The sequence below is a fragment of the Thamnophis elegans genome, chromosome 13 (assembly GCF_009769535.1).
Source record: "Thamnophis elegans isolate rThaEle1 chromosome 13, rThaEle1.pri, whole genome shotgun sequence".
Lineage (NCBI taxonomy): Eukaryota > Metazoa > Chordata > Lepidosauria > Squamata > Colubridae > Thamnophis > Thamnophis elegans.
In genome coordinates, this window is record NC_045553.1 from 12,949,937 (window position 1) to 13,016,605 (window position 66,669).

At 44.2% G+C, this 66,669-nt stretch overlaps 1 protein-coding gene across 1 annotated transcript; it reads right to left on the reverse strand.

The window, feature by feature from the left end:
- Positions 1-28,609: 28,609 nt before the first annotated feature.
- Positions 28,610-56,905, reverse strand: LOC116516811 (piwi-like protein 1). Its single transcript, XM_032229437.1, has 21 exons — positions 56,819-56,905; positions 56,472-56,583; positions 55,896-55,991; positions 55,643-55,768; positions 54,105-54,319; positions 53,562-53,683; positions 42,581-42,661; positions 41,557-41,754; positions 40,534-40,645; positions 39,827-39,953; positions 39,267-39,384; positions 38,991-39,105; positions 38,201-38,388; positions 36,976-37,048; positions 35,403-35,603; positions 34,842-34,945; positions 33,773-33,843; positions 33,432-33,585; positions 31,591-31,716; positions 30,435-30,582; positions 28,610-28,726 (listed from the first exon to the last, which is right to left on the reverse strand). The coding sequence occupies exons 1-21, from the start codon at positions 56,903-56,905 to the stop codon at positions 28,610-28,612; spliced, it is 2,691 nt and encodes an 896-aa protein (XP_032085328.1).
- Positions 56,906-66,669: the final 9,764 nt, after the last annotated feature.

Below are 66,669 nucleotides of genomic sequence, written 5' to 3' on the forward strand. Positions count from 1 at the left end.
ATCGGCACTCAACACTCCAGGAATTCAGTGTTTGTTCCTGACAAACACTCCTCCCACAGCGTCTCCTTAAGTCTCAGTCCCAGGTTTGCCTTGTGAAGAGGGGCGGGGCGCTCTCCTCCTGAGTAGACGAGTCTGTCTGTGCTGTTCGTGCCTTCTCTCCACTCTCCGTGCTCGAGGATCAGGAAGGGGTGATCTTTACTCCTCACCTGAGCTGTGTCTCAACTTCACTGCTTAGCGTATTTTGGTCATCCTGCCCCACTTTTTTCCCGGCATACAAGCCATCCCAATCAGGAAAGGCCATGGCCTGACTGGGCCTGCTCTCCCACCTTTCTCCAAAGCCAACAAAGCCGCCCCTCAAGCTCCCTCAGCTCCAGTTCCAGCTCATCTTCCTCCACAGATTCAGGCTCCTAAGCGGGCATGACACCCCTTATCAAAACAATTGAACCAGAATCTGAAAATAACATTTAACACAACACAGTACTTGAGCAAAATGGTTCGGTTGAAATCGGCATGTGTGGGACTGATTGGGGTGGGTTCAGTGGTGGGTTTCAATTTATTTTACTACTGGTTTGCTCATACGTCCATGCATGCTTGCACGACGCTTCTGTGCATGTGCTTAACCGGGCGAACGAGCAGAAACCCACCTCTGGGTAGATGTAGGGGTGACCCCAAAATATAATTTTATCGTATTTTATCTACATCTTACATTATTGTATTTTGTTCCATTTTCATCTTAGATTGTATTTTATTCCAATTTCATTTTAAATCTTATTTTATTCCAATTCCATTTTAAATTGCTTTTGTCAAATTTCAATAATCATTTGCTTCTGGAACATTGCACTTTGATATGGCCCAAGGGCCAATCAGAGAGACTGCCTCCTGCCAGTCACCTCCCAAAGACCTATTAGATCCCACAGACTAGACCTCCTCCGGATTCCATCTGCCGGCCAACGTTGGCTGGCGACCCCCCGGGGGAGGGCCTTCTCTGTAGCTGCTCCGGCCCTATGGAACGATCTCCCCGTTGAGATCCGGACCCTTACTACCCTTCTGGTCTTCCGCAAAGCAACTAAGACCTGGCTGTTCCGGCCGGCCTGGGGCTGTTGAATTATCCAGCCCCATCCTATGTTATGACTGTTGCTGAATTTTTAATTGTTGTTTTATTTTTGTACCCCCCTTCCCTTCTTATTGTTAGCCGCCCTGAGTCTTCCGGGAGTAGGGCGGCATACAAGCTAAATAAATTCAATCAATCAATCAATCAATCAATCAATCAATCAATTAAAAAATAAATAAAAAAGAGAGATATTTATTCTGATACAGCCTAGAAAATGGAATTTATTATCCATTTCTGGCACAATCAGACATATTTTTTTGGGAACCTTTTGCTTACTTAATTGAAAAGCAATTCTTTACTTAATCGATCAATTAATTAAGCTACAAACTGGCAAATTTACACTAGGGATTTCCTAGGGTTTCTTTGACTGCATTAAAATATCTTGCTTTTTTGTTTGTTTGTTTAGATGTGCCAATTTTATTTTATGGTGCAATAAAATGCCCTTCCTCAATTCTGCATAATTCTAATTCACTTAATCCTGGCTTGTTGGGCAGGGCTTGTCAATACCGGATGCCCAGAATTGGATCCAGAGCTTGAAATGGGATCAGATCTTGGCCAAAGAGGGTGGAATCATGCTTAAGAAATTGCATTTCTATGATGTGACCTAAGATTGCACATTTATTTTGCCTGGTATTAGTTATATCACCCTGCTGACTCTTATTCAGCTGGCAGTATCAAGTGTGGCTCTCATTCGTGTTCCTAATGTGAGGGGGCCTTGGTCTCTCTGAGGTTGGTTCTTTCCTTGCAGACGTTTCATTGCCCAGGGCACTGATGATGTCACATAGTTGGGTAATGAAACGTCTGCAAGAAAACAACCAAACTCAGACAGCACCAAAGACCCCACAGTCGTCGTCGTCCTCCTCCTCCTCCTCCTCCTCCTCTTCCTCCTCCTCCTCCTCCTCCTCCTCCTCCTCCTCCTCCTCCTCCTCCTCCTCCTCCTCTCTTCTAGCACTGATGATGTTACCTAGTTGGGTAATGAAACATCTGGAAGAAAACCACCAATCTCAGAGAGCACCAAAGATACTCTCCCCAGTCATTCTCCTTCTCCTCCTCCTCTCTCTCCTCCTTCTCCCTTCTAGCACTGATGATATTACCCAGTTGGGTAATAAAACGTCTGCAAGAAAACCACTAAGCTCAGAGAGCACCAAGGACCACTCATTTCGACCCTGAGCTACAAATATTCTCCTTTACCGTTCCTAACGAATTTGCATCTATCCCTGTATTCAGGTGGCTGAAGCCATGTTTCTTTTCTTTTTTAAAGTTTTTTATTTATTTTCCATTTTAAAAATTATAAACATTTCACCTCTCCTTAAGCAGTGTGTCTTCTGGGTACAAATATTTCTGTGCAACATCCTTCCACAAATTATATACATTGAACAATTATATCACGTGTAAGTCTTCATTTCCTTCATAACACATTTTTTAAAATAAAAATACAATAATAGCATTAAACATAATTATTCTCGTCATACTCATGTTATCAGTTGCCGTTTTATTCTTATCTCTCTCTTAATGTATCTTCTATTCTTGTTGTCTTCTTCCTTTATTTCCAATTTCTTTCTCTTTGCACACCTCACTCCCGTCTAGCACTGATGATGTTACTGAGTTGGGTCATCAAACGTCTGCAAGAAAACCACCAAGTTTAGAGAGCAGCAGGGAGCCCACAGTCCTCCTCCCCCTCTCCTCCTTCAACCCCTTTCCCTTCTACCACCGATGATGTTACTGAGTTGGGTCATCAAACGTCTGCAAGAAAATCACCAAGCTCAGAGAGCAAGGACCCCTAGTCCTCCTCCTCCTCCTTAAACCCCACTCCCTTCTAGCACTGATGATGTTGCCTAGTTTGGTCATGAAATGTCAGCAAAATGATCCTGAGCTACGAATAATCCCCTTTATTGTTCCTAACGTATTTGCATCTCTTCCTGCATTCAGGTGGCAGAAGCGATGTTTCCAACTGCAGACAACAGCATCGTGGCGCTAACCAAAATCCAGAGCCTGGATGCCAGAGAAGTCCTCGTCCGGACCATCTCTGCCCAAGGGGACTCCGTGGACTCGTTGAGCGCTCCCGTCCCACCTGACTTACTGGTGCCTCCTCACCCTCCGCCAGCTCCCAAATCTAAGCCATTAACAAGTGCCAGTATCCCAGATACCAAAGAGGAACATTTGTGTCCCCACGGAAAAAGGGACGACTCCTGGGAACAGACCCGTGCGGCCTCCCCCGGCCGCGGGCACACTCTGGAACCGCCCAATTTCCACAGCCCGCTTCACGGACAGCGCTCGCCATCTCCCAACCGGATCCTTCCGCAGCCGCAGGGCACCCCTGTGCCTAACACAGTCGCCAAGGCCATGGCACGAGAGGCGGCTCAGCGGGTGGCGGCCGAAAGCAACAGGGTGAGCAGAGTTGCACATTTCCAACAACCGCAAGGCAACTTCCCGAGTCTGGTTTGGGCTGGGGATGGGTTTTGTTCGTTCATTGGAATAGTTTCAAGGGTTAGTTTGCCTCCTGTTGCGGCCCACCAGCGGCAGTAGAGCTGGCAGCATATTCAGACAATGAGGAGGTTGGGGAGGAACCGGGCCAGTCCTGGAGTACTGGGGAAGGCTCTGATGAGGGCTCTATGTCGGAGGCAGAGCGGGGGCCAGAGCCGTCTGACAGTTATCAGATGCCTTCAGAGGTCAGACATCAGTGAGGCAGAAGAACAGCTGGAGCCTGTTCCCAGTGTGTGCATGCGCAGAGTTGCCAGACAAGGGAACAGCTAAAGAACAAGGGTCGACTTGGGAGTAAGGCCACAGGTGGAGGGTGAATGGCCCCTCCCAGAGGGAATAAAAGAGGAGCGAAAGGGGAGTGGAGTTGCAGGAGACAGTAAGTTCGCTTCGTTGGTTCATGACTCTCTGAGGCTCCTTGCCAAGCTGCAGATATTGGCCTGGCAGCTCTCCAAGCCAGAGAAGGTCTGTGACTGTAAATCCTCCCTTGAAAGACTTTGCTGGATGTGAATGAGCAGAATTCACAGTCAATTAATAAAAGGGGGGTTTTGTCGGGACAAGGAGTTTGCTTCAGGCTCTTGGAAAGTCCTCGGTAAGAACACCTCCACTGACAGCCAGGATTTTGAGAGGGAGGAAAAAATGGGTTTTGGACAGTGGTGGGTTTCAAAAATTTTTGGAACCTCTTCTGTAGGTGTGGCCTGCTTTCCAGGTCCGCTGGTGGAACCTCTTCTAACTGATTCGGTAGATTGACGAACCGGTTCTACGAATAGTGCGAACTGTTAGGAACCCACCTCTGGTTTTGGATGTAGAAATATAGAAGGAATGTGTGCTAATTGGGGGGAACGTTGAAGTCCTCAATTCTCAGTATGGTTTATCAAAAGTGCTATGGCAATGGAACTCATACATACATTCATACATACAGTACGTATATATTATTAGAATTAAAATTCTTTATTGGCCAAGAGTGATTGGACGCACAAGGCATTTGTCTCTACTGCATAAGCTCTCATTGTACATAAAAGCTACATGTGATAAAGCATGATCCTAGTTATCATAAAAATAACTTTCATCGTAATCAGAAGATACAACGCTTAGTGATAGAATTAACAATCAATCATACTGGGAAATTAAATAAAACAGTATAAATCGTAAAGATACAAGGAGCAGAGTTATAGTCATAAGTAAAAAAGGATATAGGCAATAGGAAAGATGAGGAGAATAATAGTAATACAGTCTTACTAAATAGTTTGACAGTGTTGTGGGAATTAGTTGTTTAGCAGAGTGATGGCATGGGGGGGGGACTGTCCTTGTGTCTAGGTGTGTGTGTCTGTGTGTCTAAGTGTGTGTGTCTATATGTATATATATTTGTGTACACACACACACATGAATCATTCCCCTGACTCAGTTGATAAGGGAGGAGAGCCTGTGGCTTAGAGGTTAATACAACTGCCTAATATGTAAAAACAGCTCAGGTTCGAATCCCAGTAAGGGTATGGCTAGCTGATGAGAGCTAAATAGCTTGAAATAGATCTATACTAGTCTCCATTTATTTATCAGCAAAAATGCAACACAAAAATGGTTTTTCTGCCTGGAAGACTCCTGGGGTGGGGCTGAAAGGCAAAAGGGAAGCAGTATGCTCGTTCCCATATTTGCGCATGCCACGTGCTTTGACAAAAGAAAAAACAATATATATATATTGTATCAATAAGTCAAGGTGTGAAGCAAAACGTTCATTAAGTGAGTCCCCCCCCCCCATTTTACGACTTTTCTGGCCACAGCTGTTAACGTCAATCACTGCAGTTGATAAGTTAGTCACCTGGCTGTTAAGTGAGTCTGACCCTTCCCCGTCGACTTGGCTTGTGAGAATTTCGCAAAAGAAGAACCATGTGAACTTGGGACACTCGGCAAACCTCATAAATATGTGCCAGTTGCCGAGAGCGTCTGAATTCTGATCCCACGATTATGGGGAAGAAGGTGCAAAGGTCGTATAACTCTGAAAAACGGTTGATGTCACGTGTATAAGAGCCGAGGTGGCGCAGTGGTTAAATGCAGCACTGCAGGCTACTTCAGCTGACTGCAGTTTCTGCAGTTCGGCTGTTCAAATCTCACCGGCTCAGGTTTGACTCAGCCTTCCATCCTTCCAAGGTGGGGTAAAATGAGGACCCGGATTGTTGTTGGGGCAATATTCTGACTCTGTAAACTGCTTAGAGAGGGCTGAAAGCCCTATGAAGTGGTATATATGTCTAACTGCTATTGCTATTGCTATTGCTATTTTTCCAGTGCTGTTGCAAATTTTGAACGGCCCCTAAACAAAGCATTGTAAGGGAAGGCCCACCCGTACCGAAGCCTTGCTAATTATGAATATTCATGCTTAACGTCACCTATCGCTTTTTCCTATGCATGAAGTCCTAAGGCAGTGATGGTGAACCTTTTCGGCACCGAGTGCCAAAAAGGGAGCGCACGCACTCGTCAGGGCCACAACCCAGAAGCGTAGCATGCGCATGCTGGGAAATGAACTTCCAGGGCATGTGCACCGCCCAGCTCGTCTTCCGTTTACTGACGCGCATGCGGGTATGCAAAATCAGCTGGCCAGCAGGCACGCTCATGCCGGAAAACGGAAGACCAGCTCTTCCAATTCCCAGCACTGCATGAAGGCCAGCCGATCGTCACACGCGCACCAAGAACCCAGAAGAGAAACAGGCAACACCACATGTGCCAGGTGGCATGGCTCTGAATGCCGCTTCATCCATGTGTGCCATGGGCTCACCATCACAGTCCTTAAGGCAGTGTCTGGACTGGTTTGGGCAAACCGGTAGCGATATGGTGGCGTGGGTCGGTGGAATTGGTTCCCGGTATCTTCTGCTGTCGCCGGCATCTTTCTGTGCATGCCGGCATATTTTTGCACATGAGAGGGCAGGCGGCGCATGTGCAAAGCGCCCTCTCAGCAACCTGGTAGTAAACCAGTTAGGAGTCCACCCCTGTCCTACCCCTACCCCAGGGGTAGAAAACATGGATGCAAACGTGTTAGCACAGCATCTCCCTTTGACCGTCTCCATTTAGAAAGCTGCAGGTGCCACCTCTGCCCCCTTGGCACCCTGGGAGTGGCTCCTTTTTCTCATCCCCTTTTCTTTCCTGGAACCCCACAGATGGAGAGGAGGCCCGCCCTTTCCAGAAAGAAGCAACGCGATGCAGTACCCCAACTCGGATGAGGAAGAAGACGGCTACGACTCACCCAGGGTCAAGCGGAAAGGAGCTTCGGTGGATGACTTTTTGAAGGGCTCTGAACTTGGGAAGCAGGTAATGGGCATCTCCTTGGCAATGCGGTCAGGAGAGCAAAACCATAATTCCTAAGAGAGATGCTTTATTTTTTTTCTCCAAATTTTTTTATTCTCTTACATACCATTGTAAGTTTACATTCACATAATTGTTCTTCTTCTTTACATTTGTCATTCTTATACATTTGTTCTTCCATTTAATAGGTTATAATATACAGTTTGGGTTGCTTTATTTACCATCCCTTCCACCTGTTTTAACATCACCTCATTTTCCCTTTCTTTTCGCTCTCCCTCCCTTCTCTACTTCCTTCCTTCCTCCTCTCCTTTCCCTTCCTTCTTCCCTTACCTTTCTCCTTCTCCTACTCTTCCTTTTCCCCTTCCTACCCTCTCTCCTTCTCTTTCTCTCCCTTCCACCCTCCTCTCCTTCCCTCTTCCTGCTTCCCTTACCTCTCCCCTACTCCTCTTCCTCTTCCTACCCTCTCTTCTTCTCTTTCTCTTCCTTCCACCCTCCTCTTCTTACCTCTTCCCTAAGAAAGATGCTTTAGAGGTTCAGCATCTCTTTCCTCTTTAATCTATTTTCAAGAAAGAGGGAGAAGATTTACCAAAAAGATCTCAACAAACTTGAACAATGGGCCCAATCCAACAAGATGAATTTCAGCGTGGAGAAAAACAAAGGGGAAAAAAATCATGCTTTTTCAATTGGAAAAATATGATAAAAAGACCATATATCTAGAATTGTATTTGCAGAACGATGGGAAAACGATGAGAGTCCGTCAGAGGGGAACGTCAGAGGAGAAGTGTCCTGGCAGTGAGAACGATTGATCAGTGGAATAACTCAGCCTTCAGAAGTTGTGATGTCCCATCACTGGAGGCTTTGAAGAACAAACTGGACAGGCACTTGGCCAAGATAGTATAAGGCCTCCTGCCTTGAGCAGAGGATTGGATTAGTAGACCTCAGAGGTCCCTTGCCACCCTATGATTTCTCTGTTCTATGTTCCTCTCCCACAGCCCCACTATTGCCATGGGGAGGAATATCACACGGAAAGCAGCCGAGGGTCCGATTTGTCGGACATTATGGAAGAAGATGAAGAGGACTTATACTCAGAGATGCAGCTGGAAGACGGTGGGCGGAGACGAGTTAGCGTCACCTCGCATAACACCCTGAAGGTAAAAAGAAACGATGGACCCAAAGGTGCTATTTTTTTCAAGAGGCAACTGGACTTTCTTTGTTTTTCCTTGAAGACCGCCTCACTTCTCATCCCAGAAGCTTCTTCAGCTCTGACTGGATGGTGGGGAATGGAAGGATGGATCCTCCTTGCAGACAGCTGGCCATTTGCATCCTTTCAGAGGGTTGTTGAGGCCACTTGGATGTTGATATTGTTAGGTAAGCTCCCCGTTGGGAGAGCAAGTACATTCAGCAAAGCGTTGTGAGAGTTGTGTTGGAGAACACACAAACCAGCATATAGAGACACTGCAGTTTAAATAGGCTTTTACTTTCATGGAAATAGAGGTATCAGAGTCCATCAAACAGTCCAAGTCATACACGGATAAGACAGTCAGTCATCAACGTCTTTCAGTTAAGGGATAATCCAAATAACATAGTCCAGTATCATATAATCAGTTCAGAACTCAAAGTTTGCTAGCAATTGCAAAACTTACAATAGCTCACGGCACTCAGATCAGATCAGTCCAGCATCTAACTAACAGAGAGAGAGCTAACAGTTATTCTGGCTCCCTCTTATGGCCGATTGAGGAAATACAGCACCCAATCACATTTTACAGTATGTTTAAAGAAACAGGTACAACATTGTTACATGATTTATATATTGCCAACTCAACCGTTAGAATTATATTCCTAACAGATATGACCAGCTGCCTCCAAGGAATATAAATCCTCCCATTCGTCTTCAAGGAAAAACCAGTTGCCTCTTGAAAAAAAGCACTTTTGGGACAACCATGACCTAGATGACCGAGACTCTCCACAGACAGGGTGAACCCAGTTTGAAACAGCGGTGTTTTACAAGCCATGGTTTATAGACCAGTTACCCATCCGTGGTTGGTGTCCGTCCTGAGCCATGACTGGCAAACCATCCCGGTTTAAGTGTCAAGCTGGTTGTGTTAGCCAGTCCTTATTGTACACAAACAGATGTTCCAAATCTACTTTGAGATGTACCATGGTTTTCCTACGCTGCAGTTCTGGTGGCAGAGAGAAAGAAATAAACGGTCGCACGACTGGAGTGGTAAATTGGGGGTGTCAAAAGATGGAGATAAGTTGAGAGTCTACAGAAGCAATGCAGGGCCCTCGGGAAATTTTTGGAGACTTCCCATCGCGTATCTAGGCTTGGATTTTGCCAGTGTGTCCTAAACCATTGACATCTTCTTCAGACATTGTTCTGACCTAGGCTTCCCAAGATCATGAAGCCGACTCCTCGTCCCGATAAAACCCCTTTTATTCAGGTGAAAGGGAATTCCTCTCCAGCAAAGTCCCGGCAAACAGTCTCTCGTGAGATTTCACAACTACAGACTTTTATCGGGCTTGGAGAGCTGCCAGGCCGATATCTTCCAAACGCCAGGCTATAGCAGCAATTACTTGACAAGAAGTCAGGAACAGATCTTCAATCTAATGAATTGGACTAATAGTCTCCTGCAAACTCCCCTCCCCTTTCGCTCCTCTTTATTCCCTATGGGAGGGGGCATTCACCCTCCACCTGTGGCATTACTCCCGAGTCGGCCCTTGTTCCTTAGCTCTTCCCTTCATCTGGCAACTCTGTGCATGCGCACACTGGGAACAGGCTCCAGCTATTCCTCTGCCTCACTGATCTCCGACTCTGAAGGCAGCTGATAACTGGCATATGGCTCTGGCCCCCTCTCTGCCTCAACACAGAGCCCTCATCAGAGCCTTCCTCAGACTCCAGTACTGGCCCATGTTCCTCCCCAAACTCCTCACTGTCTTGAGTCTGCCACCAGCTGGACGCTGGCAGGCCACAACAAACATCTAAGAACTTTCCCGTGGAATCTAGATGCCTTGATGCCTTTTAGTAGACAAAATATGGTGTGCCGTCCTCAAAAATTGAGGTCTTATGGGATATCAGGTAGCTCTCCTCAAAGTTGCAATTCAAATCTTGAATCCTTCCACCGAATGGAACGTCTAAGTTTATAAACAAGGGATCTTCTGAAAAGCAAAGGGATACATTTAGAAAAAGAGCTTTCCTTCCACCTTAGAGTTCTCTGTGTGGTATCACATCTCCTACTTTTTTTTAAAGGGGCGTCCTCTCCATCTCAGCAGGTATCACGTTTTCCTTTTTCTTTCTTTCAAACGTAGGCAACGTTGCTTTGATATGGCAAGGCACTTTAGTAAAAAAAAGTGGGATTATTTTTAGGAAGTCATTAGGGTCTAAAAAGTAAAAAAAAACCAGTTAATAGGATTGGAAGATTTCTGGTGGATCTGGGGTAGCTTCCCCACCATTGGAGGAGAAGGAGGACCTTCAGAGAGACACGTACCCCAAAGGGGGGGTGAGACATGTTTTTTTAATCAATAGTGAAGAGATTTTTGTACTGAACAAAGGTATTAACATTGAGAAAGAGAGAGAGAGAGAGAGAGAGAGAGAGAGAGAAGGGTTAACCTCCAGCAGTAGCCGATTCTGAGATGAGATTTTCTGTGTGGGGTCAGCCACTGGTGCTCTCTATGCCTGGTCAGTTTCTTCTCTTGAGTGCAGTAAACATGCCTGCTAAAGTTGACACCTCGCCCGATAGACCACGCTAGGACAGCTGTTCTAATCATCTGTTTTATTTTCACAGATTCCCATTAAAAGCATGACATAGTTCTTCCCTTGAGTAAGAGCCGCATGCTTTCAGCTCACCATTGCTGTATAACTAATTCTGTCTTTATTTTTTCCCTCCTTTCCTTTCCTTCCTCCTTCCCTTCCTTTCCTTTCCTTTCCCTTCCTTTCCTTTCCCTTCCTTTCCTTTCCTTTCCTTTCCTTTCTTTCTCTTCCTTTCCTTTCCCTTCCCTTCCCTTCCTTTCCTTTCCCTTCCTTTCCTTTCCCTTCCTTTCCTTTCCTTTCCCTTCCCTTCCTCTCCTCTCCTCTTCTTTCCTTTCCCTTCCCTTCCTTTCCTCTTCTCTCCTTTCCCTTCCTCTCCTCTCTTCCTTTCCTTTCCTTTCCCTTCCTTTCCTTTCCCTTCCTTTCTCTTCCTTTCCTTTCCCTTCCTTTCCTTTCTCTTCCCTTCCTTTCCTTTCCTTTCCTTTCCTTTCCTTTCTCTTCCTTTCCCTTCCCTTCCTTCACTTTCCTTTCCCTTCCCTTCCCTTCCTTTCCTTTCCCTTCCCTTCTTCTCCTCTCCTTCTCTTCCCTTTCCCTTCCTTCCCTTTCCTTCTATTCCCATTCACACCTTCCCCATTCATCCATTCCTCATTCATCCCTTTCCTTCTGTTCCCCATTCCCTTCCCCATCATCCTTTTCTTTCTACTCTGAATTCATCCTTTTCTTTCTACTCCGAATTCATCCCCTTCCCCATTCATCCCTTTTCTTCTGTTCCCCATTCATCCCCTTCCCCATTCTTCCCTTCCTTCACTTCCCTCTCTCTTTTTAAAATTGCACACTGTTTGTTCTCTTTGCCTTTCTTTCTTTCTCTCTTTCTTTTTCTTTCTTTCTCTCTCCTTTTTCTTTCTTTTTTCTGTCTTTCTTTCTCTCTTGGTGATGACTCTTAAAGGAATGCTGTCACCACAAAACCACAGAAACAGTTTTCCAGGAGCCTCCCAATTTTGCCCGCCGCCGTTAAAAAACTGTTCAGTATCCCCGAAGTGGCGGAAAGAGGAAGGCGATCACTCCGAACGTTTCCACAAGCAGGGATTACGGAGGCCCCACCAGGCCCGGAATGCCCTCACTAGAGAGGGTAGATCCACCATGGCCTCATATCAAGAACATCTGACCTTCTGGCACCCTGCCACCAAGTCACGGAGTTCAGAGGACACCGAAGAACGAGGTTGTAGGTCCAGCAGGCCTTCCACCCGAAGCCCAGACAGTGGCTTGGACTGTGGCAGCGAAGAAGAAGAATCACGTTTTATTTTCCCCCCGGCGCACGAGACCCCCGCTGTCCGTATGTCCCCCGCCTGTGGTCAGGATGAGGACAGCTCTTCCTTGTCTTTACGGCCCCTCTTGGCCCGTCGCAAGACTCTAGTCCGGCAGAGTAGTGTTGAAGAAGATTTTGGAGACCCCATCCAGCCCGTTGTGGACTCCCCAAAGCAGGAGGACCTCCCAGCTTATTACAAGAGGAAGCCTGAGCTTCAAAGATGCCGTAGAGCAGAAGATTTGATCCATGAAGACGCTAAGGGAGGTTGGAGTAGCCCCTTGGTAGAGAACGAAACGAGACTCACTTCTCTTCCGCTTTCAAAGCATCCCTCCCGAAAGTCTGAAGCCCCTCCGGTGTGTTGCCATCCAAACTTCCTTCTACTATCTGCCTGCCCAATCACTTCCTTGTTTTCAAACAAAAATCTTCATTTCTCTCTTTCCGTTTTGAGTTCTTCTCTCCCATATGCACGTGACTCTTTATTTTTTCCCATTTTCTTCTTCTCCTCCGCCTCCCGATAATTTATTTCCCATTTTAATTTGTGTTGCTTCATTGGCTTCCTAACACTTACTTTCCCTTTGGTTTCATTTTCTTTCTTTCTTTTAATTCTGTGCCTTGTTTAAAATATATATATATATATATATACAGTATATATAATGAGATTCAATTGCTTGTCGGTCCGTTATGATTTCATTGTTCCCCACAGGCCACAAATAAATACCTAAATAATTTTTTTTAAAAAACACCTGCCTCTTTCCCCCCTCTGTTTTCTTTAAAAGGACAACTGAAACGATGTTTTAATTAAGGGTTAGCTGAACTGCCATTGTCCTGACATTTGGAATCGCTCTTTAATTTTATTTCTCTTGTTTTCCCTTCTTTATATTTGTGTTCTCGATCTTGGGCTTGGTAGAATAGAACCATGATATAATGTGATGCACACCTTCAGTAGCAACAACAAAACACATACAGCCAAACAATGAATATATTCCCATCCCCTCCTCCCTTCTTCCGTTCAATGTCTGCTTTCAATCGTTTTTTATCTTTCTTTTTTCTTTTTAGTTTATTTTTAACCTCATTCCAGATTTTCAAGGATGGACATTCTCAGCAATCCTTGGGGTTCTTTCTATCCCGACTTTATTTTTCCATTCCTGCTTGTTTCTTTCTTTCTTTTTTCCTTTTGAACAAATCAGAAACCACCTCTTCTTGCCTTTGAAGTTGCAAACTCTTAACTCTCTCAGCCTGCGGGAAGACCCGTCATCCACTCCCAGGTTTTAGCCCCATTTTTTCAGACAACAGAAAGACGGGAACGCATGAGACATAGATGGATGTTGTGTCTTACTTACTGAATGTGATTTTCTCCAGTCGATCCACAGCGTGGTTTGCTCCCGGTGTAGCAAACTAGAGACATCCCAAATATTCCGCTCTGCGTAATAAGGAGATCCAGCGACCCATTATTCCGAACCCGTGTCCTTCTTCATGGAATGCTTTCTTTTTTCTTTTTTTTTCAAAATTGTCCATCGACCAAATTGATGTTTCCCCACCTCCTCGCCGATGGTTGGTTATTTGCAAAGCCATTCTGCTGAAAGTCCTCGATAGAATTTGGAAAAGCCTCTTTAACAATTTTTTGTAAAGTTGGGAAGGCGGCAGGCAAAGTAACAGATAGAGGGAAGACATTGTAGGCAAAAGATGCCAAATATTCCGCAAATAGGATAGGCTAAACGCTCCGAAAGCCGATAAAACCTACCAGCTCATCCAGATTTCGTAGTTCCAAGGAATGGCCGCATTCTCAACAAAAAGACGCAACCACAAAGGCAAAAGAAAACGTTTAATTCTTCTTCTTTTTTGGGGTTTGAATGTGTGACTGTTGTCCCCAAATATGTGCCATGTCCGGATGGCAATTTTTCTGTCTCTCTGTCTCTCTGTCTGTCTGTCTGTCTATCTACCTATCTATCTATCATCTATCTATCTATCTATCTATCTATCTATCTATCTATCTATCTATCACCTATCTATCTATCTATCTATCTATCTATCTATCTATCTATATCTATCTATCTATCTATCATCTATCTATCTATCTATCTATCTATCTATATCTCTCTCTATCTCTCTCTATCTCTATCTATCTATCTATCATCTATCTATCTATCTATCTATCTATCTATCTATCTCTCTCTATATCTCTCTATATCTCTATCTATCTATCTATCTATCTATCTATCTATCTATCTATCTATCTCTATCTATCTATCTATCTATCTATCTATCTATCTATCTATCTATATCTTTCTATATCTCTCTATCTATCTATCATCTATCTATCTATCTATCTATCTATCTATCTATCTATCTATCTATCTATCTATCTATCTATCTATCTGTGATTTTCTTTCTCAGGTTTAATGGCATCTGTTCCCTTTCCTCCTTTTTTTCTTCCTTCCTTCCTGTTCTTTTTCAGCTAACCTTTCAGTTAAAAAAGAAAAGTTTAGTTGCCTTTAGAACGTACATTTTCAGAGAACGATTCGTTTGATTTTTCTTCCACGCAATTGTGTATGCCTCCCTTGTTGCCTTTCGCACCTTCTATGGGGCAGTGGGGTAGCTTTTAAACATCTTTCTCTTCCCCCACCCCCCTTCCCTCCTCTTTTATTTTCGACTGGTGTGGACCTTCAGCTCTTAAGTAATCCAACGTCATCCAGGCGGCCGGATCGAGGGGAGCATCCAGATCGAAGATTATCTCATGGCACTTCCGGTCCCCAAGGTCACGTCCAATCCTGGTCCCTCCTATGGGTGAGTTGGCGATGATCCTTCTGCGTGGTTGGTTGGAGGGTTACCGAGTTTAGAGGAGAAGGTTGATTTTGAAGACCTAATTTGATACAATGGAAGGGAATGACTTTTTTTCCAGTGGGACCAGTCTACTTGCATATTAGCTCCATGTATTAACCTCTAAGCCATGGGTTCTCCTCGCTTTGTCAGCTACACCAGGGGAGAGATTAAGTATTTTTTGCCAGTGGGACCGGTCCATCAGGGCAACCTAGTCTACCCAAATATGGGATGGACCTTACTGCTTCTGCTTTCACTTTTCAACACCAATCCAGAAGGCTTCACAGGCAGTTGCTTTCATGACAAACATTTTGTGTGTGTTGAATTTAAATATTTTATCGACAAAGAAATAAAGAGAGACTAATATAGATCTATTTCCAGTTATTTAACTCTAGTCAGAGCCACACCCTTTGAACCTGGGCTGCTTACACATTAGGTAGATGTATTAACCTCTAAGTCACAGGCTCTCCTCGCTTTGTCGGCTACACCAGGGAAAAGATTAAGTGTTTTTTTTTTTTAAATCAGGGCAACCTGGTCTATCCAACTATGAGATGGAACATACTTTTGCCTTTCAGCCCCAATCCAGGAGCCTTTGCAGGCAGTCATTTTGCAAAAAAACTAGTTTTTGTGCTAAATTTATATTTTAACGACAAAGAAATTTAAAAAATAGTTTGTTGTGAAAGCGGCTGAAGCGTTTTAGTAGGTAATGACTGCAAGGAAGGAAGGCAAGCTGGAAAAAAATTGCTGTAACCAATGTTTATAGTTTTATTTACACAGGACTTGCAAATGGTTACTGTACACAATTTGAGCGAGCACATCGACTTGGTTCACCCTTGCTTACATCAAGGGTCAGCTGACACTTCTCTCTTGTGCAAAGTCTCATAATTAGAAACAACTTGCAACTTGCTACCTTTCCTGCAGGTTTCCCCACTGTTTTCGTTCATTGGAAGCAGCTGGGAAGGCCTCAAATGGTGATCACGTAACCCCAGGAGGCTGCAACCGTTGTAAATGTGAGCTGGTTGCTAAGTGCCTGGATTGTGATCATGTGACAGTGGGGAACTTTGTGACGGTCATAGGTTGCTTTTTTTAAGTGCCACCCTAACTTCAAACTATCCCTCCCTCCCTTCATTCTTACCTTCCTTCTGTTGGAAGAAACGTCCATCTGGGTTCAGTTCCAAGTGGGGGAAAAGATTCATGGAAGTTGCTTGGAAAGAAGGTTTATTGACGATGGACAGGATCACATGGTTTGAGATCCTGGGCAAAAAAGGGAAGAGATGCTGAGAGTGCCTGGGTTTTAATGCCCTCTGTGGGCTTTTGAATTTGAGCTTGTATTCTGATTGGTTGTCAGACTCTGCAGTAGGCAGTCCTGAGAACCAGGCTGGTTGAGCGTTGCTGGGTGATGATGTAGTGAAAAGACGTTGGGATTCCTATTATGGCTCTGCCTGAAGGGGGGAATCTTTGTTATGTAGAATAGACTGGCCCAGGCCTTAATGGTCCATTGACAAAGGTGAGAGAGGGGGCTGAGTTTCTGCCTCCTTTTAGGGGACATATTCTGCCCTTTTAATATTTCCTAAAACATTTCATTTTTCTAGGAGAGGGGTGGGTAGTAACTTCCTATTCTTCCTTCCTTCCTTCCCTCCCTCCCTCCCTACTTCCTTCCTTTCTTCCTCCCTTCCTTCCCTCCCCCCCTACATCCTTCCTCCCTCCCTTCCTTCCCTCCTTCTTTCCTTCCTTCCTTCCTTCCCTCCCTCCCTCCCTTCTCCCTTCCTCCCTCCCTTCATTCTTTCCCTCCCTCCTTGGGAGATATGCATCTATGATTGGGGCAGTCCTGGCTAGGACATCTGATCACTTGGAACTCTGCCATCAGCAGTCTGGGTGATGTTTTATTTCAACTTCAACCAAGGAACAAGCTAGGGTCAAAGTACAAATGCAGTTCAGCAGTGCCATCTAGTGGCAGACCCCAGTATTTATTGTGTTGTAACACGGGGGGGGGGGGGAGAAGAAAACCCACCGACTGGGGGATTCTGGGAGTTGAAGTCCACACATCTTTAAGCCGCTGAGTTTAAGGAGCATTGTTCTAAACAGCTGTTCATAAATGCACATCAATTATGCCTAAATTATTATCATATGCGTGTGCAGATGTTATGAGCGTAGTGTTTGGGACCTAACTTGAGTCACCAAACATGGTTATGTTACAACAGTTCGTTTAGTGACGTTCAAGGTCATAATGGCACAGGGGGGGAAAAGACCATTTGTTCGCAGTTACAGCCTTGGCAGTGTAGGAAACTAGCACTCTCTTAGAAGAATGAAATGTTTTAGGAAATATTAAAAGGGCAGAATATTTCCCCTAAAAGGGAGGCAGGAACTCACCTTTGGCAATGGGCCATTAAGGCCTGAACCAGTCTATTCTATGTAACAAAGATCTTCTCTTTCAAGCAAAGCCATAATGGGAATTGCCCAAAGCCCCTTCGTTACATCATCACCCAGCAAGAGTCAACCAAGCTTGGGATTCAGGACGAGCAAAGCCAAAGGGTAAATCAGATTCACTTAACATCTGGATTACTAACCGATCAACTGTGGCGATTCGCTTAACAAACGAGGCAAGAAAGGGGGTAAAACGGGGCAAAACTCACTTAAGAAATGTCTCAACTTATCAACAGAGATTTGGGACATGATTGCGGCTGTAGGTTGAGGACTACTTGTACTCCTAATAGCTCTTACCTCCGTGGAAACAATTTTCGGATCCAACCTTTCTGCTTTTCCAGATGGGTACAGTAGTCGTGACCGCCTGTCTCCGGAGATCTACGAAGAATCAGAAACTGACACTGGAGCAGAAGAGATGACCACGCGTATCTTTGTCGCCCTCTTTGATTATGACCCACTGACCATGTCTCCAAACCCTGATGCAACTGAAGAACTTCCCTTTAAAGAAGGACAAATTATCAAGGTAGGGTTTATTGAAAACTAGCCGATAATCCGGCGTTGCCCAATAATTATTTATAGGGGGGGAAAGTCCGGACCAAACGTAATTTCTAATGTTGGCTTTTCCCCCTTACCAGAAGGAGCCCCCTTGTGGAGCACTGTGAAGCCATTACCATGGCAACTCCACTGCGCTGTACAGTAGAAGCCATTTTAAGGCACAACAGACTGTATCTTAACAGAACCCACACCCCGAGGGGTGTTAGAGGTGTCTTACCCTCACAGTATTTGTTTCCAGAGAGTAAGTCATCTGTGTACCAAGTTTGGTTGAAATTGTTCGAGGCGTTCCAGAGTTATGCTGGAAAACACACACACACACACACACAGATACACACACAGACACACACACAGCTATTTAGACAGACAGACAGACAGAGAGACAGACAGATAGAGATAGAGATAGAGATAGATACAGCTAGTCCTTGATTTAATAAAGATTCATGGTGTGACGTTTGAACTTGCAACGGCACTGAAAGCAGGGACATACAATAGCTTTTCACACTTATCACCATCCCATGATCAAAATTCAGACGCTTGGCAACTGGCTTGTATTTATGACGGTTGCAGCATCCGGGGTCACCAGATCCCCTTTTGCGACCTTCTGACAAGCAAAGTCAACGGGGAAGCTAGACTCACTTTAACAACAATGTTATTGATTTAACAACTGAAGCCATTAACAGATTAACAGAATTGGAAGGGACCTTATAGGTCATCTAGTCCAATACCCCCCCCCCCTGCCCAAGCAGGAGACCCTACACCATTTCCAACACATGGCAGTCCAGTCTCTTCTTGAAAGCGCCCAGTGATGAAGCTCCCACAACTTCTGAAGGCAACTTCTGTTCCATGGGTGGATTGCTGTCACTGTCAGGAAATTCCTCCTTCTTTCCAGGTTGAATCTCTCCTTGATCAGTCTCCATCCTATTCCTTGTCTGGCCTTCAGGTGCTTTGGAAAATAGCTAGACCCCCTCCTCTCTGTGGCAGCCCCTCAAACACTGGAAGGGCTGCTATCCTGTCTCCCCTGATCCTTCTCTTCACTGGACTAGCCATGCCCAGTTCCTGCAACGGTTCATCGTACGTTTTAGCCTCCAGTCCCCTCATCATCCTGGTTGCTCTTCTCTGCCCTCTTCCAAAATTTGTAAATGGAAAACCGACTAGATGGCATTTCCAGGACAATGTGTGAAGCTTAGCAGTCGATAGTAAGGAGAGTTTTCCAAGCGGAATCTAAATTCAGGTGTATGAACTCCTTGAGAGTAGAGAAGCATTGTTAGGGTAGTAGAATGAGGGTCTTCACTGGATAAAACAATTCATGTTTTGGGCTCCAGGCCTTTGATCATAGATAGATTCAGATTAACAGAGTTGGAAGGGACCTTGTAGGTCATCTAGTCCAACCCTCCCGCCCAAGCAGACACTACACCATTTTTTGAAAAGATGGCAGTCCAGTCTCTTCTTGAAAGCCTCCAGGGATGAAGCTCCCACAATTTCCGAAGTCAACTTCTGTTCCATGGGTTGATTGTTCCCACTGTCAGGAAATTCCTCCTTATTTCCAGGTTGAATCTCTCCTTGATCAGTTTCCATCCGTTATTCCTTCTCTTGTCCGATTCACGTAACTGTGGCAAGAAAGGTCGTAAAATGGAGCAAGACTCACTTGACCATCTTGCTTAGCAACAGAAATGCTGTGCTCGATTGTGGCCGTAAGTCGAGAACTTATATGAGAAATGACATCTGAGCCCCTCTTAAGCTTTGCGAATTCTAACCGGTGATCCTTTGATTCTTTTCCGCATCGTCTCTTTTCTGCATCTAAGGTTTATGGGGACAAAGATGCCGATGGATTTTATCGGGGCGAAACGTGTGCGAGACTGGGCCTTATTCCTTGCAACATGGTTTCTGAAATCCAAGCGGACGATCAAGAAATGATGGACCACCTTGTGAACCAAGGCTTCCTCCCTCTGAATACCCCCATCGAGAAATTTGGTAAGTATCGGCCTGCGGGCAGGCATGGAACTGATGGCTTCACCACATTCCTTTGGATAGTGTTTTTTATGGTTGGGAAATGTTCAGTCAGATTACAGTCAGATTAACAGAGTTGGAAGGGATATTATAGGTCATCTAGTCCAACCCCCCCACCCAAGCAGGAGACCCCACACCATTTTTGACAGATGGCAGTCCAGTCTCTTCTTGAAAGCCTCCAGGGATGAAGCTCCTACAAGTTCTGAAGGCAACTTTTGTTCCATTGGTTGATTGTTCTCACTGTTAGGAAAATTCTTCCTTATTTCCAGGTTGATTCTCTCCTTGATCCACCTCCATTATTCCTTGTCTGGCCTTCGGGTGCCTTGGAGAATAGCTTGACCCCCCTCCTCTCTATGGCAGCCCCTCAAATATTGGAAAACTGCTATCCTGTCTCCCGTGCTCCTTCTCTTCACTAGACCAGCCAGGCCCAGTTCCTGCAACCATTCTTCGTATGTCCCCTCATCATCCTGGTTGCTCTTCTCTGCACTCTTTCTAGAGTCTCAACCTCTTTTTTATAGTGTGGTAACCAAAACTGGATGCAGGATTGTAGGTATGGTTCCCTATGTTTGAGATCAGGACTCCTCTAAGTTGCATTCCTACAACATGTTTAGTTAGGACACTTCATCGTTTGGAAAGCACGAAGAACATAGGCAAGTGGCTTGCTCTGTAATACCAGATCAACAATAAAGCAATAAACAACATCTCTATTGAGGGGCTACAACACTCCCACCAATACTGAGAGTATGAACCACTTGTATATAAACAGAGAGCAAACCCCTCTCCCTCCTAGCACTGATGATGTTGCCTAGTTGGGTAATGAAACGTCTGCAAGGAAACAAGCAAGCTCAGAAAACTCCAAGGACCACCCGGTCCTCCTCCTCCTCCTCCTCCTCCTCCTCCTCCTCCTCCTCCTCCTCCTCCTCCTCCTCCTCCTCCTCCTCCTCCTCTCCCTTCTAGCACTGAGGATATTATCTAGCTGGGTAATGAAATGCCTGCAAACCACCAACCAAACTCCAAGAGCAGTACTATTATTACTGTTCCTCCTTCCTCTCTTCCTTTCTTCCTCCCTCCCTTCTTCCTTCCTTCCTCCTCTTCCTCTTCTTCTTCCTCCTCATCTTCATTTTTCCCTCCTTTTCTTTCTTCCTTTCCTCCTATTCCTCTTCTTCCTCCTCCACAAACTCCACTCCCTTCTAACACTGATGATGTTGCCTAGTTGGGTCCTGAAATGTCTGCAAGGAAACAACCTAGTTCAGAGAGCATCAAGGACCCCACAGTCTTCCTCCTCCTCTTCCTTCCTCCTCTTCCTCTTCTTTCCTTCCTTTATTTTTTTCCTCTTCCTCCTCTCCTTCCTTCCTTCCCTTCTATTCTTCCTCCTCCTCCCCTTCCATTACACGGACCCCACTGCCTTCTAGCACTGATGATGTTCCCTATTTGGGTAATGAAACAACAGCAGGAAAACAGCTGACCCCAAACCACCAAGGAATGGCTTGTTGTACGCTTAAAGACAGTTGCAATTGCTTTCTTTCTTTGGGTTGGAACAGAAAGAAATCGAAGAAGCAGCCGCCCGCCTGGGTCAACCACAAGGAGAATGGTTGCGTTGTATGACTACGACCCAAGAGAAAGCTCTCCCAATGTTGACGTGGAGGTATTGTGGTCATGGAGACAAATCCAGAACATTTTGTTTTGTAATAATAATTTTTTAAAAAACAAAAAACTATGGGGAATGTGTCCACAGCATCCAATGAGGGGCCAAATGGGTGGGTTGAAAATGATCCGCAAACTTTTCCTGGGCCACTGGCTACTTAGAAGATAGCTGCATGGGACCCCGGAAGAGCAGCTGGCTGCTGCACGCATAAGCACCAGCCAGCTGGTCTCTTCCAGGTTCCCGTGCTCTGGCGCATACGTGCGCATGCTCCGGTTTTGGCACTCAGTGCCAAAAAAGGTTAGCCATCACTGCCTTATGCCATCCCAATCAAAGGGTTGTCCAGTCTAATTTTTAAATGGCGGGGGGGGGGGTGGGTGGGTGTTCCTCAGGGCAAAAGATTTGAGAAACGCTGGAATAAGAGCATTTAGGAATGGGATCGTGAGAAAATGATGTGGTTGTTTTTTTTTTAATCATTTCCGCAGGCTGAGCTTACATTTTGTACTGGAGACATCATTACTGTCTTTGGAGAAATTGATGAAGATGGCTTTTATTATGTAAGTGCTTTATTGATGCTCTTCCCCTGATCTCTAGGGACGCGATGGCTCAGTGGCTAAGACGCTGAGCTTGTCGATCAGAAAGTTCGGCGGTTCGAATCCCCAGCACCGTGTAACAGAGTGAGCTCCCATTACTTGTCCCAGCTTCTGCCAACCTAGCAGTTCAAAAGCATGTAGAAAATGCAAGTAGAAAAATAGGAACCACCTTTGGTGGGAAGGAAACAGCATTCCATGCACGTTTGGCGTTGAGTCATGCCAGCCACATGACCACGGAGACATCTGTGGACAGCGCTGGCTCTTTGGCTTTGAAACGGAGATGAGCACCGCCCCCTAGAGTCAGGAATGAGTAGCACATATGTGCGAGGGGAACCTTTAACTTTTTACCTGATCTGTATTAATGGTGCGAAAAACTTGTTGGTTGACAAGCAGGAACCTGAAGAATGGATGCCACCCAAGAAGGATGGTGGGTCAAGAATGATCTTTAGGGTTTTCCCCCCTAAAGTAGTGTCCTTCAACTCTTGGCCATGGAGATAAGAACCTGCTTTACCTTTCAACATCTTTCAGTGTCTACTTTGCCATAATTTGAATCAGTGCATTGGGGGGACTTCTAAAGCAGCCTTTCTCAACCTTCAGAATCTGAAGTTAGGTGGACCTCAACTCCCAGAAGTCCCTAGCCAGCTGGATTAAGTTGGAAGCGCTCTAGATTAATGTTGAGAACTTTAAAATAGATGGACCTCCAGAATTCCCCAGTAGATGATCGAGATTGAAAGTTCTAGATCAGTGTTTCTCAACTTTCAGAACTTTAAGAAAGGTGGACTTCCAGAATTCCTCAGCAGGTCATGATCGATATTGAGAGCTCTAGTTTAACCATGAGAACTTTAAAATAGATGAACCTCCAGAATTCCTCAGCAGATGATCAAGATTGAGAGCTCTAGATCAGTGTTTCTCAACTTTCAGAACTTTAAGAAAGGTGGACTTCCAGAATTCCCCAGCAGGTGATGATCGGGATTGAGTGTTCTAGATTAACCTTGAGAACTTTAAAATAGGTGGACTTCCAGAATTCCTCAGCAGATGATTGAGATTGAGCGCTCCAGATTAGTATTTCTCAAGCTTGAGAACTTTAGGATAGGTGGACTTCAACTCCCATAATTCTCCAGACAGCCATAATCAAGACCCAGAGTCCTAGATCAATGTGTTTCTCAAGCTTAAGAACTTGAAAGTTAGATGGGCTTCAACTCCCAGAAGTCTGCCAGAGCTGACCAGGAATCCCACCATTCTGGAAGTCCACCTATCTTGAAGTCACCATGGTTGAGAAATGTTGTTCCAGAAGCTCCTTGATTGTTCGTTAATTTCTCCCTTCCGTTTCCATGTTTCAGGGGGAACTTAACAACCAGACGGGTCTCGTTCCTTCAAATTTTCTTGAAGAAGTGCCTGATGATGTCGAAGTCTATTTATCCGACGCGCCCACGCGGTACCCTCAAGATGCACCCACCATGCGTACAAAAGCAAAAAGGGTAAGCAAGCATTGAGAAAAAAAGAGAGAGAATAAAACAAAACAAAACTGTTGTTTTCGCTTTGTTCCCCTTGCCGACCATTTCAGATTCTGTTTGGCTTGAATGTGTTTGTGTACATATGTATATGTATATGTATATATATATAGAGATAGATAGATATATTAAGAAACACAATTTTTGAAACCAAGTTTTTAGATCGCTCTGAAGCTGGGAGACAAAAAAAACGAAAAACAAAACAGCTCCTCGCTCTAAACCAATTGATTCCTTCCATCAATGATTGATCTCACGCTAATTTAGGAGCCACTAATTCAAGATTTTCAAGGTGGGAAACATACATATATATGTTCCCCACCTTGAACAGTTTATATCTGTAAATTATAGACCTGATGTAGAAATTACCTAAGACGGTAGATTTGGGGATGGATGGATGGATGGATGTAAAACTTCAGGCACTTCCTTTTTTGGGGGGTGGGGAACACCACCCCAAGCTTCCAAATTTCAAAGCGATGTTTTGAGCTGCCAATCAATGCTCCCTTCTGAAGGGTTTCATGTGTCTTTTTTCATCTTTGCAGTTTTTTCCCCCTCTTATTATATTTTACGTATATATATATTTTGTTTATTTCTTTGCTCATCTGCTTGGGAACAGAAGAAGAGTGTTCATTTCACACCTTAAAAAACGGGCAACGTTGCCTTCACGTAAGTCTGCAACTGAAGATACCAGGAGATAACTTGGGTTCCTATAAGTTGGTCTCCCATAATGCGAGCCATCTGGGGACCGAAAAGAGAGAAATATGTCTCCGAAATTCCATAAGTCCTGGATCCAGATCTTGTGTTTTTTTCTTTTTAAATGAGGGCTGCCCTTTCCCAATCTGATGCCTTCCAACGACGGTGGACTACAAGTCCCATCCCCTCCAGGTGGCCAGCTGCTAGTGCAGCAGCCATAGAAGGCACGACGTTAGGAATGGAGAATTTCTGATTTATAAAAGAAACGCAGATGGGATCTTGTGTCCAGGGCTTAAGGCTCGCTTAACCCACCCAGGGAGAAAATGTTGGAATATTGGGAGCATATTTCTTCCTGGCCTTAATGCTTGTTTTGCATAAAGAGTATTCCCAGTGTCTCATTCCAAAGAAAAGCTGCATATTGCATTGTTAAGCTAATTGGGGAGATCGAAAAAAAAACACCACCACAAAATTTGTTGCTGAGTAATCTGGTTGTAGAGGGACGCGGCGGCTCAGTGGCTAAGATACTGAGCTTGTCAATCAGAAAGGTCGGCAGTTCAAATCCCTTGCGCCGCGTAACTGAGGGAGCTCCCGTGACTTGTCCCAGCTTCTGCCAACCTAGCAGTTCGAAAGCACGTAAAAAATGCAAGTAGAAAAATAGGAACCACCTTTGGTGGGAAGGTAACAGCGTTCCGTGCGCCTTTGGCGTTTAGGTATGCTGGCCACATGACCACAGAGAAGTCTTTGGACAGCGCTGGCTCTTCGGCTTTGAAACGGAGATGAGCACCGCCCCCTAGAGTCAGGAACGAACTAGCACATATGTGCATGGGGAACCTTTACCTTTAATCTTTTTGGACTAAACAACCCGGCCGACAGTGGGAAGAGAGGAGTTGAGTTCCTTCTTTTGAAAGCCCACTTAACTTTCAATGTCTGGTGGTCAGTTGGCCTTAAAAGCTCTCCTGGTGTATAGTTGCCCATCAACATCTCAGCAGCCTTTGGTTGACCAATGCAATAAGCTGAAAGGAAAGCGTGCCACTGAGATCGGTGGGCAAACGCATTAACGCTCCACAGATGGTATCTTCAGGTGTATGTTGGGGTTGCACTGAGAAGAGGGTCCCCTTTGGCTTCTCCCCTCCCCTTCCCCCCCCATTAGACAAGACCTTGATTGAAGATCAAAGCAAGCTTGGGACCTCCTTGGCTGAACCAACCCACTGATATGTCCAAACAGATGTAACATGAGGGACGTTGGGTGTTGCTAGGAGCTCCATTTTGGCTTTTTTCCTCACGGTGTTATCCTTTTCAATGCCATTGGGCATGTGCAGAGTGCCACCCAACCCAGAAGCGTTCAACCCAAGGTCTTGGAGAGCTTTCTTTGATCGTGATTAAGGTTCGTTTTAGTTTGGTTTGTTTGGGTTTCTTTTCCCCTTTCCACCAGTGTGCCATCTTCTCAAAATACGTCCCGACAGAATGCTAAAAGTTGGCGAGGGAGGTGGGGTGGATTAAGCAGCAAGAATCGGGCTAGTCTTCCCGGAAATGGGTTAGTCGACTTAAGACGTATGCCACGTGGGAGTCCCCAGATTCCCTCCTTGGGAAGCAAGGGAATCCGGCCAAAATCCAGATCCCAATTTTAAAGTAAAAGCCATTTTTTTCAGAGGCTGCTCTTCCAAAATAGGCAGAAGGCTTCAGCGATCCTATGCCGCAGCTTTTAAAAACATAAATCAAGCCCAATTCAATGGACACGTCTTTTGACACACTCCAGGAGAACGGAAGGGGTCTGTCACGTGGCATATTTTAAAGGAGGAAGAAATAAAAATTTCCCGCCCTCTAAAAGGTGTGTGTGTTTGTGTGTGTTTAATGCAGCGTTTATCAACTTTGACCCCCTTTAAAGACAGGTGGGCTTCTAACACCCCAAATCCTCCAGCCAGCCGTGGTTGAGATGGAGCACTCTAGATTGGTGAGGGCTGGGGGATTCTGGGAGTTGGGAGTCCACCCGTCTTTTAAACAGGCCATGATTGACAAACCCTGATTTAATGAATGATTTTTTTTTAAAAAAAGCTTTGTTTGTCCATGACTGCAACCCTTCAGTAAACTTAACAACTATACCTATCAGGTACCTCCTGAGAACAAAGGTACACCACCAAGGAGAGCACCAAGCCCTACGGCCCATCTCCACTCGGGGTTACCTCTGCCAGCTATGGGTTCTGGTAGTCCCAGGCGAGGCAGGGAGCTGTCTTCAAGAAAGACAAAGGGTCTGCTTTCCAAAGGGAAGAAACTTCTGAAAAGACTTGGTGCTGTGAAATGAAACTTACAATCATCTGGACATCCTCTAAAAAAATAAATAAAACCATCAGACTTTTTAAAAAAAATAAATACCCATATGCAGACCGATCTAGAAACGCTCAAAACTAGGGATTTCAGGACCCCCAACCTCCCCCCTCCTATTTTTTTTTTATTACTATTAAGAGCATTCGATTGTCTCCAGAAATTTCTGTCTGGATTGGTCTTGCTCAGCGTGGCAGTGATGCTAAGAAAAAAAGCATTTTGATAACTTTTTTTCCCCCCAAAACAAAAACATTTAGCAATAGCACTTATATACCGCTTCACAGCGCTTTTACAGCCATCTCTAAGTGGTTGCCAGTCAGCCTCTTTCCCCCAACAATCTGGGTCCTCCTTTTACCCACCTCGGAAGGACGGAAGGCTGAGTCAACTTTTGAGCCTGGTGAGATTCGAACTGCCAAATTGCAGCTGGCAGTCAGCTGAAGTGGCCTGCAGTGCTGCCTTCTAATCACTGCGCCACCTCAGCTCTCTATTTAGAGAAGATGGGATTAAGGAATTTAAACCTGCAGCAATCCTAAGGGGCTTTGTTTCCTATTTCCACCTTCCCCCCCATTCCTAAATTCCTATTTCCACTTTCCCTGAAAGTGGAAAACAAAGAAACCTAAAAACTTTTTAATTAAAAAATCCTGTTCTTTGATCCCCGTATTTACTTACATGACACGTACATGGTCTTGAAACTCCTAGTTTGCCAGAAGCCTTGATGTTTGCCTTATAAATGCACAATTATTTGTACTGTCTGAATTCTACTACAGCGTAAACTTTTTATGTACTCTGTGTTGACCTACAAATGGTTCCATTCTCACCAAGACGCCCATCATTTAAAAAGGCGATGGAATCCGATTTGTGTCTGGTATTAATTCCTGGGAGTGTGAAAATGTTGTGCAAATGTTCATTATTATTATTATTTTCAACCATCTGCGGAAGTGCTGCTCTTCAGCTTCTCAAGTACGCTAAAAAAAAAAGGATAAGATTACGGCAGAAACAATGCAGATTTAAGGTGGGCGTTGCTTGGGGATTCCGTATTGTTGAGCACCGAAACTGTGTTTGAGTCAAATACGCAAAAGGAAATACACAAAAATGTTGTATTATTCCTGGGCCACTGCCAGCAAGAAGTCTCTCAAATTAGAAAAGTTGAATATTGACCCCTTGTGACTGAATATGAAAGAAAGACGGAATCACACAACCACTGCGTACATGCTGGGGGAGAAAAAAAAGAGATTATTTGGCTGTTTAAGACTTTTGTAACCATTTGTATATTCTTTTTACTGTTTATACATACTTTTCAGACTGCCTTTGTTTTATAATTGATGGAAGGTTTGTAATATGAATGATCAAAGCTTTTCCCCATTGTGTCTTCAAAGAAATATAATGTAAATTCTTGTAAAATAATAGTGTGCTAGATTTATGTAAAGGAAAAAAAATGGCCTAAACTCGTGGTTATAAAAGTATTGTGTGGGCGTGTGCAACTGTGCATGTGTACAGTTGTTAATGTGTAAATTATTTTATATAAATAAATTTGATATTTTGTAGAAGGGTGTGGCTCCTGAATTAACCAATGAGACACGTGTAAGCAAATTCAGACATGTTGGCTAAACATAGTTTAACCAAGAGTAGCAGAGAACACAGAAGTGCAATTGGTTTGCCGTGGCCAAAATCTCATGTTAGTCTATGAAACTAGGTTTAATTTTAGCCTACTTCTTACATGCCAATCGTTACTATAGTGAGGATTTTTAAACACCTTACATGGTACTACACTTTGAAAAACAGATTCCAACACACAAGTTTTACTGACATTAACTTTATTCTTAACACTCAGTCTCTGCTGATGAAACCACTATTTTGGCAACAAAACTGTAACATGCTCCAGTAAAAATTGATCTGGATGAAAAACTTAACTTACATGCTCAAATTAATAAAATAAAATAATAATAATGATAATAATAACCTTGGCATAGCTATCATTGATGTGTGTAATACAACAGTACCAAATCTCTACTCAATTGAGTTTTAAGGCACTTTGTTTGGGGAGGGGGGGTTCTAACAAAATAACTCTCTCTGGTCTAAATTCTCTTTCCATTACATTATACCGTCTCCTCTTGTTAGTCTCACAGATAATAAAGTTTTTCCGAAAGGGTTAAATTTGGCTCTCTGTGGATACTTTGCCCTACGAGGAAAGCCAGTTTATGGGCATACTGGCACGGAGCAGGTACCCGAATGACTCCCTGCAGAGAAAGGAAGAAAACAGCACATCAGCATCATTGTTAAGGTAATAGCCATATTCTGGGACACAACAAATACTCAACCTTGAAGCCTTTGGATCAGGAAGGAATTTTTAGGATACACTTTCAAGAGTGGTTGAAAAGGCCTATGACTTTAGGAATGAATGGAATTTCACCCCCTTGGACTTTTTAAGCAGAAAAAAATGGAATAGAAATTCGACAGGAGCAGATCCAGCAAGAAGATACCATCTAGATACACTAAATTGATATATATATATATATATATACACACACACATATATATATATATATATATATATATATATATATATATATATATATATATATATATATATACATACATACATACATACACACACACACACACACACATACATACATACATACATACATACATATATATATATATTAGATTTTTACAACCCCTGGTAAGCCCCAATTATGGGAGGAAGCTAACTGCTTCCATCATCTGTCCTTCGGCTCGTCACAAGAGTCCATCATGACAGAAACCCAATATTTTTACTGTTGCCTTTGTTATATTTGTGTTTTTTTATTTGTGCTGATAAATAAATAAAGGGAATAAATAAATAAATAAAGGGAATAAATAAATAAATAAAGGGAATAAATAAATAAATAAATAAAGTCTCCCTTTATTTATTTATCAGCACAAATAAAAAAACATTCATATATTCATATATATATATATATATATATATATATATATATTCATATATTCATATATATATATATATATATTCATATATTTATATATATATATATATATATATATATATATATATATATATATATATATATATATATATATATATATATATATATATATGTCTCTAGTTGTTCGGGTTTTCTCCCGTGTAGAATTGGAGATGTCTTGGCGACGTTTCGACGAAGTCTCATTCGTCATCTTCAGGCGGCTTCAGACTACTTCAGGTTTGGTGTTTCCAGGAGTAGACTACTCCTGGAAACACCAAACCTGAAGTAGTCTGAAGCCGCCTGAAGATGACGAATGAGACTTCGTCGAAACGTCGCCAAGACATCTCCAATTCTACGCGGGAGAAAACCCGAACAACTAGAGACCTACATACTAACACCCACGAAAACCTCAGAAAACATATATATATATGAAATATAAAATACCCCCCCCCCCCCGGTGTGGGGGATTAGGAGAAAACTTAAGATTTCCCAAAGAGGTATCCCTGTGATTCATCACATTCAAACCCAGAAAAACTGATGTGAGACTCCAGGTAATAAAATTTTTAAAAAAATCTGCGGATGGGTTGGGGATCATCAAAAACTCCTTTTGAACTTGATAGGGGAAGTGTTGGTATATACATTCCTGAGCTGCACAGCGTAACAATATCCAAATGCTTGTGGGTCCTGTTACATTTTTGTATTATTTTATTGACTCAGTCCAACTTGAAGACATTTAGGGAATTTTCTGAGGCTAAAACCACTACTGTATTCACTTTTTCTCCCCATTCCTATTAATTCAGGTAGATAAAACCCATTCCTTATCCAGGTTCAATATTCAGCTTTTGGGCAACGAGATAGAACTGGAATAAGATATAGGAAGTTTCTTCCCTTGAATGTTGAGGTTAGTAAGAAGCCTACAGCTCAATTGGTGTCAGTCTAAGTAATCATAGAAGGTTACTTAGGGCAAGTTACTACTTACCGGCCAATTGTAGTACATATGACACAGCTTATATGTCAGCCTCTGCATGTAGTCAGGCTTTAGTGCACTGCTGTCATAGATTACGTTGTAATGGGTGGGTGCAACTGTGCCGCTTTTCACCGACTGACTGACAATGAAGAAATCGTACCTAGGGGAGAACCAGATCAAAGCTGTCTTGAGATATGTTCAAGCTTGGAGAACTTCCATCTTCTTGGAAGTCACAGATCCCTTCCAGTGATGGTCTCGGATCAGCCTACTCTGCGCTTGGAACAGGTCCCTTCAATGGCTAATGGGAAGTTCTTGGGTAGATTTTAAGATAAAAGACTTCTTATTATTTTAAATTGTTCAGGTGACATGTGTCAACATTTGTCGCTTGGTGGCTACATTTCTTGACCATCACTGGGCTTAACTTCTCTAAGGAGTTGACCCTGTTTCTTTCTGCATCCTGGATCTCACAAGGAACTATGAAACAAACAAACAAAAACCCAAACCCCACCCTACTTTCTTCTCCTTTTGCTTGCTCTTATCTCACACCAAAAAGGTTAGCTTTCACTGAAATCTGGTGTAGAGGAGTACTGTGAAGGCTTGAAGAAGATATTCAACTGTTGGAGAACATCAACCTAACCCCGGAAGGAAGGAGAAAGAAACTCAAGGCTGCCCTATCTTGATGCTCTTTGGTATAAGTACGAGGAGAAAGAATCAAAATTGTTTTGAAATAAGACCTAGTCAGGTTTGAAGAATGGAAAATAGGCAATTTAGAGCCCTTCTTTCCTCAATGAATAAGAGTTGGGAGGGACCTTGGTGATCTTCTAGTCCAACCCTCTGCTGAAACAGGAGACCCTATACCCATTTCAGACAAATGGCTGTCCAGCCTCTTAAAAACCTCCAGATGGGCAATCACAACCTCTGGAGGTTCCACTGATTAATTGTTCTCACTGATAGGGAATTTCTCCTTAGTTCTAAGTTGCTTTTCTCCTTCATAAGTTTTCATCCATTGTTTCTTGTTCTGCCTTCTGGTGCTTTGGAGAAGAGTTTGACCCCCTCTTTTTTGTGGCAGCCTCTTTGAGATTGGAAAAAAAACCCAAGAATAAAAATCTCCCAACTTCCTGTTTTTAAGAACCTGTATATTTTCCCCTTGAGCTAATAGTTGACTTACCATTCTGGTCTAGTAACCTCTAAGTCAATAACTGTGCCAGGTGGTGGATTCTGTAGTTTTCCTTCAATTTCAGCAAAGAATCTGCTGTTCACACGCTTCTTCACCACGATCACTGTGAGTTTGGGGCTTCAGAAGATTGCATAGGGTGGATTAGTTTGCTTAAAGTACTCAACATTTCTCAAGAGACAGAGAGAAATTAAACGTGACTTCCCTCCTTTTAACCAATCATACTCTGCTGTTCTCAGAAAATTAAAATGTGCACCTGTTCAAAGGCAACCTGTGTATAAAATTGCCCTTGCAAACAAGCCAAAAGTGATATACAGACTCACAAATACACTAAATTGGTGTCAGCAACTTTTGTAGCCAAGGATTTATATGCAGATTATTTTTTAAAATGTGATCTCTTTAGTATTTTTTTAAAATTATTATTGCTACTTCTTTGGCTGTCCTTAAAAGTAAAGGTTCTCCTCGCACATACGTGGTAGTTGTTTCCGACTCTAGGAAGCAGTGCTTATCTCCGTTTTAAAGCTGAAGAGAAGCACTGTCGGAAGACATCTCCGTGATCATGTGGCCGGTATGACTAAATGCCAAAGGCCCACGGAACACTGTTACCTTCCCACCAAAAGTGGTCCCTATTTTTCTACTTGCATTTTCTACGTGCTTTCGAACTGCTAGGATGGCAGAAGCTGGGACAAGTAATGGGAGCTCACTCTTGTTACACAGCGCTAGGAATTCGAACCACTAAACTGCCGATCTTTCTGATTAACAAGCTCAGCGTCTTAGCCACTGTGTCCCCCTAATGTTTGGCTGTCCTTAATGTTGCCCAAAGTCATTTCTAGGTGAGCAACTCAGTAAATTGAATAAAGGTAAAACTTGAGACGGCTGCTTCATTCACAGAACCTGTGATACTATACAATAATACAATAGCAGAGTTGGAAGGGACCTTTGAGGTCTTCTAGTCCAACCCCCTGCCTAGACAGGAAACCCTATACCACTTCAGACAAACGGCTATCCAACATCTTCTTAAAGACTTCTAGTGTTGGGGCATTCACAACTTCTGGAGGCAAGCTGTTCCACTGATAAACTGTTCTGTCAGGAAATTTCTCCACAGTTTTAAGTTGCTTCTCTCCTTGATTAGTTTCCACCCATTGTTTCTTGTTCTACCCTCAGGTGCCTTGGAGAATAGTTTGACTCCCTCTTCTTTGGGGCAGCCCGTGAAGACTGCTATCATGTCTCCCTTGGTCCTTCTCTTCACTAGACTAGCCATGCCCGGTTCCTGCAACCGCTCTTCATATGTTTTATAGTCTCCAGCCCCCTAATCATCTTTGTTGCTCTTCTCTGCACGCTGTTTTACATCGTGGTGACCAAAACTGGATGCCGTATTCCAAGTGTGGCCTTACCAAGGCATTATAAAGTGGTGTTAACTCTTCAGGTGATCTTGATTCTATCCCTGTTTATGCAGCCTAGAACTGTGTTGGCTTTTTTGACAGCTGCTGCACACAGCTGGCTCCTATTTAAGTGGTTGTCCACTAGGACTCCAAGATCCCTCTCACAGTTACTACTGTTGAGCAAGGTACCACCTATGCTGTACCTGTGCATTTCGTTTTTTCTTGCCTAAATGTAGAACCTTCCTTCGTTCACCCTTGAATTTCATTTTGTTAGATAGATGTGATGCACTGCCTTATATACCTGCTCTTCCCCCAAATCGCCTTTATTCTAGAAATCCTTTTGCTTCAACCTGCCATACAGGTTTACAAAGTGCCTTACGGGGTCGAAGCAAACTGCCCTTTGGGGTATGGCGGCCTACTCAACCAAAGCCCTTTTTCTCCCAACCAACTTACCGGTAGTCAGCCCCAACTGTTTTCAAGCACTCCAAAAATTGTGGGATTTCATAGCTCACCAAGGTTTTTAACTGACCGTCACCAACACCGTCGCGATACACAATGATACGAGTAGGCATGTGTTCATTGTAGGAGTACCATGTCCTGAGTGCCGCTAAGGAAAGATGGGGCAGCAATTTAGAAGAATTAAACTGGATCTCCTACCCAAAGGAAGAGCTCAGCCTTAACCCTGCCCTAGTCATCAAAGAAGCTACTTTCTTTTCAGATTATCACGTTTCAAATGTCGTGGTTTTTTTTTAGTAAAACTCTCAAGCGTTGACACTTTGTCGCAGCTATTTTACCTTGTAGGCACACTTTGAGTCCATCCACAATTTCTTGCCCACGATCCTGAAGCACACAGCGTGAATACCATCTGCCAAGAGAAGGCAAAAAGGCTCAGATTCCCCAGAGACTTCCTGCCCTGCTGCCAATAACAACACAGGAAGTCCCTGACTTGCAACCAAAATTGGGACCTGAATTTTGAGCAGAGGTGGCGCAATGGTTAGAGTGCAGTACTGCAGCCACTTCAGTTGACTGTTAGCTGCAGTTCGGCGGTTCAAATCTCACCGGCTCAAGGTTGACTCAGCCTTCCATCCTTCCAAGGTGGGTAAAATGAGGACCCAGACTGTGAGGGCAATATGCTGACTCTGTAAACCGTTTAGAGAGGGCTGAAAGCCCTATGAAGTGGTATATAAGTCTAACTGCTATTGCGGCCGTAAGGTGAAGCACTTATGTGACTGGACTTGACTTTACAGTGGTTATTGAGCAAATAATGTGGTTAAGTCAGGATCATCTAGACATAAGTCCAATACGCCATAGTCTCCTTGGCACGGAATGGGACAACTTGCACGCAGCCAAATCGCCCTGGGACAATTTAACAATTCAATTTAATTATTTAAAATTAAAAAAAAAAGTTTTAAATTTGTCATTCATGTTTCATTCTGTCCCTTCTTTTGCATTCTTTAATGATTCTACTCTATTCCACCATTTTCCTGATATTGTCCCACAGCGAATTGTCACAGACCCTCCTGTTGTTCCCCTGAAATCAGCCAAAACTGCCGTGAATCACAGTCATGTGACCACAGGATGCTGCAACCGGTCATAAATGTGAACCAGTGCCCAAAATAGGGCCATGTGATAGTAGGGCAGGAAGGAGGACAGTTTGCAATAGCCGGAAGGGCTTTGTAGGTTGCCAAGCGCCCTGTCTGAGGCCGTTTTAACTCCGAATGGCCGTTAAATGATAAGTGGTAACTTGGAAGACTGCCTGAAACAGCAAAACAATCCCTGAATGGCAACAGAGCCACTTGTGTGAAACACGTCTATGTTTTCCTAAAAGATTTGTAGATCTTGAAAATGTCTTAACAATCCTACCGGGTCATTCCATGATTCAAACTCGCAACAAATGCCGCCACTGATCGCCGTCCAGCTGAAATGTCATGGTAACAGTCAATTCCCACAATCATGAGTTGTTTCATCTGGAATATTGGAGAATTATTGTCGTTAGAGAGCCGGTTTGGCCTAGTGGTTAAGGCACCAGGTTAGAAAGTCCTGCCTTGGGCATGAATGCCAGCTGGGTGACTTTGGGCTGATCACCAGGAGTCTGGGAGTTCCAGTCCCACCGCAGTTACGAAAGCCAGCTGGGTGACTTTGGGCCACCACCACCCCTCTCAGCCCCACCCACCTCACAGCATTGTTGTGGTGGGGAAAATAGAAGTTGGGACAGTCTATTCACCATCTTGAGTTACTTGCAAAAATAAAGGCGGGGCATTAATTGATCCATAAATTAAGCAGAGATTGTCAATGAACTGGGGCAAAACACAAGACTTCTCCCAAACAAACTAAGCTATGTTTTAACTCTCATGTGGGTTTTTTACAGGGCTGCTAAGCTAAACACTCCTGGAAGGTCAGAAAGAAAAAAAGAAAGCTACTTACTGGGATTTCAACGCTCCAGAGTTCTCCCCCCATTTTACAGTTCATCTGTAAGGCGATTTTGGTGGCTATCGCCATGACAGTTTGGGGCTTGCTCAAGGTGCGGGCCAGGACACACTGGCTGGGTGTGGGACAATCAGTACACAAGTATCTCTTGATTGCATCATATTTGTCTTTACGGTTACTGGACAGGAGGCAGACCACCTTGAAGAAGGACAGACAGTCAGGGCATCCACCCAGGTTTTAGAACCTCAAGAGGTTGTTCTGTAGCTCAGGGGTCCCCAACCTTTTGGACCTCAGGGACCACTAAATTCATAATTTTAAATCCTGCAGACCACTAATATCATCTGCCTAATGATCGGCTGGGTGAACATGGCTAAGTGGTCATGTGACTGGGTGTGGCCAACTTCATGTCACTCACGTCGAGGGGCACCTCTCACTGGCCTCTCCCCTCCCTGCCCGGGCTCCTTAGGGCTCCAACAGGAAGCAGTTGCTGGAGCTAAGCAGCCACCACGAGAAAGAGTTAGCACAACAGCTCAGTTCAAATTGGATCTGACCGAGAAGGAGGCTCAGCAGAAGTACCTCACTGAGGACTAGGAACATAGGCTTTCCAAGCAGAGGGAAGACCTGTGCGAGTGCAAGGCCAGGTGCCACCACCTGGAGGCTCAGCGGGTTGAGATAGTCAGCCAGTTCCAGGCCATGATGCAATCCCACTGGAACAAGGTCCTCCGACTCTTTACCACCAGCAATGTTTCCCTCCACCTTTGCCCAAAGCCCCCCACCAGGAGGCTGAAACAGACCCCAAGTCGGAATTTCTGCCCCCCTCCGACCTGCACAAAAAGACCTCAAAGGGAGAGATTCTCTGCAGCAACACAAGCGTTCATTGCATGTATCCATCCCAAGGGCCGTAGTTTGATGACTCCTGATTTAGTGCAATATAAAAAATGGAAATAATTTTTCTGTGGACCACCGAAATTTTCTCACAGACCAGCAGTGGTCCACGGACCACCAGTTGGTGACTGCTGGTATAGCACATTGGGAATCGCATCCTAGGCTACATTAGCAGATCTACCCTGGAGAAGCCAGCATGGCCTTTTGCTTTATACACAGGGATGTTAAAGCCAAGTAAATCTGGGGTGCTCTCAATGACCTGTGCAGTCCTATATTTCCATACTTCCAAGGACACCCAAAGGCCATGGAGATGGTCCAGTTAGAGAACGTTAGCCCATTAGCATTTAAGTAAAGAACGAAGTCCTGGTTTCTGTGGGTTTCCTTTTTATAATCCTTCTAGAGGACTTGCCCCCTACTCCATTTCCCAATCACCTTCACATGTGCCCTCTTTGAAACTTACAGATCGTATTTAATTCTGATTGTGAGATATCAACCGATCAGAAAAATGGGATCTGGTAGGGTTGCTTCCCTGTTTATTCCTAGAGACAAAGCTCCAGAGGGTTGTTAACTACTTGCCCCGAAGGTTTAAGCCAGAGCAAAGTCGTGGTTCCCTGCATCCTGTATTTAATCAGGGATCAGACAAACCATGGTGCCATTCCGGTCCATGGGATCACATTGGCCATACCATCTGAGTATCGGAGGTGATCTTCTGCTTCAAGGTTCTCAGGTAAGCCTCTGTTCTGTCGTCGACTTCAACCCTACGAAGAAAGACAATCTCCTTTTACCACTAACTGTACAAATGGATATTTCTCAACCTGGATAACTTGAAGAGGTGAGGGCTGGCAGGGGAATTCTGGGAGCTGAAGTCCACAAACCTTAAAGGTTGTCCAGGTTGAGAAACACTGGTAGAAATACTGTCCTTGGTGCCAACTGATGCAGACAGGTAAATCCTCAACTTCTGACCTCAACTGGGACTGGAACATCTTGTCATTCAGTGATGGGGTCATTTAAGTGAGGAGACATGCCCCGTTTTACAACGTTGTCGTGGTTTAATGACCATTGCTGTGGTCACTAAATGAATCCAGCTCCCCCCCTCCCTTGGTTGCAAAGCTTTCAAATGGTGCTCAGGTGACCCTGGGACACTGCAGCCATAAGTACTTGCCAGCTGCCAAGCATCTGAATTTAGACCGTGATTGCGGGGATGCTGCAACAGTTATAAGTGCAAAGACTGGTTGGAAGATGTTCTTTGAATACAACTGTAACTTCAAATGGTCATTAAAGGAATGGTTGTAGGTTGAGGACCGTTTGTGTGTGTTTATGTGTGTGTGTGCCTATGCCATCCATCCATCCACCTACCTTTTTCTCTTTCTTTCTCTCTCTCTCTTTCACTTTGTTATCTGCTTACCTGGCTGTTCTAGACAATGTTACAAACCTCACCTTCAAAACACTGCATTCCTTTTCGAGAACTACCATATTTTTTGGAGTATAAGATGCAACCCCCCCACCCCAAAAGAGCTTGGAAATGTTGGTGCATCTAATACACCGAATACAGCCATTTTTGGCCTCCCGAAGCCCCACCCACTCATCCCATTTTTGTGAAAATTGGGCAAAAAACGGGGATGTTTTTGCCTTCCCCCACCCCTCAGAAACACTCTGCAGGCTTCAGCAGGACTGGAGGAAGGGAAAAATGCCCCCGTTTTGGTGAAACGGGGGACCGGGGAGGACAAAAACTTATTTTTCTTACTTACCTCTTTGGAACCTTGGTGCGTCTTATAGTCCGAAAAATACGGTGGCTTCAGCTGGGAATTCCCAGAGAGGAAACTGAGTCGTGGTTTAAATTGGCAACTTTAAATTCAGAAGCTCCGCCACCTCTGCTTCTGGCAAAGAACCCGCGACTTGAGGGTACTTACATGATGGCCTTGTTCATTCTTATGCCCATTGCGGGTGTGACTTTGAAAAGATTTTGGACCAGAATATTAGCCGCGTCATAATTCCGGCGGGTGTAGATTAGCAGCCAGTTGTCCAGGGGTTTTACACTGGTGAGGGGAGCACCCCTCGTTTCCCTGGACCAGTCTGCAAGGTGCGGGTTGTAGTCAAACTGAAAGGAAGCATTCGGAGTTCAGCACCTGACGAATCGGACAAGTCTCTCTCTTCTCTTCTTTTTCTTTAATGTCAAATTTAACCTGCCCATATTTTTTTCTCGGGGATGGAGGTGATTTTTTCCCCCAGAAAATTTTTATTTTTTTATTCTCTTACATACCATTTTAAGTATACATTCATATAATTATTTTTCTTCTATACATTTATCATTCTTATACATTTATTATTCCATTTTATAGGTTATAATATATATATACGGTTTGGGTTGCTTTGTTTACCATCCCTTCCTCCTGTTGTAACACCACCTTATTTTCCCTTTCTTTTCTCCCTCCCTCCCTCCTCTACTTTCCTCCTTCCTCCTCTCTTTTCCCTTCCTTCTTCCCTTACTTTTCTCCTACTCCTACTCTTCCTCTTCCTACCCTCTCTCCTTCTCTTCCTTCCACCATCCTCTCCTTACCTCTTTCTTCCTTCCCCTTCCTTCTTCCCTTACCTTCCCCTACTCCTACGCTTCCTCTTCCCCTACCTACCCTCTCTCCTTCTCTTCCTCTCCCTTGGGATGGGGGTGATTTTGACCCACTTGAAGAAGGAAAAGTTGCTTACCGCCTTCCCTCCCTGGCGAATTTTTTCGGATTGGACCACTCGCCCCGAAAAGGAAAGCAGCTTAGATTCAAAGCTTAGCCCCCAATCACGTAGCTCTTTCTGAACATTGTCATCTCTGCAAAAATAAAAACAGAGCTGGTAGAACAGGGGTGTCCAATGTGGGCAGCCTGTGGAATTCAACTCTCAGAATTGAAGTCCACAAATCTTAAAAGTTGCCCACTTTTTTTTTGAGGGGGTGATGGTGATAGGAAGGGTGGGGAGATTCCAGCAACCTACTTATTTATGTAATTGATAAGCCGTCCAACTTCACGCATTCTTTGTTCTGGCGCAAGCCTTGTGTGAACAGACAGATCTTTCATTACGTTAAAATCGCTTCGCATCTTATTAGTCAGGCCTACAAAGAGGAAAAAGGACAACGCCGGGGGGGGGGGGGAGAGACCATACAATAAAATCAGTAAAGACCAGCACTTGGACCCAACTCACTTATTATCCCCCAAAACGAATTAATCTAAAAGTTAAAACTCCTCCCTTCTTATAATTGTTGAGGCACCAGTAGCCAGAGATTATAAGGATCATTTTCGCTAGGTAATTCTCATAGGTAAAAAGAAACTGCCTCCTTTCCAAATCGGAACGTGAGCCATAGAATTACAGGGCTGGAAGGGGCCCTAGAGGTCCTCTAGTCCAACCCCCTGCCCACTTTATACCATCCCGGACCTTGTTCAATCTTTTCCTGAACACCCCAACCCCCAGCAATGAAGCACCACAACTGGTGGTGCCATTCCATTGATTAAACGCCCACTCTTGGGAGAAGAAAGGCTATTTTTGAATGATCAGACCTGTGAGATAGCAGAGTTCAGGGATGAGTATCACTGGTCCTGCCAAGGCACCGGAAGGGCCTCTCGTCCTCTTTGGCTGGCTAATCAAAACAGGTTGACTCAAATCGGTGATGTCTTGGGTGTATTGCTGTTTTAAAAAGCAGACACATTGTTAGAGTCCCGACACGCAGAATAAGGAAAGAAGAAAGTCTTAAAAACTACATAGGACAGAAGCAGCTTCGTGAGACGGGAAAGCAATTTTTGTTAATTGGAAAGAAAAACTGCTTTGGGAAAGTCGACTCTGCGTTTCGCCCATAACCAATTGATCAGGGTCCTTCTTTCCCTTTCTAGGATCCCTTTGCCATTGGGTCACATTTGAAAATTATTATTATTATTTTGGGGGGAGAAGGGAAGAGCAACTAGTTTTAAAAGGACTATTTCGTGGCTGGAGGCTTATCCTTGCAATGAAATTTCAAGAATTGTACAGGCAACGGGTAATCGAACAAAGAGGCTTGCAGACCCATTGAACGTATCAAATGCCCCGCAGGCGGTTTCGAATTTTAAGTATCCATGTGCTGATCAATGCCTTTTACTGATCAAAATCTAGCCTTAGCATTACATTATGGATCTTGCAGACTTAGGGATGGGGGTGGGTGGGGTGAAGACAACAACCCAGAACCAACCAAGGTCCTTTTCATCCCCTCCCCAAAAGCTCAGCCACTCCATACCATCTTGTAGTAGTCTACAAAGCTGATCTCGCTTCCGTCTGCTTTTTTGAAGGAATTTTTAGGATTTGATTCCCAATCAATATCGTCTACCCGGTACGTTTTGTTGTTATACCTGGGCAAAGGTGGGAAGGTTTCATTAATTTAAATCACCTTAAATCTTAATCTTAATTTCTTGACAACTCTGCTTTACAGGGTTGGGGGATCATCATTTGTGATCTTCTCAACCAGCTTGTGAGGAGCCTTGTAACTGTTCTGACCGAGGCTTCCCAAGAGTCTGAAGCAAACTCCTGGTCCTGACAAAAACCCCTTTTATTAATTGACTGTGAATTCTGCTCATTCACATCTAGCAAAGTCTTTCCAGGGAGGATTTACAGTCACAGACTTTATCTGGCTTGGAGAGCTGCCAGGCCAATATCTGCAAAACTTGGCAAGGAGCCTCGGAGAGTCACGAACCAATGAAGCGAACTAATGATATCCTGCAAACTCCACTGCCCTTTCACTCATTTTATTTCCTCTGGGAGGGGCCATTCATTGTCCACCTGTGGCCTTTCTCCCAAGTCGACTCCTGTTCTTTAGCTGTTCCCTTCGTCTGTCAACTCTGCATGTGCACACTGGGAACAGGCTCCAGCTGTTCCTCTGCCTCACTGATGTTTGACTCTTAAGGCAGCTGATAACTGTTGGACTGCCCTGGCCCCCTCTCTGCCTCTGACACAGAGCCCATCAGAGCCTTCCCCAGACTCCAGGACTGGCCCATCTTCCTCCCCAACCTCCTCACTGTCCGAATCTGCTGCTAGCTCTCCTGGCCGGCTACAACAGTCAACGGGGGAAGCTGGGCTTTCTTAAAGACCGTGTGATTCGCTTAACAACTGCAGTGGCTGCCTGAAACCTAATGATCACCTTACATAGCAGTGGAACTGTTGATTCCCCAACCCCAACCCCCAATTGTGATCGTAAATCAGGGACTAACTGGGAAAGCAAAAGATTTTGAACTCCACCATTAAAATCAAAATGAGTTGAATTTACCGGGTAAGGACAATCACACCGATGAGTTCCTTTGTGCAAAGTTCTCGAAACCGCTGTTCTCCGACTTGATCGTACAAGGTGTACATAAAATCCAGGACGGTCTCGCTTCGGAGAACTTTGTGACTCACATCTGTGCAAAGCATGATGCTGGTCTCATACTGCAGAATGGAAGTGGTGAAGCCAGGCCAAATCATCAGCCTATCAAGACAAATAAATAAATAAATTCACAATAAGTTCACTCTCGACATCCGCCTGCTCTTTTAAACCGAGTTTCATATCGCAAACAAGTTCTGCAAAGGCAACCACCTGCAACTCCAATACAGAAACCCGTTTTATGTGGACGGTTTTAAACCCAGGTCGACGGATCAGGCTGATCCCCTTAAAATTGATTATTTCAAGTCACACTAAGCAAAATCATCTTCTCGGGTTTGCAATCCCAGACCTTTAAATATGAAAATGCTGCAGACACCAGCATAAACATCTAAGGCAGAACTAAATGCTAATCTTTGCTAGGAGAGGCAGAATGTATCTAGAAGCTTTCAAAAGCTTCCTCTAGCTAAAAGCTTACCTCCTCTAGACCGATTAGATCCCACAGATTAGGCCTCCTCTGAATTCCATCCGCCGGCCAGTGTCGACTGGCGACTACCCGGAGGAGAGCCTTCTCTGTGGCCGCTCCGACCCTCTGGAACGAACTCCCCGTGGAGATTCGAACCCTCACCACCCTCCAGACCTTCCGCAAAGCCCTTAAAACCTGGCTATTCCGACAGGCCTGGGGCTAAAAAGCTTCTACCCCCTTTTCGAATGGTATGACTGTTGTGTGTTTTAAATTATGTATTGTTACGTGTTGTTTTAATTTTTGTCTGTATCCCCCTCCCTTGGTTGAGTTGTGAGCCGCCCTGTGTCCCCTTCGGGGGAAAAGGGCGGCATATAAATAAAATAAACATTCAACATTCAACATTCAAAAGAAACACTGGATTGATTTTGATCCCAGTTGTGGTCATAAAGACATTTCCAGTTTTGTTACCTGTGCTTAGGAATGTTGATTGGGTCACTTGGGTTGTAGTAATTTCGCCCAATCTGCTGTAAATTCATTATTTTCAACAATCTGAAAAAGAGCAGAAATGGAAAAGTAAGGTTATCCACAGGGACCTTAGCAAGGGGGGAAAAGTTTGATTTTGGGCACTGGATGATGGTTTTATTTTCTTCTCTTCTCCCACAAGGCTTTTCTTAAGAAATCGTTGTAATTACAATTTCTGACTTCTTGAACAATGAGACACAATAATTCACCTGCCTGGGAGAGAAATCATACCATTTCAGCTAAGCGACCTGTTCCAGGTGATTGATCAACAAACTCCATGCCCATCACAAAGACCCTCCAATTAATCAGGATGCTGAACGAGAGCAGCAGTAGAGAAAATGGGTCAAAAGTAGAAAAGCTTGTCTGGACCAATTGAGCTCTTCCCTCCCCCTCATAAAACGACCGTTGACTTACCTGAACAGTTCTTCTATGTGCACTGCGGGAGAATCCAAACATGGATTAACTTTGTCCATTAGCCTAGAGACTGAGTTATGAAATTGTTGACCACGCCTCCTCTGACTGGAAGAGTTCAGTTTTGTACGAAGGCTCAGCCGATCCAAAAGATGGAAATATGATAGAGGACCTGGATGTAAAGATCAATGAAGTCGTGGAATGAAGTCTAAGTGTGTCCCGAGAGCCCCTGGACCAGCCAGTGCCAAGGGTGGGGTTGGATTCTCCTGCAGCGCACATAGAAGGACCGTTCAGGTAAGTCAACGGTCGTTCTCCTGTGCCCTGCTTGGAGAATCCAAGCATGGGACATGCTAAAGCAATGAAGACTAAGGGCGGGAGCTAGGCTGGTCCAGGGTCCTGGAGGTTGGAAGAACCCTTTTTAAAACCCGCTGCCCAAATGATGCCTCGGCAGAGGCAAATACGTCCAGTTTATAATGTTTGACAAAGGGCAACGGGGATGACCAGGTCGCCACCCTGCAAATGTCCTCAATAGAGGCTTGCATCGCCTAAGCCGCCGATGTGGCCGCACTCTGGATGGAATGTGGAGTAATGCGTTTGGGAACTGGTCTAGATTGACTCTCATAGGCCAGAGAGATGCACGCCTTCAGCCAGCGACCGATTGTGTTGGAAGACGCTTTCTGGCCCATAGACGCTGGCTGAAAGGACACAAATAAAGCTTCCGATTTCCTGAAGGAAGCTGTCCGTTTTACATAACGACAGAGAGTCCTGCGAACTTCCAGATGATGCTATTGTCTTTCCTCCGGATGCGGAGGGTATGGACAGAAGTCAGGAAGGATAGGTTCCTGCGTCCGATGGAACCAAGTGTTGATCTTGGGGACGAATGCTGGATCCAGTCGGAGGACAACTCTGTCCGGATGAAATATACAGATCCTGGGGTACCGACAACACGGCCAGCTCCGACACCCTCCTAGCAGATGTAATAGCTACAAGAAAAACTGTCTTAAGGGTCTAAGGCTTATGGTACGAATGGGCTCAAACAGTGTTTTAGGGAGAGCCTGGAGTCAAATCCCAGGTGGGATAGCGATGGACTACGAGTGGCTTGAGGTTGGTTGCCCCCTGGAGGAAGGTTCGCACCCGTGGGTGGAGAGTTAGGGAGCAACCTTGACCATCATTGAGCACTGTTGCCAGGGCAGAGATTTGGCGTTTGAGTGCTGGGTGTGAGACCCTTGTCCATGCCCATCTGCAGAAATTTAAGTACCTGAGGTACTGAAGCCGAGGTGGGCTCTATGTTGGAACTGGTGCACCACCTGCAGAAGGCGAGCCAAGTGGCATCATGCATGGCTGATGGGCGTCTAGCTGCTTGAATCGTCCTTATGACTTTGTCTGAAAAATGTTGATGGACTAGGATATCCCTTTCAAGTCCCACATGGCAAGTTGCATCCACTGGGGGTTCGGATGGATGAGAGCCCCCGTCATCCGGTATCCGTCACGGTCGAGATACAGACAGATTGACGAGGTCTGCATACCAGGGGCACATTGGCCACATTGGTGCGATCAGAAGGACCTCCGCTCTCTCCGCCAGTAGTTTCTGAATCACCTACGGAATGATCGGTATGGGCGGGTAGGCGTAGAGGCCTGGTGGCCAAGGGCAGTGAAGGGCAGCGATGGCTTCTGGCCCTGGTTCCTGGAACCTGGCAAAGAATCTCGGTAGGTGAGTGTTGTTGGACTGAGCAACTAAGTCCACCACGGGGTGGCCGAACCGGTGAGATAGGTCCTGAAACAGTGCCAGGTGCAGGTGCCATTCTGCGTTGTCCAGTGTGGCCCTGCTCAGCCAGTCCGATCGAATGTTCGTGGAGCCCAAAATGTGCTCCGCATGGATCGATAGCGTGTGAGCCTCTGCCCACAGATGGCGTCTCTCTGCTTCCAGCATTAGTGCCCTCGATCGAATGCCCCCCCTGCCGATTTACATGGGCTTTGGTGGCTACATTGTGTGTGAGGACTAATACGTGTTGAGCCCTCACCAAGTCTCGAAATTCAATTAGGGCTAGATGAACTGCGCGTAGCTCTAACCAATTTATGCTGTTCCGCAGTCCAAACAAATCTGGAAACCAACCCTGGGCCTCTGCTATGTTAGAAGCAGGCCCAGGTAAGAAAGGGGGTGAGGGCCTCCCTACCGATAGGGCTGGTGATGACCTGCTAGCAGGCACAAATGGAGAAGCCCGGGGTGGGTGGTGGGCCTTTTGCTTCTGCTTAAAAGCCCTGTCCACAGCCGTGGATGAGGACCCTACACGGGGCCTACTACTGGCGTTCCTAGTAGTAGTAGCCCTTCCTGCCTTAGTGCCAACCCCAGCAGCATCTGGCTGTACTAGGGGAGAGGACCCAGCCCCAGCGTTGCTGGTATTAGCATGGCTTTCCATTATCTCAATCTAATCTCACAGTTATCTTCACTCACAGTGAAGTGACTTCACCGGGAACTTTGGCGGCTTTGGGGGAGGATGGGGGCCCCATGGACACGGGAGTGGGCCGGAGCATTACGGTCCTAACCGGGAGGGGCAGATATGGCGGGGACTTTAGGGCTAGCCATTACCGGGGAAGGAGGGTTCGCTATGTTAGAGATCCCTCCTTCCGGCCCTATTAGTCCCACTCCAAGGCCAGATGGCGCGAGTAGTCAGGGCCCTGGTCTCAGGCTGCTGTTGCTAAATGCCAGGTCTGTGGTTCACAAGGCTCCCATCGTCCGGGACTTAATTTTAGACAAGCGGGCAGATCTGGCATGTATTACTGAAACCTGGCTGGGCCCGGAGGGAGGAGTCCCCCTCACCGAGATGTGCCCAGAGGGTTTTCAGGTGCTTCATCAGCCACGACCCCAGGTAAGGGGTGGGGGAGTGGCCATTGTTATCTGAAGGTCTCTAGTTCCTCGTAGGACCCCTGCTCCGGAGCTTGTCGGGTGTGAGTCCTTGCTGGTGAAGTTGGACCCTAGGGGTCAAGTGGGCTTGCTGTTAACGTACCTGCCTCCCAACAGCGTTGCAGCAGCTCTCCCCTCGCTCCTCGAGTCAGTAGCCGAGCTGGCGGTTGAGTTCCCCAGGCTTATGGTGCTGGGGGATTTTAACCTGCCTTCGCTCGGCGAGCACTCTGATGGAGCGCAGGAGTTCATGGCCTCCATGACAGCCATGGGCTTGACCCAAGTAATTCGGGATCCGACCCACTCAGCGGGTCACACGCTTGACCTCGTATTTCTCTCGGAGCAGTGGAGTTGTGATCTTGGTTTGAGGGGTATTGAGACCTTGCCCCTGTCATGGTCGGACCACTGCCTACTGAGGCTTGACTTTCGGAGGCCAATCCCCCACTGTAGGGAGGAGGAACCGATTAGGTGGTTCCACCCCAGGCGTCTTATGGACCCTTTGGGCTTTCAGACGGCACTTGGTGTTATACCTGATACTCTCGTCCACAGTCCGGTTGGGGCCTTAGTCGCTGCTTGGAACTCGGCGGCGGCAGAGGCTCTTAACCGGATTGCGCCTTTACGGCCTCTCCGAGGCAGTGGATCCAGGAGGGCTCCTTGGTTTACTGAGGAACTCCGGGAGATGAAGCGCCAAAAGAGACGCCTAGAGCGCCTCTGGAGATCCAGTAAGTCCGAGTCAGACGAGCACTGTTAAAATCTTGCATCAGAGCCTACCTTCTGGCAATTCGGACTTCAAAAAAATACATACATTGCTGCTCTGATTGCACCCGCTGAGTCGCGCCCAGCCGCCTTGTTCAGTATAACCCGCTCCCTCCTTAAGGGGAGGGATGCGGGCAATCCTTTACAAGGTAGGGCTGAGGAGTTTGTCCAATTTCTTGCAAATAAAGTTGCTCGGCTTCGGGCAAACCTGGACTCCAATTGCGCAGAGCCAGCCGAGGTACCGGTCTTGAACGGCATCTTTGGATTGATTTTCAGTCTGTTACTCCTGAGGAAGTGGACAAGGCCATTGGAGCAGTGAGTGCCTCCACATGTGTACTGGACCCGTGTCCCTCTTGGCTGGTCGCAAACAGCAGGGAGGTGACACGGGGCTGGATCCAGGCGATAGTGACCGCCTCTCTTCGAGAGGGGTCCTTTCCCCCCCTCTAAAGGTGGCGGTGGTGAGACCCTTACTGAAGAAGCCGTCCTTGGATCCAGCCGTTTTAAATAACTACCGTCCAGTCTCCAACCTCTCCTTTGTTGGGAAGGTTGTTGAGAAAGTGGTGGCCTGGGCTTCCGGGGGAGTGGCCTGCCGTCGCCGGTGGCTCAACGGAGCTGCCCTCAGAGTTCTGGTCTGTATATCTAAAAGATCTATAGATATCTCTCCTTTCAGGCAAGAAAGGAGCAGGGAGGAACTCAGTCGTTAGAACCCTCTTTGTAGTTCACAGCTTTTTGTTTTTCGCTGTGAACGGAGAAGAGGTTCAACAATAGCTGAGGTTTTTTTTTTTACTCCAGCCAGATCTTCTCAGCTGTTTTTTTTCAGCTCAAGGCAGGTTGCCCCCCCCCTCAGGACAAAACTAAGCTATTTAAAATCAATCCGAGCAGCGACCATTCCTGAGAACCCTTTTTTTTATTATTATTCAAAATGCCAGCTTCAATTTTATAAAAAACTCCTTTGTCTAACTGCTTTTCAAAATGGCGATTTTAAGCTTCCGCATTTGATATATGATATATTTAACCAGCCTTGTTTTCTTGAAGACTTCTTTTTACGAACTGCTAAAAGTTTACTGAAAGTATCTTATCCTAAATCAAGGTGAGCAGAGAATTTGTTTGTTTCCTTTTTATAATGGCTCCGAAGTCAAAGCAATCTAAACGTTTTTTTAACAATACATCCCAAGCAATTGCTATAAAGCCGCAGCTCATGCCTTCTACGCCCTCTACTGGAGATTTGTTAACGAAAGAATTTCTTTTTGAAACCCTTAAAGAATTTAGGGAGGAAATGAAGCAACTTATTTCGGACTTATGTGACAAACTTGATGCCAAGATTGCTCAAACAAAGGAGGATATGATCGGGGTTATAACCGTAATGACAGATTATATTGCTGGAATGGAGGATAAACTTGAGATTTTGGAAGAAGCTAATTCTAACCTGACATCTAAAATTGAAATGTTACAACAGGAAGTTGAAAACGCACAAAAACAACTTGTTATGACAAATTATAAGAAGACTGCGTTTGCAATAAGAGTTAGGGGATTGCGTGAAAACGAACAGGAGAATTTGAAACAGACCTTTTTTGAAGCTTTTAGTCGTTCGGTGGGAAGTCCGGGACTTAACTTTGATTGGCAGATCCAAAAAATTTACCGCCATAATTCGTGCGTAGCAAAACAGAGACAGCTTCCGAGAGATATAATTATATATTTTGCTACAAGAGAATCCAGAAATGCGATAATACAAGAGTTTTATAATAACAGGCTGCGAATTGATGGACAGGACTTGATTGTTTTCAAAGAAATACCACCTCAAATGTTAAGAACCAGGAGAGACTATGCTTTTCTAACTAAAGAACTCAGAAATTCTCAAATACAGTATAGATGGGAGGTGCCATTTGGTATTACAGTTACATTTGATGACCAAAAACATCGCCTCAACTGTTTGGGAAGCCCGAGATTTTTATTACAAGATCCTGAAGGCGGGACTTCCTGAATCACCCGGACTTGGAGAAAGACAAGGAGAAGTAGAAGAGAAACAACAAAACACACAGCTACAAGGCGGGAGGTATCGCTTTCCCCCTCCGGAAGGGCAGAAGAGCAGAGAACAAGGATTTAGTTATGCTTCCAAAACATCCGCTTAATTTTTAACTTGAATAATACTTTGTGATTTCTGTCTTGTATAAAATGGTATAGCTGCATACTGATGAAGAGACATTAAGGCTGAAAGAAGTGATGTTGAATTCCTCGGAAAATATATTGTATGGGACTTAAAAAAGACTTGATGGATAACTTTGAATTTTTATTTAAATTGTTTATGATTTATTTTCTAGGGTGAGGAGGGCGGAGATCGTGATGTTTTTGGATTGTGGTTTAGGATGAATGGAGTTGGGAAGTGTGGGGTAGATGGGAGGGTAGTGAAGGTTCAATTAGAGCTTATTTTGAGCCAGAAAGTAAGCTGATTTTTGTATAAACTGTTATTTGAATATAATGTCTGGAAGGATATACCCAAAGAGTCCGCAGGAAGGCGGAGCAAATATGAGAGGAGAACGGATGAAAATAAAACATACATATGGACATGGGTAGAGGCAGGATGAGAGGAGTTGGAAAAGGAAACCAAGAGAAGCATTTGAATGTTTAAATTGCTTTATAGAGAAGGAGGTAAAAGGGATAAATTAAAGGTTTAGATATTTAGATAAAGAGACAAGGCCCCTAGCTAGAGAATTTCATTTGATTAACTTACTTGGTTTCAACATAGTTTGAAATCCTGCAAGTAATAAATTAACTGAAATTAGGAATGATGTACATTGTTTAAGTTTTAATAATGATGGGAAGCTGAGCCCAATGTAGAGAGTTTATTGATTTTTCCCGTTTTTCTTTTTTTTTCCGTGTGTTTTTTTTATTCCTTTTTTTTTCCTTTATCTTTTATTTTTTAATTTCTAATCTATTTGGTTTTAATATACTCCAGACTGTGCTTGATAGAGAGTTATGCTGGGTATGGGACCTGGGAAGTCGGAAGGGGATTAGGGAGGGGGGTTTACGGGGGGAGGGGGGGTGGAAATATAGTTTCAATTTTCAGAACAATAAGAACACACTTGTATACTGTTGCTCTTTTTTCTTTTTTTCTCTTTTCCTTTTATTTTCCTTTTTTTTTTCATTTTTTTTTTAATTTTAGTGTAAAATATAAATTGAATAGATTAATGAATGGTAGAAATACACCAAAGTGAGGAGTAGAGGGAAAGAAGAGGGAGAAGTAAAGAGGGAGTGAGAGGGGAATGTAAGGAGGATGAGATGGAGGGAAGGGGAGAAAGGAATGTCTGAGGGGGAAGGGAAGTAGAAGAGGGGAATGTTGGAGGGGAGAAATGAAAGTTGGAGGGGGAGAAGAAAGGGTGTATGGAGGATAGAAGTGCTATGTTGGTTTTCCATGGTGGAAGATGAGTTGTGTTTAGTGCTTTTTTTTAAATGCACAGTATATAAGTGATTGTATAAATGAAAATGAAAATGAAATAAAACAGTTTTCAACAGAAAGTGGTGGCCTCTCAGCTCCGGCAGTCCTTGGAGGAAACCTATTATCTAGACTCCTTTCAATCTGGTTTCAGGCCTGGCTACAGCATGGAAACTGCTTTGGTCGCACTGACCGATGATCTCTGGAGAGCCAGACACGGGGGCCATGCCTCTGTCCTAGTGCTCCTTGACCTCTCAGCGGCCTTCGATACCATTGACCATGGTATCCTTCTGCGGCGGTTGCGAGAAGTGGGGGTGGGAGACACCATTCTTCGGTGGTTCTCCTCCTACCTCTCGGACAGGTCGCAGTCGGTGTTGGTTGGAGGGCAGAGGTCGACCCCTAGGCCCCTTAATTATGGGGTGCCGCAGGGGTCGGTCCTGTCCCCCCTCCTGTTTAACATCTACATGAAGCCACTGGGTGAGATCATCCACGGGATAAAATACCACCAGTATGCGGACGATACTCAGTTGTATCTGTCTGCCCCGTGCCAGCTCAGTGAAGCGGTTGACGTGATGTGTCAGTGCCTGGAGGATGTTAAGGTCTGGATGGGGGTAAACAAACTGGCTCTCAATCCTGACAAGACCGAGTGGCTTGTGTTTTTCCCTCCAAAAAATTGGCCATGTATTCCAACTCTCAGGCTGGGGGGTGAAATTATATGCCCCTCAGACAGCGTTCGCAATTTGGGAGTCCTCCTGGATCCACAGCTGACTTTAGATCACCATTTGTCGGCTGTGACCAGGGGGGCATTTGCCCAGGTCCACCTGGTGCACCAATTGCGTCCCTACCTGAACCGGGAGGCTCTCACAACAGTCACTCACGCCCTTGTGACCTCAAGACTGGACTACTGCAATGCGCTCTACATGGGGCAGCCCTTGAAGAGTGTTCGGAGACTTCAGCTGATCCAGAATGTAGCCGCGCGAGCGATTGTGGGTGCGCCTCGGTACACCCATGTTACACCTATCCTCCGCGAGCTGCACTGGCTACGTATTGGTCTCCGGATACGCTTCAAGGTGCTAGTCGTCACTTATAAAGCTCTACATGGTATTGGACCTGGGTACTTGAGAGACCACCTTCTGCCAATCACCTCCCATAGACTCATTAGATCCCACAGATTAGGCCTCCTCCGAATTCTATCTGCCGGCCAATGCCGGCTGTCGACCACCCGGAGGAGGGCCTTCTCTGTGGCTGCTCCAGCACTCTGGAACAATCTCCCTGTGGAGACTCGGACCCTCGCCACCCTTCAGGCTTTCCGTAAAGCCGTTAAGACCTGGCTGTTCCAGCAGGCCTGGGGCTGCTGAGTTCCACCCCCACTCAAATTGGTTGTGCTTGTTGTGACTTTTTAAATTGTTTTGTATTGCTGTTTGTCTCTGTTTTTACACTTTTTGTATTTGTGCCCCTTCCCTCCTGGTTTGTCAGCCACCCTGAGTCCCTTCGGGAATAGGGTGGCATACAAGTTGAATAAACCACCAACCACCACCATCAAGTTCTTTCAGGTCTTCTGAAGGCTTGAGGGAGTCATGAGCAAACAGAGGCCCAAGTGCTGCCAGAGCAAAAACACAGCCACTCTGTTGCAGACCTGCAATGGTGGAGTGATGGCGAACCCACCTCCAAAAAGCGCCTGATTGGCTGCTGCTATGTCGGCACCGCTGCTTTCGGTATAAAAACTACAAGCCATTAACTTCCACTGAGGAAGAAGGCGCGAATTTCAAATTTTTCAGTTAAAAAGGCCGCCTGCCGAAGCTAGGGGATTTCTGACCCTTTGGAATGGCAGCAGCGACTCAATTCACATGTAATTAATCTCCTAGCAACGCTCCTCCATTAAGTCGAGCGTGGCTAAGACGAAACGCAGGGGTGGCGAACCAACCTTCAACCTCGGCAGAAAGATGGAGGGGGGTGGAAGACCACAACACGGCTCCACTCATCCCCAGAAGAAAAGTTTTGGCTTTTAAAACTGCAGCTGGCTCAGTTGCGGCTTTACGCTGCAGCTGACGTCTTCACATCGCCTGAAGCCCGGAGGGCAATCCGGTGCCAGACCTTCTAAGGAGTGGCTGTCCATCAAAACGGCAAGTCACCCACTCAAAGCAACACAATCAATTGCAGAAATCGAGAAACAATACGTAGATGAATTAATTGCAATTATAAAGAAACAAAAGGTAAAAGCGAAATTATTATTATTAGTTTGAGTTAAATTATTGTCTATTATCCTAGAGAAAATATATTTACTCGCACTCAATCCTGATAAGACCGAGTGGCTATGGATGTTGCCTCCCAAGGACAGTTCGATTAGTCCATCCTTATGCCTGGGGGGTGAAAATCTACTCCCCTCAGAGAGGGCCCGCAACTTGGGAGTCTTCCTGGACCCACAGCTACATTAGAACATCACCTGTCGGCTGTGACCAGGGGGGCCTTTGCCCAGGTTCACCTGGTGCACCAGTTGTGGCCCTATCTGGATCGGGAGGCACTCCACACGGTCACTCACACCCTTGTTACCTCGAGGCTTGATTACTGTAACACGCTCTACATGGGGCTGCCCCTGAAAAGTGTTCGGAGACTACAACTAGTCCAGAATGCAGCCGCACGAGCAATATTGGGTGTACCAAACTACACCCACATCACACCTATCCGCGAGCTGCACTGGATTCCCATTGGTTTCCGGGCACAATTCAAGGTGCTGGTTATCATCTTTAAAGCCCTACATGGCCTAGGACCCAGATATCTGCGAGACCGTCTTCTGCCACATACTTCCCAACAACCGATAAGATCGCACAGGGAGGGCCTTCTCCGGGTACCGTCAGCCAGACAATGTCGGCTGGCAACTACCCAGGGGAGGGCCTTCTCTGTAGCTGCTCCGACCCTCTGGAATAAACTGCCCCCAGAGATCCGGACCCTACCCACTTTCATGGCCTTCCGTAAGGCTCTTAAGACCTGGCTATTCTGGCAGGCCCCGGGCTGTTGAACTCACGATTGAGTTCCAGCCCCGATCAGACTGGGTGTATGTTGTGGTCTTTTTAATCTATGTTTTTGTGCTCTTAACTTTTATTTTTAAATGTATTGTTGTAAGCCGCCCGGAGTCCTTCGGGATTGGGCAGCCTATAAATTTATTAAACATCAAACACCAACATTTACGTCTCTTCAGGCCGGACTGAGTTAAAAAACTGAACTCTTCCAGTCAGAGGAGGTGTGGTCAACAATTTCATAACTCAGTCTCTATGGACAAAGTTAACCCATGCTTAACTTGTCTAGTAGAAATTTAACTGACTTCTTATGCACTCCTTTAAAAGAAAAAAAAAATGTCCTGGCTCTCTTATCCATAGATCCTAGTAATCCCAACTCTCCCCCAAAAATAAAATGCTTCTGCAGCAAAGACTAACCTTCTAAAAATAATGTTGTAGAACTGTAGGCATGTTGGCGAAGTTGATGGAAGTTCGTTGGTTAAAGTAATGGTAATCTTCACAACCTCTCCCTGCCGTGTCTGGCTTAACACCTCCGTAACCTAAGAGAATCACCAATAGTTATTTTTAGGATGGGATAATTTTAACCTCCAGAAGCCTTAAGAAAACTGACTAGAATCAAGAAATGGACAAGAGGACTTCCTAATTTCTAAATGTTTCTCATTCCATCTGCAATGCCCATCCTCAATGCCACCATAAGTACAGTAGCTAAAATGGAGTATTGCAGGTTGACTCTGCCAACTGCCAGCAGTTCAACCCTGACTGGCTCAAGGTTAACTCAGCCTTCCATCTTTCCGAGGTCGGTAAAATGAGAACCCTGTAAACCCCTTAGCAAGGGCTGTAAAGCACTGTGAAGCGGTATCTAAGTCTATTGCTATTGCTCAACCTCAAAGACTCAATTTTCCTGATTCTAACCAAGGTTGTATCTGAATTATTCAGACTATGACAGAATATCGCAAGTACCTTATTTTCCAACTTCTTCGGTAAGAACAAAATGGACCCATCGAAAGCATGTGTCTTGCCAAGCAAGTTCTCATGTTGGAATAGCAAGGCTGTCCGAAGACGGCGGGCTTCCATCTGTGGGTTGTAGTCAATGTGGTACTGGTACAAAGCCCATTGCGGGCGAGACGTCAGCCGGAAGTGGTTGGTGCTTAATCGGATTGAATTCCCTGACACACCTGTGGAAAGGTATTGATCTGTCAGCCATTTATTATCAGAGCAGAATAGAATAAGAGTTGGAAGGGACCTTGGAGGTCTCCTAGTGCAACCCTTGTCATGCCTCTGTTGGAGCCTGAATCTGCAGGGGAACAAGAGCTGCTAGAGATCAAGAGAGGAAACTGGGGAAGGGCAGAGTCAGTCTGGGCAAGGCTTCTCAGGATTAGAAAGGCTTGCAGAAAGGAAAGGAGAGACAGAGCTCAGGAGAGAAGCAAGGACCACCCACTCCTGATCCTAGAGCACGGAGAAAAGAGAGAATGCAGACTGAGCCAGCTACAAAGGAGGAGAGTGCCCCGCCCCCTTTCACAAGGCACACCTGGGGACTGGGATGTAAGGAGGTGCCGGTGGGAGGGGCATTTGTCAGGAACAAGCGACAAATCTTTGGAGCCTCGTGTGCACTTGCCAAAAACTGGAGATTGCTGTACTTTGTCTTGTGGGGCTTGCCAGCTTCACTGAATTTCTTGCTCTGGTTTGTTTGGCTAACCTGGCTTATTGGGTCTGCTGGCCCTGGTTGCTGTTTGATTAACCTGGCTTACTGGACTTCTTGCAGCCAGAGGCTTCTGAAGGTGCATGTGAGAACTTTGCTCCAGGACTTGTAGTGAATGGGAGAATCGGAGTAATAAAGGGAAGTTAGACCTGTTCACTGGTTGTGTTGCTTATATGCCACACCCTGGGTCATCACAACCCGGCTCAAGCAGGACACCCTCTATAATTTCAAATAACTGTCCGTTCTCTTCTTAAAAGCCTCCAGTGTTGGAGTACCCACAACTTCTGGAGGCCAGCTGTTATACTGGCTAATTGTCCTCACTGTTAGGAAGTTTCTCCTTAATTCCAGGTTGCTTTTCTCCTTGATTAGTTTCCGTCCCTTACTTTTTGTTTTGCCTTCAGGTGCTCTGGAAAATAAGTTGACCCTCCCAATCTTCTATGGGGCAACCCCTTAGATATTGGAAGACTGCTATCATCTCATCCCTAGTCCTTCTCACACGCTACTACACAGACCGAATCCCATCAACCTTTCTTTAACAAGCATTATTAAACAAGCATTTTTAACAGCTCTGTCACTGACTGGTATACATTCAATCCATCAACAGTAAGAGCACTAGCACCACATCAACTGCCAAGTGCAGGACGCCTGCGTCTCTTCATGGAGGATTAACAGATTGTTGGATGTTGCTCCAACTGGAAGGGGCTGGAAGGGTGTTTCTCCCCAAATAAAATGCCTCCAAGGTGACAGAAAAGGCACTCAAGAGAAACACAGGAGGTTTTCCTAAGAACCCCTAAAGTACCTGTTTTGGAATCTCTGACATGTTCCATTAAGTGACGGGTGTTTACACCAAGGTCATGGTAGTCTCTGCGGCGTCCACCTCGTTCTCCCAAACTCATTTCCTGAAAGCCTGCTGAAATCTTACATTCTGTAAAGTAGGAGAAAGAAAATCAGTCATAATCTGCATTTGTGGTTAATTCTGGACTAACCTGTGTCCTGAACTCTTATTGGACAAGTTACTAAACTGCTGCTAAAGAAGATCTAAAGTGACCCACTGGGGATGACATAGAAGAAACCCTGATCCACTGGATCACAAGACTTGCCTCTTAGAAACCCAGAGTTGGTTGCTAGATCAGCTCCTAAAGCTGCTTCTTAAAGGGAGACATTAATAAAGAGATCAACAAATCATTTATAAGATTACTATCATTGAAAGGAGAGGTATGGGACTCCTACCAGATCAGGGTTTTAAAATGTACTACGATTGATAGAAAATATTTGTAGCTCAGGACTGAACTGTGGGGTCCTTGGTACTCTCTTAGCTTGGTGGGTTTATTTGCAGATATTTCATTGCCCAACTTGATAACATCATCAGTGCTAGAAGGGAGGGGGGTTTGCGGAAGGGGGAAAGGAAGAGGCTGTTTTCCTGTTTCATTACCAAACCAGGCAGTGCATGATGGCTAAGACTCCAGGATGAATATATACAGCGCCCTAGGAATTCAACAAACATAAAGGCAGCAGACCAAAGAAACAGCTGCACTCCCATCTTATTTCTATTTCAGCAATGCAAATTCAACTTTGGTTCGACTCCAGGAACGTGGAGAGGATAACCTCCGTTGAACCACCAATCCTACCTTCCGGGGGTCCTTTTTGTTGGCCATGCCCAACCTGAGATCCATTTCCTGCTTCAGCTTGCCGCGCTGGAGGCAGCTGGGGAGTCATTTGGGCGTATCCAGGCGCAGTAACCTAGAGAAGGCAACGCTGATTTAAAAGGGGGCTGCTCAATATCAAAAGACAAACATTATGGTAAACATCACGGTCCAAAGAGGCCACAGGTGACCCTGGAAAACCGGAATTATAATTCTCATTATTTCACTGAATAGGCTAACAGAGCCTTCCTGGATATCAGTGATCAGGGGAGCACCAGTAGCCCCATCCTTTTTAAAAAGGTTTTTAAAATGTCCACATTTTTTAAACTTACAGGAGTTGGTCCCACTGTAGAGAGGGGTGCTTCTTGACCACGGGCTCGCCCCCTCGCCCGAGACCTTGCTCTTGCTCTCCCAGTCATTGTCTCACTGAATGAGCTGCAATGGCAGACAAACATGTTGTTTTTATTCTTTTACACATTTACAGGGGTAAAAAAATACAGCCTGCTTTAAACTGAACCCATTTCCAGTACATCTTTTCCTGAAATGAGATTAATGAATACATCAGGGCAACCTTCCCCATGTTTAGGTAAAGGTTCCCCTCGTACATATGTGCTAGTCATTCCCGACTCTAGGGGGTGGTGCTCATCTCTGTTTCAAAGCCAGAGAGCCAGTGCTGTCTGAAGACGTCTTCATGGTCATGTGGTCGGCATGATTAAACACCGAAGGTGCATGGAATGCTGTTACCTTCCCACCAAAGGTGTTTCCTATTTTTCTACTTGCATTTTTTTATGTGCTTTAGAACTGCTACATTGGCAGAAGCTGGAACAAGCAATGGGAACTCACTGCATTACATGGCGCTAGGGATTCGAACCGCCGGCCATTCTGATCGACAAGCTCAACATCTTAGCCACTGAGCTGTTTAGAAAATGCTAAGATGACCTCAAAGATGTCACTCTTAGCACAGAAGTAGCGTATAACCCAGGATTTGAGGCACATCCTGCCTTATGCTTCCCTTGTTGTTAACTGCAAGCCCCAACTAATTCACAGGATTTCAGAATTGACCCAACAAGATCCAAAGTAGGTTTTGTGCAAGCTAAAATTCCAAGGTGGATTTTTGAAGCTGCAAACCTCTAGGTGGGATTGTTCAAACTGGATTTCATCTACAGCATATATTTAAGCTAGTATCAAATGTCTGATTTGAGGTGAGCCAATTTGGAGACATCAATCTAGACACCCACAAAGGGTAGCAAATAAATATGCAACACTCCCAGTTGAATGGCAATATGGAGTTTTGCATTCCAGGTACAGCAATGTGGATCACAGAGACACACAAAACCAAAATACTGGAATGCTCCAACTAACATTCTTCCCTTTTGGACTACAACTCCCCTCATCCACAAACAACTAGGATAGCTAATCTGTTTTTTAAACAATATTCATTTGTCTAATGGTATATCCCTTGGTTAAGTGTTATTATCTCAGTAGGACCTATCCTTACAAAGACACTTTAAATAAACAAATTCTTCACTGCACTGTCTAGGTAAACAAAATCCGTTTTCAAAAATTTACACAAAATAATTAACTATGTTAAATTCCCCAACAAGAACAACAACTATTAGTAAGTGGAAACAACTACCAATAGTGGCTTGCAGCATTCCTCCCAATAATTCATAATTTTTGTGTTGGGAGGGGCAGTTTCTCATTTTTCTCATCTTTTTTTTAACAAAGATATATACTTAATTTAAGATTATCCTGAATGAACCTAGTTTGATTCATTGAAGCCACTCATTAATGACCAAAGACTAATAAAAACTCAGTCTTAAAAACACTAGGATAATTAACATTAACTCAGTTGTTAGTGACCCATTGAATTAAATAATGTACTAATGAATTTTAGATTTTAGGAACATTATAAACAATTTGCTCGTTTATTATTGTTTTAAATAAGGCTATTAGTTAACAAATAGCAGTCTTAAAAACACGGAATTAAGATATTAACTCCCTTCTTAATGACTCATTAACTCAATTGTTAAATAATGAACAATGTTAACATCCCCAATGAGAACAGGTGTTAGTAAATTTGGAATTAATTTTATATTTTAGGAGAGTTGTAAACTCTTTGCACATTGACTAGTAGGGTTTCCCCCCACATTTTTCTGTTTATGAGACTATTTTTAACAAACAGAAACATAGTCTTGAAAACACTAGCTTATTATTCATTTGCAAGTATTTTCCTTTTTTCTCTCTTCTCCCCTCCATTTTGTACACACAGGTTGCAAAAACATCATTTTTGCTCCTTTTTTAAAAAAAAAAAGTTCAGACTAATTGAAGCTATTTTATGGGAAACTATCCAGCAACCTTTTCAGTATTATATGAATTATTATTTTCTTTTTTAAAAAAATAGTATTTATTGAATTTAAAAGACAAAGTACAAAACACAAATTTACTTATTTCATGTGAAAATACACTTTTCCATATCTTTTGTAACAATCTTATTTACAAAGATTTTCATATATATATATATATGTGTGTGTGTGTGTGTGTGTGTGTGTGTATATAACCATCTATCAACCTTTCATTATATGAATTATTTCCACTATCATTTGAATTATTTTCGTTATATATAATTTCATTATAATATAAAATTATATTAATTATATAATCGTCTAATCTTTTCATTATAAGAGCCAAGGTGGCGCAGTGGTTAAATGCAGCACTGCAGGCTACTGCTAGATCAGCAGGTCAGCGGTTCAAATCTCACCGGCTCAGGGTTGACTCAGCCTTCCATCCTTCCGAGGTGGGTAAAATGAGGACCCAGATTGTTGGGGGCAATATGCTGACTCTCTGTAAACCGCTTAGAGAGGCCTGAAAGGCCTATGAAGCGGTATATAAGTCTACTGCTATTGCTATTATATGCATTATTAATTTCATTATTTTATTATATGAATTATTAATTTCTTTCTATATCTATCTATATATATTATATAATTGTCTAGCAACCTTTTCATTATTATTATTATATATTATAAGAGAAACATTATAAAAATATAATTCTCTACTAACTCCATTAACAAGAGCAATTCGTTCCTGGCATCCACATTTAGGGCACAAATTCTTAGTAAAATTTACTATTATGAATAAAATAAGTTAAAAATTGGGAATTAAAAAAGAGGAAGCAGCCAAGGAATAACCAGAGCAATACCGTAGCAGGCTTTTAATAAAACAACAACAAAAATAAATTAAAACAAGCACTAACCAAAGAAAGCTTCGAATATTTTTTTAAAAAAAAGAATGAATAACAATTTTCAAACGGCGCTGTCTTTTCCCTCCAACGGTGAAAGTAGCCCGCTCACAGGAAAGGATCCCTCCGCGCACTGTACCACGTGACACGGCTTGATTATTTAAGGCGGAAGGAGCCGGGAACTATTTTCTCTTCCCACCTGCTCTCGGAGGGAGACGGCACGAGGAATCCCTCGTGACCGTTGCTTCCAAGGGTGCGCTGGCCTCCCATTGGCGGAGCGGCGCCTCGCGCGCTGCCTCCTCCGCCTCCTTTTTTTTTTAACCCGGACCGAGCCGAAAAAGGCCGAAGCTCCTGAGATTCGGAAGCTTCCGAAGAAGCCCGAAAACTCCCGAAGGCTTCTTTTAAAAGTCAAAGTAACAGATTAACAGAGTTGGAAGGGATCTTGTAGGTCATCTAGTCCAACCCCCCGCCTGAGCAGGTAATAAACCTTTTAAAAAATAATAATTTTGGGATGCGAGGATGAAGCTGCGTTGGATTACAGTGAAGGAATATTGTAGGGTTTTTTTTGAACAAAAATGTTATCTGTGAGGACTTTGATAGAATGAAGTGGAAAATACCTCAGGATGTTGGCTTATATTAGGTTAATTGCAGGCTTAACCTCGACTTACCCCTACAATTGAGCCCAAATATTTTTTTCTTGCTAAATGAGACCTTTTTAATTGAGTTTTGCCCCGTTTTACAACCTTTCTTGCCGCGGTTGTTAAGCGAATCCTTGCGGTTGCTAAGTGAGTCACATGGTGGTTAAGCATTTGCTTGTCAGAAGGTTGCAAAAGGGGGGGTCACATGACGCCCTCCCATACTGCAAACATCATAAGTACATGCCAGTTTACAAGCACCTGAATTTTGTTCTCGCAAACACGTCGTAAATATGAGGGGAAAAGTCCCTCAGTCACTAAATGAACTGTTGTTAAGTTCAGGGCTACCTGTATGAGTGTTTTAGAGTATTTTATAGGTTGGTATTATTTTGCCTTCAGTTCGTGGTGTTATTTTTGTAAATTCTGTATTGTTTGGAGTGTGTTGTTACATCTATTTCAAAAGTCACAGGTGATTTTGGTGTGGTTTTTTTCTGCCCTTGAATTGGTTTAAGTTCATTATTCTAATGAATAATGAACTATATATAACTATACATGTATACTTTCACTAATGACTATATATGTATACTTTGTTTTCTCTCTTCAAAAAAAAAAAGGAGGATTATATATAAAGGTTAATAAAAAAGAAGAAGAACCAAGTTCTTCAGGAGAAGAAAGTGATGGATAAGGTACAAATATGGTGTAGGGAGAGCAGAAAAGCCAATAATCGATTTTGGGAGTTGATGGCAAGATGAATTGATGTAAACATTTAATAATACAATACAATGTTGGCTATGTAATAGTATACATGTGGTTGTATGTTATGAAAATGGAAAAAAAACTTTAGAAATATAGAATTGGTTTAAGTTGTTTTTTCTTCGTTTGTATTTTAACTTTTTTTAAAAAAAGATTTTTATTTTATTTTAATTCCATACATATAATCACAAGTATACCATTACATCTGAACAGAATCTTTTTTGTATTTCCATTATTATATCATTCCCTCAATCCAAAACAGCTGTCATTTGCTCTTCTGCTTTCAATACACCATATTATACCCCATTTCACCACCCTCCCATCTGCCTTTCTCTTCCTCCCAACCTCCTTTCTTCCCTCTGCCATCCCTCTCTTCTCTACTTCCCCTTCCTCTCTCCTTCTCTCTCCTCTTTCCACTCCTCCTTTCTCTCCTCCTTCTCCTCTCCCTTCTATTTCCCTCTCTCCTGTCTCCTCTCTTTCTCCTTACCTCTACCTTTCCTTTTCTTTCACTCCAATTAATTTACATAGTGTATTTCAGCATCTGAGCACACTTCATTTAATATTTCCTGGTACTGATAATTACATTCCAATAAACATCTTTCATATTTATGATTTTACATAATCCTCTTTTTAGTGGTATACATATTTCAAAATTCCATTATTTGGTGTGTCCCCTCCAAAGCCTATGTTTTGGACAAAGTGTGAGCTAGATTCGAGTTCCCTGCTAAACTCATACTAATTTTACATAGTTACATATCTTTAAGCACCCCAGATTTTTAACTCTCTCATTAGCACTTCACTTAATTATTCTCATTGGGCATATTTTCAATTCCCATTGTAACAATCCCCACATCTCAGATATCTTCTCTACTTAGGAGGGGGGGAAAGAAAATTACCTTTTTCAGTTAACCACACTTATTTCCTCTAAATATAATTACTAATAATACATACATACATACATACATACATACATACATACATACATACATATTTCCCTGTATTTTAAATTTTGATGTTATGGTAATTCTACATCAAGTCTTCTGCAAACCCCAAATGTCTTATCTTCTTTATTGACTTAAGTAAATAACTCTTAATTATGATTGTTTTTGATCTACTGTATATTTATTTGATGAGATTGCCATACTATTTTCTGTTGGAGATTGTTTACCTTTCATTCTCACTCTAAACAAAAGCCTCAACAAACAGCCTTGCTCATTTTACACTGAAAGAGCAGCTATTTATATGGGGATGTGTGGATCAGACATCCATACATGTGGATGGGTGAACAGATCCAATATACATTAGGAAGCTGTTTCCAGGAGAATCGACTGATCAGAAGTGGAATTTATTTATTTTTAATCGCTACATCTTTTGGGAAGATTCCATAGAGGTTATCAATATAACAGGACAGAAAATTTCAAAGCTTAAATATCAGGCATATGAAATGTTTTCCAAAATTTGTTCATGTTATAGGAGACAGATTGCATAATTTTCTATTTCTTTATAAAGTTCTCCATTTGCCTTCCAAGCCCCCCCACCCCTCCAGCCACTAGAAACCTTTTCTTGATTATGATAAATGACGTTAACTGGACCAATTTTAGAATTATAATTAGCTGGACAATTAATAAATTATTAACTGGAATAGGTTAATATAAAGTATGATAAATTGCGGATGTTCCATCACTGGAGGCTTTCAAGAAGAGACTGGACAGCGGCTTTTTCTGAAACGGTGTAGGGTTTCCTGCTTGAGCAGGGGGTTGGACTACAACAGGGGTCCCCAATCTTTCGGACTTCAGGGACCACTAAATTCATAATTTTAAATCTCGCAGACCACTAATATGATCTGCCTAATGACCAGCTGGGTGGGCGTGGCCAACTCAATGTCACTCACGTCAAGGGGCGCCTCACCAGCCTCTACTCTCCCCTCCCTTCCCAGCGACTCCTCGCATGCCTGCCCGGGCTCCTTAGGGCCCCAACAGCTGTTGGAGTTAAGCAGCCACCAGGAGAAAGAGTTGGCAAAACAGCTCAGCTCAAATTGGATCTGACCAAGAAGGAGGCTCAGCAGAAGCACCTCACTGAGGACTAGCAGCATAAGCTTTCCAAGCAGAGGGAGGACCTTGTGGGAGTTCAAGGCCAAGTACCTGCGCCTAGAGGCTCAGCGGGCTGAGATGGTCAGCCAGTTCCAGGCCATGATGCAGTCCCACTGGAATGAGACCTTCTGGCTCTTTGCCACTAGCGGCACTTCCCTCCAGCCTTCGCCCAAAGCCCCACAACCAGGAAGCTGAAGCAGGCCCCAAGTCGGAATTTCTGCCCCCCCTCCGACCTGCACAAAAAGACCTTGAAGGGGGAGATTCTGTGCAGCAACACAAGCATTCATTGCACATATCCGGCCCAGGAGTTGTAGTTTGAGGACCCCTGATTTAGTGCAATATAAAAAATGTAAATAATTTTTCTGCTGACTACCAACATTTTCTCACAGACCACCAGTGGTCCAGGGACCACCAGTTGGTGACTGCTGGACTAGAAGACCTCTGAAATTCTTTCCAGCCCTGTTATTCCCTATGTTATAATTATCTGGATAAAGCAGCATAAATTATGATAACTAGGTGGGTAAATGCCATCGGTTATGATAATTTTGGATATTTTGAATTGTTGAATCTCCGTTCTGTTCAGTTCTGTTTAACAACCGCAATAGAATCCAGCATCAAGTCACTTCTGTCCAGCCAGCCAGCTCCATGGGTCTCCCAGCAGAGGGCAGAAAATCTCCAGAAATCTTTCTTTGCAAGCTGGAAACCAACTCAGATACTAATCTTTGCTGTTTCTGAATTTTGGGGGGAAAGTGGGTCTCCCTAATCTGCTTTTCAGTTGTCTGTCAGTTGCTGCCTTCAGAAGTGGCCGGACACTTATTTCAAGAATTTCTCTCCATCCTGGACCCTTTGCGGTTTCCTTTTTCAGTTTTAAAATTAAATGTTAAATTTTTAAGAAACAGCTAGGCCATGCAAGGGGACCAACTTTTCTGCAACCCATCACTTCAAATAAGGGGTTGGCTCTTTGTGCTCCCCTCCCCCTGCCCCAAATTCCTTATAACAGTCCATCCCCAAAATTTGGGGCAATTTTTAGGCGGCGACGGGAAAGAAACAGATGCAGGGAGCTTTCCTTCCAAAGCTCAAGTTGTTTATTTGCATTCCCGTCTTTATTATTTTTAGATACACAAATATATTCAACACTCTCTCCTACTGCTATTTCCCCCACAAGGATATCCTTGTGAGATGGGTCAGGCCGAGAGCTACAAATTAGATAAGATGATCCCTCTTGGATGGCACAATTTTCTGATTTTTTTGCATTCCCAGGTGTCAGTTTATTATATTTATAAACTTGGCTTTATTTATTTTCAGCATTTCCGGTGGTTTCCTTCACATGTTCACTTTGCTTTGTTTTCCTTCCCTTCTTCCTGTTCCTTTTCCTTTCTTTCTTTGTCTCTTCGGCCTTCTCTTGATGAAAAGGTTGTAAAAACCATGTTTAAAAATGAATCTCCAGGGAGAAGCTCACAAGGAGTCAGATGTGTAAACTGGCTTTTGGCGATTTGCTCATTTTTTGTCCTGATTTTCACAACCTTACAATCAATGGCTTTTTAAAAGCCATCTGGCGTCTCTTCAATCCTCTTAAACTGTGAGCTGCCAAAAAGTTTGATTTATGTATTTATTTATTAAATTTATATGCTGTCCATCTCACCGCTGCAGAGACTCTGCACAGTTTACAAAACAATACGCAGTTTCATGGAAGCGACATTTGGGGGTTGAGTTGTGCAAAATATCAAAGCAATTAAAAAAAACAGCTGGATTTCCCCCCCCCACACACACACACAGGATACATGAGATAAATTTATCCATAATGCTGGATTTCTGCCAAATCCTTCACTTTGGGGGCTTGGATTCCCGGATTAGGCCCGGATCTAATCCTAGAATAAATTGTGATCATTTTATCAGTATGATTAATTTTTTTAGAGGATGCTTTGCTTGCTCCTGGTTTCTATGCCCACGTTCAAGAATTTATATAAACATAGAACCAGTGGGTGAGATAATGGGTATTGAAGGGCATATGGCAAAACGGCTGTGTAAAACACAAAGGCTTTTGTTTAAACATCTTTGAAAACAAAACTTTTCTTTTGGTATCTTTTATTTGCAGAGTCAAAGGCACAAGGGTGGATCTGAACAGCAGCCCTTGCTAGTTTTAAGATAATTTTAAATCTGGTTTCCGTCCAGATTTATATATTTCATGGTGTGTACCCTGGAGATTCATTTTTTCTTCTGGTTTTATCACCTTTTTAAAAATCAATACTTCTTAAAAACTGCATCTGCTTCCTCCTCTTCAATACTTTGCTGCCAAAAGTTTGCTTTATTTCTGTATTTATTTAATTGATATGCCGTCTGTCTCATTCTTGCAGCGACTCTGGGTGGTTAATTTAAAGGATCAAAAGATGACACTGAACAATTGAAAATAAAAGATGAAAAGAATTAGGATTAAAATTAAGAAAGATTTCAGGGTTTAGAGGGCTTTCTGGCCATTTTTTCAAAAAATATTCTTTCGCAGATTTTATACTCTATGCTGGACTTTTACTGTCATTGGTCTTGGACCGTAAATAAAGATAGATTTTTTTTTTTAATCGAGGGATTGGGATTGGATTTAATTTTTCTGTGGTCTTCATGCATCTTTTTGTATGCGATGCCAACTGTACAAACCATGATGATGCAAGATGCTGGGCTAAACTATGGTTGGCTTGTTTTGTGATTCAAAGCCTCAAGATAAATGCGGGACAGTCCCCCTAGTCAAGTGGGGGCCATAAGGGGGAGCTTTTAATTTGCACCTGAAAATCCAGGCCTTGTCCCCCCCCCTCTCCCTCCCCTTCGGGATCTTCCCCAGGAGACAAAGAAAGAGCATCAAAGGAAGACAGCTCAGCAGGACTGTCGTAAGCCTGAAGTTATAACTTAGGCATGCAAGCTTTTAAAAAGGGGGGAAAATATTGGTCTCCCTCTGTTTCTCTCTGCTATGAGTCGCCTCTAGTAATTAAGAATTTGACGCCTGCTGTTTTATCATCTCATTAGCAAAAGGGGGCAGGGAAGGTAGGGGGTGGGTGGGTGACTTTTATCCTGGCTTGCTAGGAATCCAGCCTACCCCAAGATGATCAATTCATGAAAGGGAAAGTTAAATTTCTAAATAAACCGAAGTGGTTCACAATGCTTTGCCTTGTGTTCCTTTCCTCTCCTCCTCTCTTTTCCTTTCCTTTATTCCTCTTTCCCCCTCTCCTCCTCTCTCCTTTCCTTTTTCCTTTCCTTTCTTCCACTTTCCCTCTCTCCTCCTCTCCTTTCCTTTTTCCTTTTCTTTCCTTTCCTTTTTCCTTTCCTCCCCTTTCCCCCTCTTCTTTCCTTTTTCCTTTCCTTTCTTCCCCTTTCTCACTCTCCTTTTCTTTCCTTTTTCCTTTCCTTTCTTCCCCTTTCCCCCTCTCCTCCTCTCTTCTTTCCTTTTTCCTTTCCTTTCCTTTTTCCCTCCCCTCTCC

Coding starts and splice junctions, on each gene's coding strand:
- LOC116516811 (XM_032229437.1), bottom strand. CDS start 56,905: ATGACTGGGAGAGCAAGAGCAAGGTCTCGGGCGAGGGGGCGAGCCCGT. Junction 40,646..41,556: donor GGTGTGATTGTCCTTACCCG/GTAAATTCAACT, acceptor ACCTTTGCCCAG/GTATAACAACAAAACGTACC. Junction 39,106..39,266: donor CTTATCAATTACATAAATAA/GTAGGTTGCTGG, acceptor TTATTTTTGCAG/AGATGACAATGTTCAGAAAG.